This window comes from Phoenix dactylifera, chromosome 11, assembly GCF_051530095.1.
Source record: "Phoenix dactylifera cultivar Ajwa chromosome 11, Ajwa_hap1_PhDact_Kaust_v1.1, whole genome shotgun sequence".
Taxonomy (NCBI): domain Eukaryota; kingdom Viridiplantae; phylum Streptophyta; class Magnoliopsida; order Arecales; family Arecaceae; genus Phoenix; species Phoenix dactylifera.
Genome location: NC_143200.1, coordinates 17,048,874 through 17,111,338, shown reverse-complemented (window position 1 = coordinate 17,111,338; position 62,465 = coordinate 17,048,874). Strand labels below are relative to the sequence as shown.

Below are 62,465 nucleotides of genomic sequence, written 5' to 3'. Positions count from 1 at the left end.
GGTCCAATCCCAGATATGAGGTTTTGTGCTGCGGCCAAACTGAAAATTCGGTCTAAATGTCAACGGCCAAAAAGAAGAGGAGTGGGGATGGTGGATTCCCTTGTCGAAGCCCATGCCTATTGGGAAACCATTGAGCCGATTTGGAATTGAGAAGCAAGGATGAGACCCACGTGATCCGCTTAGATCCAAATCCTCGTTTCTGCAAAAGCTCCATCAGATATTTCCAAGAAATACAATCGAAGGCCCTTTCAAAGTCGACTTTACAGAGAATGCCCTATGTTTCATTTTTTTACGGTAAGATAAGATCTTGCTGGCCGATGCATAGCTCTAGAAGGTTAGCCTGCCTTTGATAAAAGCGTTCTGTGCTATAGAGACATGGATCCAATCACCTTGTGAAGCCGGGTGGCAAGAATTTTGGATATGGTTTTGATGAGAGCATTTTTGAGACTAAGGGGTTGGAAGTCTTTGACATAGATCCAATCTTTTTTGCAATGAGTGCAATGTAGGTGAAGTTGAGTCTTGCAATCTGTAGATTGGTTCCGAAGAGCAAGTACCAGTCTGACGACATTACCTTCGAGAATGCCCCAGTAACGTACGTTGGTAGGAGATTGGAAATCCATCGGGGCGGGAACAAGATGAGTGTGTATTCCATGAGTTTCCGAGGGGGATGGCGTTGGTTCCGGTGGGTGGGGTGGGGGGGAGGAAAGAGGCGAAATATTTGTGGTTCGGGGCCAGCGGGCATGCTTCAGTGAAGGGATGAGAGGGAAGGGAGCCATCATTTGCCCAAACGATACAGTTTTGTATGAACTAACCGTCTGATATTCGCATGCTAATATTTCAATGCAGGTGCTTGTTACAAACTTGCGAGGGCAAGCATGACATCGAGCAACATTTTCTTGAAGATGGATGACTGCAGATTAGTCTTGCGTAGGTAGGTTATTGCAGAATAAGATGAGTTACATAGTCCACTAACAAATGCTATCATTTTAATGAATGAACATAAGAGATACCTTTAGGAACACCAATGCATTACGAAAATTGTTCTGAGTAAGCATACAAGCATCACAGCAGCCACTCACTAAAACAAGGATCCATTTTAGGCGACTCTCACAATACAATAGATATTTTGCCACAACAAGTGAATTTATTTCAAAGGTTTCAACGTTGACGAAAATGGAATTTAAAGGTTGCTCAACAAACTTTTTGTATTTCCCATGCAGCCACATGTTTTCTATTAAAAGGCCTTGATTGAAGATACTAAAATTGGTCCAGCAATAGTTATTTATTACTTTGATGACAATTTCAAGTATATGAAAACGAAGCTATATATATAATGCCCAAGAAGCCCACAAATGCAGATATTCAGACACTTAGGGGTGCTTCAATAAGGTTTCTACCACTTTCAGCAATGCGACTGAGAAGTTGTAATGCTCATTCAATGTCATTATGCTACGAGTTTTTTAATTTCTTTTGGTTTCCGAATACCTGAAGTGTTTGATGGAAAAGCAGATGGGATCAGAGCAATGTATAAGACAATGAACTAACTACAACTCTGTTCTACATGATTAAAAGACTTAATGGGTAATTTTTCTTTTGGTTTGTAAAGTGATAGCACCATACTACATCAAAACAATAAGGATACAAAATCAAATAAAATAGCGTGAAACACAGTAAACTACGTTGCTAACAATAAAATACAAAACTATACAAGTACTCATAATTATATTAACTTGTCTCCACCTCAAAATGAATAGTAAACCATGATTTTCAAGAAGAATGTCAAAGAAGATTTCATCATTGATAATTCTGAGCACGACATTTAGTTTAAAAAAGTAAACCAGCTAGCTAGATTGGTACAGCAAATTACCAATACGGCTACTGATACATTAGTTGATCAATATTCTTCTAAATTTTACTACTGCTTGAGATTTAATGACAATGCGGAAACTCATGCTGTGGGGAGAACAAACCCCCTCCATATCCGGCTAGCCTTGATATTTCCAAGTAACCTAAATATCAACCATTGATTTTTGTAAAGCCTTCAATATTTTCAGCCATAATAATTTATCAAGAAGTACTGGACAAGCTAGATGAACAACCATATATATATATAGGGATTTTTCTACCTGATAGCAGATCCTGGACACCTTCTGCATGACACGAACAGAAGTAAAAGCCACCATATCACCAAGGGCCAACAAGAAGCTTTGTTACATTCGAATATATTCTCATCATCCATGTGCCCTGATACTAAGCCAGCACCACAAAAAAATAGTTTGTTATCCTACCAACCTTAGGCAATACAATATCTTGAAATATAAAATATGCTCTCTACTCCTGAAACCCACAAAAACGAAATACACTAATACCTGTATACTCGTACTATATGTGCTAGTTTGTGCAAGTGTAGCTATAAGCGTGTATGATTGCAGGGATGTGATAGCAACTCCAAAAAAAAAAAAAGATTTATTGAAAAATAATTACGGTAATCATTTGAAAATAATATATCTAACTATGCATATACCTTATAATGCATCACTTAATTCAATATTGAACTCTGTGTGTGTGTGTGTGTGTGTGTATGCTTCTTACACTTACGTGAAATTTCCTTGTTTTCTTCATGGGCAGACTTAATAAAGTGAATGCAAAACTATAAAGACAAATGCATATAGTGCTTCCATGTCTATACAAGAAAAGGCCTCTCAATATTCGGTATTGTCAAATTCAGGCAAAGAGAACATAATCTTAACATACAAATTTGAAAGTTGGGCTATTTTAAAATGGTGGTCCACATTCCCGCCTATGAAAAACAGATAGGCAGATGAAAGAAATATATATGCCATGATGCGGCAAATCTTTAAAAAGTAGGATATGATACAACTAGGATACGAAACAAATATATATGAATTTTACATATACATATGCATATGATGTAGATATGCAAAAAAACATCCATAAACTTTTACAAACTCATCACTTAGACATCATTCAAATTCATAGACCTAATCCGTGCTCCATTTGACTGTATCAACATTACAAACTCTAAAATTGGTTATTCGTCATTAAATGGTTAGCATTCATCCTTGAAAGAAAAAGAAAGAAAAATCCGTTAACCTCATTATTGGAGATAACAAAAAAGTATCTTGAGCATATCTGGAAGTATTTAGAAGGCTTAAGGCTTCCTTAATTTTTAAAAATAAGACATTTAACATAAGTATCAGACATGTATCATAAAAGTATCCAATGATTAATTGTATCAGATATGAATAAAACATGGAATATTAAGCATCCATGCTTCCTGGATAGCCACATATGCACATGGTTTGCTGCCGCGCGATCAGGTTTAGGCTTTGTATCTGCATAAGACAATCCCCAGGTGGTGAGCATAAGCTCATGCCCTGGTTATGAGGTCCTCTACTTCCTCACCACACTCTGATATTATTTTTCATTATTTTTTTCAGAATTTTTACTATGTTACTTGTCGTTTCTACTTTCTATCTATTATTATGAATCTATTTAATTTTTAAAAAATTTCTTTCTGAACACAAACTGTCCGGTCAATTGGCATCTGAAGGAATCTGTTTGTCAGCTCTTTTATAAATTGGGATTACACCCCGTTACCTTCTCCCCCTACTTTGTTTAGTGATCTTGATATATCATCCGTCCATTTCTTCTTTGGCCCAAACTTTTACTCAATAGAATCACACTAATCTTGTATATCAGATACCTTAAAAAAAGTTGCAGGATAAAACTTACTTCTGCTGGATTGACATGAAAACCTACATTCAATGCGTATTATCTTCCAGTTTTTATTTCTAAGTAGTGCCAAAAATACATCAAAATACTGTTAAATGTTCTAAAATATCTGCGCACAGTAATGAACTGATATATGATACTGTGACTTAGCTACGAGAGAAATATTGGACCAAGTCTATGCTCATGAAATCTGTGAAAGATTTTATCTGAAGTAAAGTTTTACGGTCTATCAGGATCCAAAGTTGGTTCTGTGAAATATAATTTCAAAAATCTATGTAAATATATCTTAGTCATGTCAGAATAATTTGAAAAATGAAAAAAAGAAAGGGAAAAGCCTTTGGCTGGACAAGTTCCTATGTAGATTCCAAATTCTAATAAGCAATATTTACAATATCAATGCACTAGTTCTACAATTCTACAAGTTGCGATCTCCAAGCACCCATCGTAATTTAAGACTACCAGTAGTTACATATGCCTTAGATGATCAAATATTCAAGTGATTATATATGATATTATTCAGATCTTCAAAGATAAACCAGATATTTGAAATTGTTTGGTTTTCTGCTGAAAATCCAAGGCCAAGAAATCTTCTCAAATCGATGCAAAAAAACAAAATGAATTGAGAAATAGAGGAAACACCTAAAATTTATTTTTACTAGGGAGAAAAAGAAAAAAAAGCATAAAATAATTCAAAAATAAATATGATGAAAAGTCTAAATTATTTTTTGTAATGGGGAAGCTCTCAACTACAGCAACAAGAATTCCTTGATAAATCCTAATACATTAACAAGTCAAATTCAAAATAAGACACCAAACCCCAGATTATGCATGCACTTATTTTCTTCAAAATAAAGAAGAAACTAAGGCAAGAATATCTAATACCATTGTTGATAGAAGAGAAAACATCAGGTAACTCAATCCCTATCTTATGATAGCTGGTCATAAAGTACTGTCTGGCCTTCTCAAGCTCTCCTTCAGAGTTGCCAAATAGCTTTAGTGAGACAATGACGATATATAGAACTTAGCCGAGGCAGTCCTCTAAGCACCCATGTGATAGCCATAAAATCAATCTGCATTTCAATTGTTTCAACAATATTAACAGATTTCCTACTGTTCTAGCAAAAATACATTTTACAATACCTTAAGACAAACATGGTGAACAGAAACAACAGAACGCATGCAACTAGAGTATAGGGTTCCAAATTCGAGATCCTTTATATTCAATTGTCTAATAGTAATTTTTTATTTTTTTTCAAGCACACCACAATTTTCCCTTATGATCCAATCTGATGTATCTTACTCTATTACTACCAGTTGTGCGCCATTTGTACAGAAAATTTACAATAAATTCTTATACAAATACTAAACATATTCAAGTATGTATAAATGAAAATAAAAACATGAATGTACATAATTGTGTTTACACCATGTACATGAATGCATCAAAGTTTCCTATTTTGCCCAAAGATAATCTGTTTCACCAGAAACAAATTGGACTTTTTTTGGCCAAGATCAGTCTATAGTGAACCTCCATTTCATGTTTCGGCCGGCTACAACTAGTCGAAATGTATTATTTGAATTCCTTGATCCTCTATAAACACCTAAGATCTCTTTAGTGTATAAATAATACCGCATCAGATAAGGTTGCTCGACATCTAAAGTTTTTGTATTTCCCATGGTGCCACATTTTCTCTAATAAAAGGCCTGGATTGCAGATATTAAAATTTATCAAACAATCAGTTTTCATTACATTGATGGCAATTTCAAATATATGAAGATGAAGCTATATATATAACACCCAAGAAGCCCACAAATGCAGATATTTAGACTCTCAGGTCAAATTCAGGGTTTCAGCATGTAGAAGTGGCTACCTTCTGAAAATTAATCTAACTATTAGGTCAGTATCATTATCAATTATGTACAATTTATATGCTTCAATAAGGTTTCTACCACTTGCAGCAATGTAACTGAGAAGTTTTAATGCCTATTCAATGTCATTATGCTATGAGAATTTGTATTTCTTTTGGTTTCCAATACCTAAAGTGTTGGAAGGAAATGCAGATGGGATCATAGCACCGTACAATATTATAAACTAACTACAACTTTGTTCTACATGATCGACAGACATAACCGGTAGTTTTGCTTTTGGTTTGTCAAGTGATAACCACATCCTACACCAGAACAGTAATGATAAAAAAGTCTGATACACAGTAAACTATGCTGCTAACCATAGAATACAAAAATATAGAAGTACTCATAATAAATATAATCACAATACAATTATATTAATCTGTCTCCGCTTCAAAATGAGTAGTAAATCATGAATTTCAAGAAGAATGTCAAACAACATTTCATCATTGATAATTCTGAGCATGTTATTTAGGTTAGAAAAATAAACCAGATGGATTGGTACAACAAATTACCAATACAACTACTGATACATAAGTTGACCAATATTCTTCTAAATTTTACTACTGCTTGAGATTTAATGACGATTTGGAAACACATGCTCTGGGGACAAGAAACCCCCTCCATATTCGGTTTTCTTGATATTTCGAAGTAACCTAAATATCAGCCTTTGATTTTGGTGAAGCCTTCAAAATCTCAGCCAAAATATTCTATCAAGAAGTACTGGACAAGCTAGATGAACAACCATATGGGGACTTTTCTACATGATAGCAGATCCTGGATAAATTCTGCATGTCATGAATAGATGTAAAAGCTATATACCATATCATTATCAAGCCCCAACAAGAAGTTTTGTTACATAAAAGTATCCTCTCATCATCCATGTGCCCTGATACTGAAGCCAGAACCAACAGAAAATAGTATGTCATCCTACTAACCGTAGGCAATTCAATGTCTTGAAATATAACATATGCTCTCCATTCCTGAAGCCAACAAATGCACTAATATCTGTGTAAGCATACAATCGTGCTAGTTTGTGTAAGTGTAGCTATAAGCGTGTATGGGTGCAGGGAAGTGAGCAACTCCAAAAAATAGATTTATTGAAAATAATTATGGTAATCAATTGAAAATAACATATTTAACTATGTATATACGTTATAAGACATCTCTTAATTCAATATTGAACTACATGTATGTCTGTATACTTCTTACACTTATGTGAAATTTCTTTGTTTATTTTCTACTTTGAATATAGACTATAACTCCATTATAACATGCTAAGGTGATGTTCAACATGCACAAATTCAATATTTATGAGAAGACTTAATAAATTCAATGTAAAATTATAAAAACAATGCATATATAGCTTCCATGTCTAAACAAGAAAAGGCCTCTCAATATTCAGTATTGTCAAATTCAAACAAAGGGAACATAATCTTAATATACCAATTTCAAGGATGTGCTCTTTTAAAATGGTGGTCCACATTCCAACCGATGAATAATAGATACACAGACACAAGAAACAGATACGGCATGATACGGCAAATCTTGAAAATATAGGATATGATACAGCTAGAATATATGTGAATTTTAAATATACATATGCAAACGAATGTATATAAACAAAAAAGCATCCATATAAGTGTAAATATACAAAACAGCATCCATAAACTTCTACAAACTCATCATTTAGTCAAAATTAAATTCATAGACCTAATCCTGACTCCATTTGAAAGTATCAAAATCACAAAGTCTAAAATTGGTCATTCAAAATTAAATGGTAATTAGCATTTCCTTTAAATAAAAAGAAAGAAAAATCCCATGTTCTCATTCTTGGAGATATCAGGGAATATCTTCAGCACATCTGGAAGTATCAGACATGTGTAAGAAAAGTATCCAATGAGCATTTGTATCGAGTACAAACAAAATATGTAACATTAAGTATCCATGCTTCCTAGGCCGCATATGTAATATCAGGTTTAGGCTTTGTATCGCATACTTTTAGTTCCCATTTTATATCTATTATTATGAATCTATTTTTTTAAAAAAGAAATCTTTCTATACACAAACTGTCCAGCCAGTTGGCATCTGAAGAAGGCAATTTGTCAGCGGAGGGTTTCTCATCCCTCGTCCCTTATAACACTCCTACGTGAAAGTGGTAACTCCGTTACCTCTTTCACTCCTCTAGAACACGAAATTTCAGAATTCCGTGTTCCGTTCGCTAGGTTAGTTAGGAGCTCGCTAGCTAACCTAGCTCACTCTCTTCCGCGTGAGGGTTAATGAAGAATGAATGAGTTCCCCCACGCACCCACGCAGAAAGCACTTCCCCCTCGCAGTGGATCGAAGCTGCCAGTGGACTTCGAGCAAGCACATCAGCACAAGACGGCGGACATCGGCTCCGAGGTAAGTGCTTAGGCAACGAAAAAGAAATTGGAAGAAGGCACAACTAGTGAACCAATGACAAAGACTTTCTTTTCTCCTCATCTCTCTCTGATATTGAGGGCTCTTGATCTGGCTCATATGTAGGGATCTTGATCGTGCAATCTAAGTCGCAATGAAGGACTATCGTCAATGCGGCTGGAGCCGCTAAATCCCACAACAAGTATTCTCAGTCGGCGAAGGTTAGATCCCATGGTTGGAGTTTGACCTCTTTGAAGAAAGAGCGGACGTCACTCGTCTTTTTTATAAATAGGGATTACACAACCGTGCAAACCAATAGATTTCTCTTCCTATCCCATTACCTTGCCCCCTGTTTTGTTTAGTGATCTCGAAATATCATCTGTCCATTTCTTCCTGGGTCTTAGATCAGAACTTGGCATTTTGCCACCAATATTAGATTACCTTGTTACTAGATCTATAGAACGACACAAACCATATATATCAGATACCATAAAAAAGAAAAGTTGCAGGGATAAAAATTACTTTTGCTGGATCGACATGAAAACCTATATACAATGGGTATTATCTTCCAATTTTTATTTTTAATTAATGCCAAGAGGATGTCGAAATACTGAATTAGTTGTTGTAAAATACCTGCGCACAGTAATGTTGAACTAATATATGATATTGTGACTTGGCTATGAGAACAATACGGTACCAAATCTATGCTAATGAAATCTGTGTAAAATTTTATCCTAAGGAATGTTTTACCGTCTATCAGTATCCAAAGTAGGTTAAAAATCTATGCTAAACATATCTTAGTCATATCAGAATAATATGAAAAATCCAAAAAAAGAAAGGGAAAAGCCTTGGCTGGACAAGTTCCAATGTAGATCCCACACTCTAATTATAAGCAAATCTTAACAATATCAATGCAATTGTTCGACAATTCGAGAAGTTGCAATCTCCAAGCACTGCATCGTAATTTAATACTGCCAGCAGTTACACATGCTTAAGATGCTCAAATGTATAAGTGTTATATATGATATTATTCAGACTTCATATATTAACCAGAGATTTGAAATTTTTTTGTTTTCTGCTTAAAATAAACAGGTGTTGTTTAATCCATGACTAAGACGATCTTCTCCAATTGATGCCAAAAACCAAATTGAATTGAGAAATAGAGGAAACATCTAAAATTTAGCTTTGTAAGTGATAAAAATCGAAAAAACATAAAATAATTGAAAAATAAAGAAGATGAAAAGTCTGAATTTATTTTTGTAATGGGGAAAACTCTCAAATACAATGACGAGAATTTCTTGATAAATCTTAATACATTGCCTAATTCATTTTTAAAAATAAGAAGGCAAGAATATCACCAAATTATGCACTTATTTTCTTAAAAATAAAGAAGAAACTAAGGCAAGAATATCTGATAACATTGTCAATAGAAGAGAAAAAATAAGGGGTAACTCAATCCCAATCTTGTGATAGCTGGCCATACATGAACAATTTTATGGCGTCTGGCCTTCTCAAGCTCTCCTTGAGAGTTGTCAAATAGCTTTGGTGAGGCAATGACCACAGCCGTTAGCCCAGGCAGTCCTCTAGAAATCCATGTGATAGCCATAAAATCATTCTTCATTTCAATTATTTCAACAATATTAAACAGTAATTATTTCGACAATATTCACAGATTTCCTACTGTTCTAGAAAATATACATTTTACAATACCTTAACGACAAACATGCTGAACAGAAACAACCGAACACATCTAACTATAGTGTTCCAAATTCAAATCCTTTATATTTACGTGTGTAATGGTAATTCTTTATTTTTTTTCAAGCATACTGCAACTTTTTCTTATGATCCAATCTGATGTATCTTACTCTGTTGATGCCATATATGCCTGGGCAATGCCATGGAGGGTGGGATGGGGTGGGGTGGACTAAAGAATGGAATTAGAGTTTATTAAGCAAACTTGTAATTTTGTCAGATTCCCCAATTAAAATGATTTATTGGGGTCGTAGCTTGAAAGGCCATGCAAGTTACAAAAGCATCATTTTAATCTTCCAATAGCTAGGGTACCTATACAAACTATTTAATGATGCACAGTTGTTAGATCCATCTATTGATCTCTAAACTTACTGAAGGAGACCAAGTTGAACTTTTTGAGCTACCAGATCATTAGATTAATACACCAAAGACCTTGTTCAATAGATCTTAAGTCAAATAATCATTTGTAGGATCCAACAGTGAAATGTCGAAATAACAATTAGAGAAATTGGAAAAATATGTGTAACTTGTAACTCTTAATATAAGCTGATGTCTAGAATTCATCTTAGCGGATCTTTGACATTTGAAACTTTCATGGTTGACCTTTGTGTGGGAATTTTGGTCATAGGAACATGGTGGTATTCGATCAAGTTATCCAAAGATGTTTGATCACTAATTTTCTAGTCCTTTATCAAGTATTCTGATATGGAAACTCCAGGATCCTCCACTATCAACCCTAATTTGTAGGGTAGCTATCCTTTGTATCATGGGTTGCAAATAAAATTGTTAACAATTTGCGATTGACTTTATAAAATTCAAAAAATCAACACACTTCGTTGAAAGTTGATATGTTTGATAACTGAACCACTTCAATAAAGTCCTAAGTTGCAGTTCATCTCTTAAATATTTAATTGAAACACTCCCACATTCATCCATGGATAGAAATCTTTCATCCCAATCTAGGTTCGCCATTATATTTGTAATCATAGGGGAAACCTAATGACAATAGATCCATTACCTTGCTATGAACAAACTTTAATTTGTTTTGATTTATGCAGAAAGTCAGAAGGGAACAAATACATGCTCCAAAAAATGTTCCATTTCCATAGTTTACGACGGCACCTAAATCCTGATCAAAGAATAGAAGAGTCAAAATATACGAAAAATTTATAGATAGAAAACAATCATGATTTCTTTTCATCAGCAGAATCTATTACACTCATTACTTCCCGTTGAGTATGTTTGGTGTTTACAAGTTTTATAGAGGCAATAAGGGAGTGAGCGAAGCGAGTAGAGCATAGCGCAACGAGTGAAGCGGGTAGGTGGAGGGTAAAAGATCCCCCCATCCGGCTACCATACTTGTTTTGTTTGGGCCACATGATTTTTGTAAGATACTAGTTCAAGTGCATATTGACTTACTCTATTTTATATATATATATATATATATATATCTTGAAACCCTAAAAAATGAGAGCAATTAAGTGTTCTAGTGTTTGAGAGAAAATGTCGCACTTTGACTCCAATTTTTTATAGTGAAACTTTTGCATCGTCTCTGCCCGTGGATCTAGACTGGACCATGTAAATATTGCTTGTTCTTGTCATTCTCTCTTTTTCTTCATGTTTCATCGTTCTCCTTTCCTATCCCAACGCTTCCTATCATTCATATCTTACGATATAATTAGACTTACTAAATAGGATTACTTATTTAGGTTGGATTATTCTAGACTTTTGTCTAAGAAAGAAATAAGATTTTGTACACAATCTAGTGATAGCAAAATTTTGCAACACAAGCACAATACAAGGTGCCATCAAAACTAATCCAAAACACAATTTCAAAGACTTGAAAACATTTTTGACCCTAGAACTAAAGTAGGAACTGATAATATAATTGCTCACATAGGAATAAAAAAATCGACTATAAAAGTAAGCTAAAATTGACCCATGAAAAAGCATAGCCTTCTTACAAAATATCTACACTGTATTAAAAACAACAATTTCGAAATTGGAGAACAAATTATTCTAATTCTCTTTGAAATTTTTTGATGGAAAATATCCTTTTAGTTTCCAAGAACCCATAACTACTTCCCATTAAAATAATTCTGACCATTTTATCCAAAAAAGTGAAAAGGAAACCTTATCTCTTTTAAAATGGAAAGAAACATAACTGGATTCCAATCCCTATTTTTCAGGGAGGCAAGTTTCTAGCGCCTCTCTCCCTCTTTGGTCCAAACCTTATCTATTCTAATCCTTCCTTTTAAAAGTGACAAGAAGTAATACATAACTAGAGAGATCTTACTATTCTCTTTTTATTTTTTATTAACATAATTTAAAATTTCATATTTATTCCTTTTCTTGAACATGCATTACACATGTCCTAGTTGCAACTACAAGAAGGCTATAAAACAATAAATTAACTGCACAAATAGTTCAATTAAAATCAAATTCAAAGCTAAGTCGCATTAAGGACAAGGGAAGAGAGAGGAGAGCAAAAGTGATTAAAATGCAACTTAGGGTAGCCTAAACCCAACCATTTGAACCGCTTATTGGGTATGGTCAAACTAAGGTTATACAAATCTGGGTTAGGTCATAAGTTAATTTATGTAAACACTAAGGAAGACATATCTTGACATAGTAATATATATTTTTTGAATATTCAAAGAGATCTCTTGGATAAGATATACCATAGTGAGGACATGGGCATCTTCAAATTGCAAGATTTTCTAATGCGGACTGGGCTTGAACATCATTTAAGTGGGAGATAGACCATGGGACACTGTACATTTATGGAAATACGATGGTGAAATGCAAAAAATGAAGTTTTCTCCCTAAACCAAGAATAGAAGAAAAGATCAAACAGTTACAAACAGTGCATGCTGCGATGGTCAAGTTCACTTGAAGAGCTGACATTTCATTTACAATGGGTTTCATGAGTCAACATTTATAAACAATAAGCAAAATTTCTTGACATAGTGAAACATAGGAATTAATAATTGAAGACATCTCCTGACAAGGTATACCATGCTAAGATATGGACATCTTCAAAATCAGGGGTTGTCTAATGCTTACAAGTAAAGATCGACCAAGGGATACTGTACATTTATTGCTAGTACTATGGTAACATGTGAGGTTAAAATCCTAGATCAAGCACAAATAAGGTTAAAAGAGTAACACATTATGCATGCTAGTGTAGTCAAATTCAATTATTTAGTGTTGAATGTGGCCAAAAGAATTGTCTACAACGCGATAACTAAGTAGCATCACGTTTGGCAAAAACCCTCTACCTCACCGGAAAAAAAGGAAGGTGAAATAACATGCCACTTCATCATGATGCAAACTTAAAGTAAAGAGGTTATAGCGTCATTTGTTACACAAAGTTAACTACTTAAATCTTTAGAGGTTTTGGTCAGCATCCGATTATCATATTGACGTTACAAGATTGGAAACTTTGACATCCGGATGCAACTTATCGACATAAGTGGCTTGCAACATAAGAATGGGGCCGTTTGTATTTGACACTAGGTGGACAAAAACAAGAGAAGAGTGTTCAACCTAGTTTATGGCTGAAGACCTTTATTTCTATTAGCATCTTTCTTGTCCCTTATTCCCATTTTTCCATCCTAACACATGCACACACAAGTATATCAATTTTTCAAAAATTTTCTTGGTAGTAGAAAGCAAAGCATGTAGGCTAAAGATGGTTCAATCGATGGTGAAACATCAATCCCAAAACCATAATTTTGAATGTCAAGTTGGTAAAATTAAAGGATCTTAGATTCTCAAAATTTCGTTATCATTTTTACATGATATGCATGGGAAACCAATTTCTCTTGCATAGAAGCAAAAAATGGGATGTTCGCAAGGAGAACAAGATCAGATAAATGGTTGATGGTTAACCTCTTAGATGGAAAGGAGCTAAATCTTTTTAATACTGCAAATAAGGTAAGATGAGACATAGGATATGTAGTGGCTATGAGAAGATGAATACCGCAATTACTCAAAAAATTTTAAACAATATTGTAATGGAAAAGATGAGAAATGGCTTTTATAACATATAATGAGCTGGAGTAGTGGTCCGAAAGAAGAAAAAAATAGAAAATCTATATTTACTAATATGTAGTGCAAATCGTTATCAAACACTCAAAACTAGTTAAGAGTAATAAAATGTCAACAACAAAAATATGACAATAAGAGAAGAGAACCAAGACTTGAAGATGAGTTGCCAATCTCTCCTCTTTTTTTTCCTTCTTTTTTTGGAGTGTGGAGGGGCTGGATTCCCTGTCAATTGTTGTCAACCCACGCTTTCACAAACGGAGAATGTTCATCCAACATGTTCTCCTAATATAAATCCTATAACTCTTTACCAAAAAAATAAAGAGATGATTTATTAATAATACATTTGTTTTCATTAGGCATTATCAAATATCTTCCCCACAATATCCCCAAATCTCATCATCTCAATCACCTATCTTGTTGTGTATGGAACTCCTTCCTATTTGACATAAGAGAGGTGGAGATCTTAGTGAAGCATAAATTGTAGATTCAAAATAGCTTATTATTGAAATCTAGGATGTGAAATATTTGGAGTCAGAATCCTTGGGCTTTCCAACCACTTCACACTTTGAAGACCACCAATTGTGCATCAACATGTCATTCAACATAGGGAGGGAACTAATATCAATGAATACCAAGAGAGAATCCATTAATGGATCCAAAAGCATAACTGGGGATCTAAATTCCCCCTATAAAGGCTAGAAAAATTGTTTGGAAGAGAACTCCTATATTGTAAGCTAATCATTCCCTAAACGTGTTTAAGGTATATCATGGAAAATGCTCTCTTATGCAAATTAAATTGGTTAATTATAGCAGCAACAGATCAGCCCCGCCTTCGACCTGTGCTTCAACTGCAATCAACCTTTTCAATGACTGAGGGATTGCAGCTTTGTTTTCTTTAGCTACAACTTCTGTTCAACCTCTGCTTACAATTATTTGTCAAGTTTGGAGCTTCAGCCATTATCAAGGTGGTGGTTCAACTAAAGTATTTTCATCTGGTTTTGATGAATTTCTAATGGCATAAAATGTTGTCTTTAAAGGGTTGTTCTTGTTTCTTCATTTGGTGGAGCTTCACAACAAAAGAAGGAAACATTCTGTTAGAAAGCCAAATTGAATTAAAAACCAGTTTGACAGACAGCTGAACTTAACTTCTAACCATCAACCAAGTCCGATCTCCTCCTCATCATATCGCTTGTTGTTTCATATCGCCTGTCATTGCATTGTACATTCCATCCCCATCTCCTTTGACTCTCATGTACATACTTCTCTCACATATTCAATAAATTTTGTGGCTCAACCTCCCCTTCCCTCAAAAAAAATAATAAAAAAATTATAGCACCAACAAACGAGCCCCCAATTTGGTACCTTTTTCCCACAATGGAATTAAAATATTCTTGGATCAAACAGTACTAACCAAGGTCCATGGCTGCATCACCCTAAGAAAAGCCCACTGAAAGTAAGCTAAACACATTTGTGAAATGTCCATCATAAATATGCAATCCAACTGACCCCAATTCCCCACAAACCTTTCCAAGAGCACCAGTGAATATTTCATCTGTTTAAAAATGGAACTTAGTTAGATTTTAATCTTCTCATTAGTAAATTGGCAGTCTATCAATGTATAAATGCTTACAACCTTCCATGTGAATCTGGATCACTGTTGACATAATAAAAACCTTGCTATCTTTCAAAGAATCATGAAGTTCAAAGCATATGCCAAATATCAACATCTTTATTCTCAGATACTTTCTAGTCAAGTATTACTTAAGTGTTGTACCAAAAAGAAAGTATTACTGAAGTGAAAAAGTTATGCATTACTTATTAACTTAAGGACATAAATTATGGATTACTTTTCTTTTTGGTATGTTTTCTTTCACTTCTGTTAAAAGACTACAAAATCAACTTTACACCGAAGCTGAACAAGCTAAATGAATCATGTCCGCCAACAAAATTCAGACATACTACTGCCCCATTTTTAACACCAAAGGGTTCGATTAAAGAAAAATATTTGTTCTAGTGGCTTCAAAAGCAGGCCTGGTCAATACACTTCAAAATTAATGTTCGAATTAAACAGACAGTCAAAGACGTTTTTCAATTTTGGGAGAGTGTTCATAAAGTATAACATCTCCGAAAGAAATAGCAAGATGAATGCCCTAAACATTCAAACAGCTAATTCACAAAAGACAGGTTGTCAATTTGACTTGACTTTGTCTTTGCTAATATCAGACGGCATTCCCCATATAAACTTACTTAGAAGGTCGAAGACCAAGGTGATACCCGAGTAGGGACAATGATACACTTCGTGAATTGAAACCCCACCAAAGTGCTCTCACCATGCATGACTAAAATCCTCAAATCCTTTGTTGCAAACTTGAAACCGCGGTCTATGCATTTCCTAGATGCGCCGACATGATAAGGAGCTAAACTGCAACACCAAAGCTATAAAGCTCCATTATATTGGCTGTAAAAATTATCTAAATACTTGTATTTGCTGCCACTTGGTGAAATCGTAGGATTTTTTTCTTTGAAGATAGTATCTCAATGTCGTTTACCTACTGGGATTTTAGGCATTCCAGCTACCAAACCCATATGAGGGAACACTTCTACTCATCAACAGGAGCAGATCTCATTTTCAATCACAGAAACACTTGATGTTTATAATATGTTGCCTATGGTTGTCCCTGTGCAAACTTCTACAAGATCCTTAACTCCTGTTGCATCGAACCACTAGCTCGCCTCCATAACTTCAACAACAACAGCATCCTAATGCGTTTCTAACCACAATGCCCACGCCACATATTTAATAAAATCTTCATATCATCATAGTTTTTTTCAACCTTATTATAAGAAGAGAGCGGATGCAGGTGACAAAACAATTTCAGTGCCATTTTTGCCAAGAGAAACAGAAGGAAATTAAGCTACCAGGATGGAAAGCAAAATAAGGAGGGTAGAAGTTCCCGTACCTCCACGGATCCCAGAGGCTACAACTGTGGACCATCCGGCATCCTTCAAAAGGGTCCCCTCCCTTCCAGGTCTTCCACTGAATTATTCCCTTCACCTGCAAATCAAAAAGAAACCAAAAGGAAAAGAGTGGACAACAAAAGAGTGGGCACTAAATGGTGCCAACTATTAGAACCTTGGTGGGGCATGAAACAAGAACAGCAGGCATAAAGAAGCCCTTCGGTAACGGTCGTTTTCTTTTGTTTCTTTCCTTATTTTTAGCACCGGAACAAAGGAGAGAGTAAATGTGGGAAGAAAGAATGGCGCATAAAATGATAAAATCCAGGTGTAACCATGTGATGTCCACGGTCAAAAGTTTTATTTCCAAGAATAGAAAGACCGCAGACAGCTCCATGGAATAAGGTACCGTAGCAATAATACCACCGCCAAATCAGTAAAAAAAAAACAAAGGTTCAGATGAGAGGGAAAAGAACCGACGAATCCCAGATCTGCTAAGAAACCGTAGGAACATCACTTCCTGTCCTTTATTAACTGTGAACCCGTCCTTCTCCTGCCCCCATCTCCTACCATCTTGGCCCCTGGAAGCCTGCAAGCCTGCAACAAAGCACGACGCGGCTCTTCCCGAATGACTGCAAAACTAGTGGCCAGAATTGGAAAAAAAAAAGTCTAAAAAGCAAAAGAGCCAAGAATAAAAAGAAAGGGAAAAATACTAACAATTCCGAGTTATAACGTTCGAGATGAGAACGGCCAAAGGTTCCTAGCTAGCTTCCTGCAATCTTTAACATGGCTTGACTCTCCCAGTGCAATGGCTCGTGTCCTGGCCAAAGAACATGGAGGTGAGATAGGAGAAGAAATCTCGTCAAAAACAAAAACAAAAAAAACAAAAAAAAGGTGAAGAAAGGGGGAAGAGAAAGAGAGAGGAGCCGGGGGGGGAGGAGGGGTGGTCAACAGTGACTTCCGTTAAAAACCACATCGCGCAAAGGTGTACCGTCGCCTCGATCCGGGCCGCTCCCAACGAGGAGAGAGAAAGGTGAAGGCTCTTTCTCCAAAGCCACGCATCCGTGCTCCATCGCCTCAATTTCCTTCCTTTCATTTTGAAAATTGTTCTATAATAAAATAAAATTTAAAAATAAAAATCTAGCTATCAAAAATAAATAAAAGAGAAGCAATAGTAGTGATGATAATTCTGAAATAAAATCCATTAAGAGGGGATATTGTACAGTCTTACATCATCTTCCTCCTCGGAAAACACTCTCCCTCCCCTCCCCCGGCCAGAAGAGACGGCCCGAGGGATGATAATTCTGAAATAAAATCCATTGAGGGGATACTGTACAGTCTTACATCATCTTCCTCCTCGGAAAACCCTCTCCCTCCCCTGGTGGGAAGAGACGTCCCGGACAAAGATAAAGGCAAAAGAAAAGCAGCGGCCATAAAAGCGATGATAGACCCGAGATAGGAAGTAGATAAGGCTCTGCCGCTGCGCGTGGCCCTTTCTCGAACAGTTTTATTTATTTTTAGAAAAAAATCGCCGATGATAACTACTATCTTTTTTTTCTTTTATCACATAAAACAGAAGAATAAAAAGAAAGAACTCTTTCAAAAAAAAAAGAATAAAGAGAAAGAAAGAGAAGGCAAGAGAGCGGACGCGGCATGGGAAGCTGACAGAAAGAGAAATGAGCACGCAACGGGAACAGCATCGCTATCATGCTGCCATCGCCGGCGTGTGCTCACTCTCTTCTGTCGGCCCAAGGAAAGCAAGCCAGCCAAAGTCAGAGAAGATCTACCACCAATCTTCTTCATTTCTTCCAAATCCTTTGTGGTTCTACCATCCATAAATCTCAAACCTTTCCCGTTTCCCTCTCCCCCACCCAAGCTCAGCCCAGAGAGAGGTCGTCAGACCGAACTCCCCACTCCCTCTCCTCTCTTCCTCTCTCTTTCCCGGATCGTGGCCATAACGTAGAGTGGGGTAGAGCAAAGGAGACAACGTCGCAGAACAAGGCGAAAGCCCAGAAGCAGCCACTCATCGCATCTCTCACTCTCTCTCGCCCTCTTATTATCAGGCAGGCTCCCTGTTTAATGATCTCTTCTCTCTCTAATTAGGATTATAGAGGAAACTAAATATAACGCAGGAGACGGTATTTGATTAAGGGGGAAGGACATTTCGGGAAACGGGGGAAGGCGTCCGGGCTTGTCTATCGGAGATTGGATCGCGCAGCGAGAAAGTCTAGCGTCGCGTTCGAGAGGGCGACGCCTGGCTTACAGGCACCGCCTGATTTGACCGAAATACTTACGTGGCGGCCGCCTGTCGGCTCTCAGTGGGACCAGTAGCGTCCTTGCGGGGTTTTCATCTGCACGGGACCGCGCCGTGTGCGTGCGAGCGAATGAAGCCAGGTCGCTGTTCGCAGTACAGATATTTCCCTCCCACTCCTCGGCCCGTACCCATTACCATCTAAAATTATCTTACCAAAAACAAAAGAAAAAACGCCATCAGGCTGGTTATTATTCATATTTTTTTATTTTTCTAAATTATATTTGCTTTTTCTAACAAAAATAAAACTAAGGGATCGAAATAAAAAACTCTTTTTTATCCCCACCGTCCTACAACCATCCTTTCCACCATCAACAACAGGCTTCACCACCACCACTATGTTACCTAGATCGCAGTACCTAATATTTTTAACTCCTTTAACTTATTTCAACCACTCAATTAGCTTGTTTAATAAAATATTAGAGTTTAATCTGAATTTTTGATATATTTAATAAATATAACAGATTTAGTTGATAGATTTTTGAACTATTATATACCCAACCTGATTCAGATCTAGTTTGACCCAATCCTAATTGCCACTCCTGCCCCCAAGGCCTTTGCATGTCTACCATCATTGTCGCCTCCATAACATCACCGCTACCCTACCACTATAATTGCTATTATTGCTAGGGGTGTGCAGACCGCAAATCTGATCCAAATCGGCCTTTTTAGTTTGGTTTGTGTCAATTTTTTTAAATTTTGATTTGGTGTCGGTTTAAGAAAGTCTTGAACTAAAAAAATTGGTTCAAATTTGATTTGAATATTCAAAAAATCGATTCAAACTGACTTGACCCAATCCATATGTATATATAAGTATACACATTCAAACCTACCCGACTCAATGCGATTCGACCTAACCCATATGGATATACAAATATATACATTCCGATCGAACCGACACCCCTCGACCTGACCTGACCCATATATATATATATATATATATATATATATATATATATATATATATATATATATATATATATATATATATATATATATATATATATATATATATGTAAATTGATTCAACCCAGCCCATACGTGCATATATACATATATATTTTGATTTTTTTGTTTTTTTATATGTTTAGACTTAGTCCAGTTCCATTAGTTCAACCTATTGAACATCAATCTTATATAAAATAAATTTTTTATATTAGACTTAGTCTAGCCCAAGTAGCCTAACTCATTAAATATTAACCCCATAAATCAAACCGATCTGAATCAAATTTTTCAGATCGATTTGAACTTTTTTTTTTAATTGGCCTATTCAGTTTCAATTTCGGCTTTAGGAGACTGATTTAAGTCAGTTCGGTTTCAAAAATAATCTTAAGCCTACCAATCTCAAACCGTGCATACCCCTAGCTATTGCCATTTTACTGCCACTATTTGTTAATGTCACACTACATAGCCGGTTCCCTCTCTATCACCATTTTACTGCCACTATCATTGCCATCACCATATTTATGTTTTTGAAAATAATTGACTATAGCAAATATATTCATATTTTAAATATTTAATAAGATGGAAATAAAATTTTTATTTTTGTTTTGAAAATAAATCAAATAAAATGATGCCAAACAATATCTGAAGTTATTATTAGTAGGTTGATTAATTTTGTCAGCTCGTTTAATTTTCTGACCTTGGCCCATTCAAGTGGAGCCAGCATGGATTGGGGATAAAGATTGAATCATTCACAAGAGGCCATGTCGAATTGGGAATCAGTTTGATAACTTGTTTGCTCCATATTGTCCTTCTTTTTCCTTTTTCAAAAGCTAAAGTTTTAGAATCTTTTGGTTTCAATTCATTTTAATGAGATTTCGAGAACCATGTTAACGTCAAGCTCGATCCAATCGAGCCATCGCTTTCATGTCGATCTGAAAAAGCTTCATATCGATATCCTTATGCGGTAAAAAATAATCATGGTTTACAAGGATACTGGACCGGGTAGAACCATTTCTCTTCTGGTTTGACTAAAATACTGCTTTGCTTTTCTATCTTGACTACAATACTGGTTTGTATTATGAGTGTGAGCACTCATGCATGTGGTCCAGGATATCAGCAACTACCATGCATTGGGTCCTAGTTCTTCATAATAATTTTTTAATTATCATATTTTTATAAATATGCTTCATTGTTTAACGTATTGGAAATAGAAATAAATGGCATTGCATGTTGTTGTTGCAAATTAAGCACATATTAAACAAGTTTAGTTGGTCTCTGCTAAAAAAAAAAAGTTTAGATGGTCATTAGATATGTGGAATAGTTCCATTGATGTCAATTGGTAGCATGTGAGTAGAGTGAGCAAGATGGTGAAATCAATGGCTACATGGAAAGTAGGAACATATGGATTAGGAGCTTTCTTCCTCTGGATTAGGAACATATGGATTATGGTCTTCCTTAAGAAATTAATGCAAAAAGCCATTCGTTCATTTCAGCACGCCTTTGTCCTTGGTACCAGCGCGAGGTGTCGGTACTGGAATGCGAGACGAAATGCTACGGGATCCCTGTGCAGTGCATTCAAACAATTTTCTTCCCATGTAGTAAGAAAGGATTTAAGTAACTCATGGAATTTATTGCCAAACATGAGGTTTTGGGTTGATTATAGAGTTGCAAAATCAACAATTATGGGCATTCGATGAACTTTGTGTGCATGCACCTCCAAGCATTATCCTGCGTGGATGCATAACTAAAATATCTGACTGAAATAACTGGAGAACATATAACTTTGAAGTGATTCTAAAGCTAAGGAATGCATCTATTAGATAAAATGATATGTGAGATCAGCTCTTCCTATTATAATGTGGATTATTCACTCATCAAGTAGAAATGATACTTCTTCAAGGTAATGTAGAAAATGATCTATGAACTAATAATCTTAAGATGGAGTGCAAATTGGATTTTTAAGGTTTAAGATCACTTAGATGTAGAGCTTCTTGTGCATCAGACTTTTAAATCTGTCCAAAACGTGTGTGGTGGTGAGACATACCAAACAAATCCTTAATGAGCATGGTGAAAAACTAATTGTAACATATCCGTTGCATTTAATACTTGGAAGATACATGAAGTTTAGGTATTGCGCTACCAAAAACAAAAATCCAAAATTTGCATTCTACTTGGATGGTCATAGTCATGGTTTTATTCCAGGTCTCGTAGTTGTCCCTTTTTGGGCTACTGAACCAGTTCTACCACCGGAATTGGATATACATATAAAGGGATTTGAAAGATTCTACCAATATGCTATGATAGGTTGTGCCAAACGATTTCAAGGCTTGACATCATGATTGAGAATAGTTGTAGTCATAAATTGATTTATGCTTAAATGGATCTACTAATAATTAGCATATATGCATAGGAAGGAGATGACTTATGATGCATACTTGCTACATTCATCATTGATTGGTATAAGTGCTTGTAGCTTCCTCACAGGTAGGAGATGAAGTTTGAGATGAAGTTTTAAAGTAGGTTGCATTTGATTTAGTTGACTGTATATGGTTGAGAATTCACAAACAGAAGGTCAATATTCCCTTTGTCAAGTCAATAGAATTAATCTTACTAGATTCTTTTGTCTCTTAATTACTCTTTAGCCCTGACGTCTATTTCTACATAAGCTTTTTTTTACAAGGTTGAGACAATCATGTCAAACATATATATAATAAATTTAAATAGCTAAAATAAGTTTACATGATCTTTCAAGTTTCCATTTTCCCTAGAATGAATTAAACTTGGCATGTGGGACAAGATTTGTCAAGAAAATAAATCGCAGGACCAAATGTTCAACCTAGACTTCTAATGAATCATTAATTCTATAAGAAGTATATATCTAAATATATTTCAAAGGTAATATATAAATAACACAAAATTCAAGTACATGAAAATAAATTAACAACTACTAGTGAGCAAAAGCTTTTAGTGGTCGAGAAACATTAAAGAATAACAAAAAGATATGTGGAAATGGCTATCTTAGATTATTTCACCTACTTGTTTTGCTACGCTTTTATAAAGCATTCGGTGAAATGCTTTCTAAAAGTTCTTCTCTAACATAATCCAAACCAACTTAAACATGCAATTTTGTTTCAAAAATTTAAAAAAAAAAGATTGTATGGAAAGTAAGTTCTTGGCAACATTGAGTAAAACATGTGTCATCAAAAATTGATGTGTGACAAGAAGGAGGCCATGTTAACCATAAAGCAGCAATAAGAGATAAATATTTTTAATTTAGATTTGATAGAAATTATTAGATATATTGATGGGGATACATAGGTTAGAGAAGTGTGAAAAAGAAGGAAGAAACTCATATAAATTCTAGAAATTCATTGATATACTTATCGTACATTCATATTATTCACAATGTAAGGTCTGACATTTATTTATAAAACATAAAGCGAATTCAAAGTTATCGATTCAACCATAGATTAATTGACTTGTCATATTATTTTGAATTTGACAAAAATTTAAGTCTAAACAATCAACATGCAATTTGAACCATCCATTTTAAGTAATGATCACCAAGGAAGAAAAAGGATAAACCAACTTGTTGGATTCTTTTAGAAAATTTCTAACACTACCCTTTACTATGTTTTAATAGATCATAAAGGTAACATCCAAATCTAATCAATGTGAATATGATACATAATTGATAAGATTTTTATTTATTGTATTGTATGAGATACAAAACATCTAAGATAGAAGTAAAATAATTTGTTTAGAAACATTTTCTATTAATATGAGTTCTCTTAATTGGACTTGGAAATCTACTATTTCATTTTCTAAGTGTTTGGACAGATAGTTCAAAAGCATACAAATTGAGGTATAACATAAGAAGTAAAATAGACAATAATAAAAGAAAGCATGATGATTTTTTTTCTTTTACCCAATTTTTGGATAGATAACACTACAAGTTGGATACGTAGATGACCAATTCAAGTGTAGTTAGAGATGACTATGCACTTAGACTAAAATTACTAGCAATCGCCCATATTAAAATGGTAAAGATTGTTATAGTAATTGTGATGTGGGTCCTCATGCATTCACATGTTTGCTCAAACTAATTTGTTAGATGGTACAAGTCTAATGTGCCCCCACATGAAGAGTGCAGGAAATTTAACAAAGAAAGAAGATTGCAAGAAAAACATTCACCATCTTCTCTTCTACGAGCAAGCCTTTGATTCCACAAGGAAAGAGAAAAAACTTATGAAATATTACAATTGGTCATTCTGCTTCATTTGTAATTAGTATATTTTAAGGGTGGACCATAGTGCAACATTAATGTTGCTCCATTCTAACCCGATGTCATAGGTTTGAAATATAAAAAGAGCCTCTCTGAATATAGTTTGTAATTAGCTAATTCTAAAGGGTGGGCCTTGGTGCTTCAGTAAGGATGCTCCACTATAACCTAGATGCCATAGGTTTGAAACATAAAAAGTCTCTCCGTACAAGAAAGTAAGGCTGCATACATCTAATCCTCCCTTAACCCTGCATTGGTGGGAGCCCCATGCGTTAGAATCTTATTTTCCATTTTTATTAATTATAATTGATGATTCATAGATGATATTGACAATCTTACTTTTATGGACTTGTAGACATCCCCAACTACAAACGGAATAACTTCTCTACTCAATTACAATGGGCTTCATATTGGAAATAAGGAATGATCTAAAAGCCATTTAGCATATTGAACATATTGTTTTGAGATATTTTATGGCTATATATTCTACATGTGGTACAAAAAAGTAAGAGCTTTGTGTTACATATAGGTCTTCAAGATAGAAAATAGTCTAGAAGTTTCCCTATTGGGTAGAATGACCAAGTAGGCTATGTATTCCATAGGAAGAATTGGATCATTCTTGACTTGACACTTGAAAGTTGTTCACTGCTGTAGTTAAAGTTGGGCATCATACTTATATAGCTGCCATTTTGTACAGTGTCAATAACTAATTAGGATGGCTATATTTCTATAGTCATCAAAGTACTTGACTTTGAATTGGTAGCTTGCATTCTAAACCTTCAATGATGTGAGACATCTCTTGGAAACCAGTGTTGGAAATGAAGATGTTGATCTCATATGTACAACATGCAGGCGGCCTCTTGACCAAAGAGCATAACTACTACCCACTATAATTTTGGTTCAATGATAGGGGTCCAATCTGTTTATCGACAATAATACTCTAGATTTTATCCTTGGTAGGGAACACACTGGTTAATTTATTGTGCTTTGTCACGAGTACGTGTATGGATTGTTCTAATAAGGAACACACCTATAACATTTTATCTATATTAGATTAGAGACACACAAAACACAAGAATCATAGTACCATGTATTATTTTAATAGAATCAATTTTATATTATAATTATTAATTATTTTGCATTAAATAAACTATTATTCAAATTAATTTTGTGCATGCATCGGTTTTCAATTTCATTTGTCACGTGATCCAAGATTTGATAGGCTATAGAATTGATTGACTATGGGTTTGATAGTACTAAAATTTTTCCAATGGTCAATCCAAAAGAAAGAAAGGTGGAGAGATTGATTGCAGGAATAATTACTTGGATTAAGGAAGATTTTACTGTGCATTCTATCTGCCAAGGATTAGTATAATTATGCATCTTTATGTATTGGGTGGTTGGTCCATCTTATTTCATTGTGACCATTCCCCTTGAGTAAGATGGAATATGGTACATTAGAAACCCAAGTTTACATCAGGGTTCGATACTTGTCTATCATCTATAATTTTTTCTCATATCTCTCTTTTGGTTCTCACCAAACTTAGGCTCAATCTCACTGGAAGGTGAAACAAACCCTTGATATCGCGATCGGTTCACACTGTCTATCTTACGAATTATTGTGCTAGTTTTATAGACCAAACCAAGGCTAAGCCTCGGTGGCCAACCATATAATGAAATACTTAGGTCGCTGGCTACATGCCTTGGATATCCTAGATGGTCGCCACATGATAAGGTTCAACCCTAGTGGGCTGCCAACACCTAGGGTTTTCTAGGTTGGAACCATAAAGGGTTAGGGTTTCCACCTGAGGGCTAGTTTTCTTTTATAAATAGGAAGAGGCCACCCAGGTTTTATAGAGATAGGTGAGTTTTCTCATATATTGTAGACGACTTAATCAAAAGCTCTCAAGTTCCACCCATAAAAAGAGGGATAATTAAGAACTGAAGAAAGGAAGAAAGAGATGAGGAGGTTAAGGATTGTTAAGTAATTCTTGAAGTGCCTATCAAGTGCGAATGCTCTATATGGTGCCTAGAAAAGTCTTCATCCATCTTCTTCCATTTTTTTGTATTCTCCAATCATCTTTGCAGGTATTAATCTATCTTGACGTGCACGCATTCTATGTTATATTGGTGATTTATCATAGAAGGGCAATCCCCCATCTACTGCATCACATTGTTAGACTGCATTAGTGTCCAATATCCTAACCCTATATCATTCAACGTTAATCTTATAACGCCCTATCCCACCCTACTTTAACCTTAACCCAACTCAACATGTTCCCTCCCTTAAGTAATTCTAGCTTAATCCTACCAACTCCAACCCAGTCCAACCATCCAATCATAGTCTTATATCACCCGATCCTAACCTTAGCCACCCAATAGAGTCTAAATTCATTTAATCTGAGCCAGACATTAGATTATCTCATCCAACCCAAACATGGCCCTATCCAACCTCAAGCTTACCAATCCAACCCCCAATCACACCTGAACATACCCAATCAAGTTAGATCACACCCGACTATGTTCGATCACTGCCAATCAGGCTCTATCATGCTTGATCACTCCTTATCATAGGCTTGATGCCCATCCTAGACCATCTAATCTATATCCTAGACAATCCAATCATGGTACTAGATTATCCATTCTTAACCTTTAATATTTGACCTAGCCTAATTACTTCAATCCTAGAGGCTAAGCATGACATGTGCATTTAATTTGCCTATACCCTATACTTATATTTCAAATCAAATCCTATATGAACCAAATGTACGGTTGGATTAGCCAAGATATATGAGCTGATTCTTAGACCTTATATTATCATCATGCTGACTCATTTTCTCCCAAGTCACCATAGATGCACCCCATATCATCATAGTCTTATATCACCTGATCCTAACCTTAGCCACCCAATAGAGTCTAAATCCATTTAATCTGAGCCAAACATTAGATTATCTCATCCAACCCAAACATGGTCCAATCCAAACCCCAATCACACTTGAACATACCCAATCAAGTTAGATCACACCCAACCATGTTCGATCACTGCCAGTCAGGCCCTATCATGCTTGATCACTCCTTATCATAGGCTCGATGCCTATCCTATACCATCTGATCTATATCCTAGACCATCCAATCATGGTACTAGATTATCCATTCTTAACCTTTAATATTTGACCTAGCCTAAATACTCCGATCCTAGAGGCTAAGCATGACACATGCATTTAATTTGCGTATACCCTATACTTATATTTCAAATCAAATCCTATATGAACCAAATGTAGGGTTGGATTAGCCAAGATATCATGAACTGATTCTTAGACCTTATATTATCATCATGCTGACTCATTTTCTCCCTAGTCACCATAGATGCACCCCAAATCATGTGAGGCAGCACCTAAATAGAGCCACTCTTCATTTAACCTTCATCCCTCTCACCCATAGGTGACTACTTGCAAAGTCCTCCACCTTATTACTTGCTGGAGGTCGCGTGCCACCCATTTTTCCAGCATGCGACGACTCAGACTCCGGGCGATGACCGCCGATGACACCCAAGCCAAATGCACTTTGCCCACCTACTCCAGTGGTAGTTCCAAGACAGTTGGGAACAGTGGTGGAGCACCTCCAATTCTTCCACCGTTATTCGGTGGGGGGACCACACCTATTGTCGAGGGCCCTAAGCCACCTCCGACCATGAGGGAATGGTTGCGTCCACTCACTAGCTCGCCAGCACGTTCGTCTCCTCCGCCGCACTAGCTGCCGGAGCCACCATCAACGTCAACCACCCAGTCACTACAGAAAAACGGAGATTTCTCAATGCTTTTTTTCCGATGCTAGGGAGAAGCGTCGAGAAATCCTCCTTCACCGCCGAACGTTGCCGACGCTTCTAAAAAGCGTCGGTACAGCTTCGAAATCAATGATGCTTTTTAGGTGTCGTTAATGGCTGGACCTGCGACAACGCTTATAAGCGTCGTCGGAGGCCAAATCCATTAAAATATAAGCCTCCCCTCGATCGATGCCCTAGCTATTATAACCCCTCTCCTCTCCTCTCGTCCTCTCTACGGCGCCGACAATCCACCACCTCCCCCCTCTCTCACCTCCATCCCGAGCCCCGATCTGGAGGCAAGCGAGGAGGAGGAAAGATGACTTCAGATGTTCAGATTAACTCCCCTCTCCTTGTTTATTTATTTTTCTTTCTATTTTGGAAAACTTGACTCCAGGTGAAGAGGAGAAGGAAAAAGAGGAGGGAAGATGGTGAGGGGGAAGACGGAGATGAAACTCTACGAGTTCTCTAGCACCAGATTCGGCATCGCCTCTCCCTTCTTTTCTAGCTCTTATAACCCTCTCCTCTCCTCTCCTCCTCCCTACAGCGCCGACAATCCACCGCGTTCAGATGACTCCAGGCAAGTGAGGAGGAGAAAAGATGACTCCAGGCATTCAGATCTCCAGGTTCGGCATCACCTCTCCCTTCTTTTCTTTCTTTTCGATTTTTCACTTCTCTACTCTTCTTCCGATTTTGAAATCCCGGCCGCAGCGACCATGATCTCGGATGATTTTAACATGTTCAGTTTCCAAAATCCCTTCCCATTCGGCCATGGATTACAGCCTCCTATGTGCTGCCAGCTAAAAGATGCTCGCCCGACTACCTCCTCCCCCTCCACCATGACCCTCTACGGCATCCTCTTCTCCAGGTCTCTCTCTCTCTCTCCAGGTGAAGACGGGTGAGTTTCTTGATTTTATTTCTTTAATTCCTCTTCTTGCTTTCGATGGTCCCAAGTAGATAAAGTCTAGAATTCCTTATTCCATTTCAGGGCATTTTTTCGCTGCTCAATCTGGTGGTCTTCCCTCTTGATAATGCCTACACTCGGTCCCCAGTGAAGAAAATATATTTTTTTTAATAATTGAAGCTTTTAGCAATGCTTTTAAGCATCGCTAAAAACCAACCTTTTGCAACGCTTTACAAAAGTGTCGAAAAAAACTTTTTTCACTCAGGTATAGCCGATGCTTTGGCGATGCTTTGCGAAGCATCAGCGGGACTTTAGCCAATGCTTATAAACGTCGCGAAAGGTCACAAAATGCGTCGGGATAGGTTGGTTTTTCTGTAGTGAGTGTTCGGTCGAAGCTCGCACTCAGCCACACAAGAATTGAAGCACACCCGCTCACACCCAAAATTGTTTGATGCGAACATCTTCATCGCGATGACCTTCCATCAGTTCCTTTATGGGAGAAGAAATTCTGCACACATGTGGGTGCAATTCTATAGAAGTGGTTTTGTGAAAATAAGAAATTTATTGGCATGTATAAAAATGTGTTATAGGGGGATGATTCAATAGCTTTAAAAGCTTTCCAGAATGCAAAGGTTTGGTTCTATGCAGAGTATAATGGCCTCCCTTCAAAGGTGGCGGCAACGGTGAGCATGTCGAAGGTGGAGGTGTTACTTACTCATATAATTAAGAGCGGGAGCCAACATTCAGCATGTTGGTGTTGAGGTTTCTGCTAGGACAGACTCTTCTGGTGCTCATGTTCCTCTGGAGATGAGGAAGTTAAGCTCCTTAAGCACCCGCTTTTGGTGCTCCTGTTCCTCCGGAGATGAGAGAATTCAGCTACTGAGCATCCGTTTCTAGTGCTTCTGTTCCTCCTGAGATGAGGGAATTACACTCCCTGAGCACCAGCTTTTGGTGCTCCAGCTCCTTCGGAGATGAGAAAGTTTAGCTTCCTAAGCACTCGCTGTAATACCCCCCCCCCCAAAAAAAAAGAGGGGTGGATGGGCCGGCCCGAAAAGACCGGGCCCATCCACCATTTACGATCGTGCCTAGGGCACGATCGTGGGAGGAGTAACACCACAAAAAAAAAAGGGGAAGGGGGAGAGCGGCGGCGGTGGCGGCAGCGTTCGGGGAGAGGCGATCGTCGGGGGAGACCGAGCGCCGGAGCCGAGAACCGGCCGACCGTGGAGGAAGCTTTAAAGCTCTTCCTTCCTTCAAGAAGATCCCCACAAATCGGGTGAAGAAGCTTGGGGATCCGAGGGTCTTCCTCCTCCGATTTTCCGCCGGAAAGGTCGCCGAAACACCCCCACCGGACCGAGGTAAGCATGGTTCCTTCCTTTGTGTTTTATTTCCTGGATTTGGGGCGGCGTGGGTGAAGTTTTTGGCCGGTGAGATCGCCGGAGAAGAGTTCGAAACAGGGAACCCCTATTTCGGCTTCTCTTTTTCGGATCTTGTAGCCGCCGCCGGCCGCCGGGTTGGCCGGATCCATGGAAGCTGGGTTGAATCTGGACTGTGGGAGGTTTTGGTGAGGAATTTCTAGGGTTAACTGAAGATGGGAAGTGTGGATCCGAGGCTTTCTCCCTCGTGATCCCATCCCCTTTTCCTCTTCCTCTCGTCGGTTGGCCGCCGACTGGTGATGACGGTGAGAGCCACTGTGGCTGCCGCCGGGTGGGGGAGCCGAGCCACCATTAGAGTGGTCTGCCGTTGATGATGGAGGAGGGGGGAAGGGAGGAAAGAGGTCATGCCGGTTCTTGGGAGAAGAAGAGGAAGGGACCACCTCTTTCTCTCTCTCTTGGCCGGCCACCATCGCCGGCGACTGCAACAGTGGCGGCCGGCGATGGTTTGACCAGTGGTGTTGTCGGGTTGGGGAAGGAGAGGGCACATCTATCAGGGCTATTGGCCTTGGATCAAAAAGATTTGAGGGAGGGAGATGTATTCCCAACCATGAAGAGAGAGGAATCATTCCTTTATGTTGGTCTCTTCATCGGGACCGGCCATCGTCGCCGGCATGGCTGCGGCCACGGCTGGCGACGACATAGGCCGATGGTACAAGGTGGGAGTCGGGCCACCCCGACTGCCCTAGATCTGGAGGGATTGAGATGTTTGGGGACCTGGTGATGGACCCCATAGTAGATGTGAATTATGGTTTAGAATATTTAAATATTAAATAATTTAGTTTGTGATTTATAATTGATGTTGTAGGGGAAGAGTCAGCGGTGCCAGGAGGTTTTGATCAGGGGACTCAGCACCCCAGCTCGTAGGTTGTGATCCAGATCTGTATTTGAGTCAGTCTACAATTTCTGTAAGGATCCTTGTACGCCAATCCTGCATGATAAAATATTTTTATACTTAGATATGTATGATATGCTATGATCCAAACAAATCAAGAATAGTTTTATATTAAATTATATTTTGATCGTGTTGGCTTGTGGTTGATATTATGATCGTATTTGCTTGTGGTTGGTATCATGATGGATGCATGCATGCGCATAACCTATACCTACATAATTGGACTAATGGATGTGGTGCTCTAAACTAACCATGTGATATTGGTTGCCCCGTCACGGGCTGGAAACGTGACCGTGGTTAGTTTAAAGCCGAAAATAAATAAAAAGGATTTGATGTGTGGAGGTAAACTGGATTGTATGAAAAGGGAATTTGGGTTTATCTTGTTATTATGGCAGGCCCCGTCACAGGCTAGAAATGTGGTACTTTGGTAGGCCCCCTCACAGGCTAGAAATATGGAACTATAATGTGCAGGCCCTGCCACAGGCTGAAAATGTGATACTTTGGTAGGCCCCCTCACAGGCTAGAAATGGGGAACTATAATGTGCAGGCCCCGCCACAGGCTGAAAATGTGATACTTTGGTAGACTCCATCACAGGCTAAAAATGTGGAACTATAATGTGCAGGCCCCGCCACAGGCTGAAAATGTGATAGCCCTACCACAGGCTGAGAAATGTGACCGAGATTTGGCCCAAAGTCGGAAAGATAATTGATCCGGATCAAGTTAACATGGAATGGGAAGAAAAAGCATTGAAAATAGTCATAGTGATTTATAAGCTATATATATACTATATCATTCTTATGTGGCCAGACTTTCATTGATGTTTGATGTATAATTATGGACTTTTATTGATGCTTGATGTTCATAATTATATTGATTATTTGAGTCTTATGGAAACTGTTTATGATTTCATGAAATGTGCATCGATTTGTCGTGATTTTCGAATTCATATTATTATCGTGTTGGTATGGATGTGTAAGGATTCTTACTGGGCTGTAAAGCTCACCCTCCTCCTCTTCTTTCTTTTTCTTACCAGAGTTGCAGGATGCATAGTTTTGGATGGGATGGGCGCAGAGTGCGAGTACTAGAGTCATTAGTTAGTTAGTTGTTTGTCCTTCTTTGATGTCGATGAATATTTGAAGAGCTCGTAATTGAACTATTTGTTTATTTTGACATGTCGGATTTGTCTATTTGAATTATTAGATTAATTGTGGATTTATTGGAATTTTGTTAATTATAGGCCTTGCATGATCTTTAGGGCACTGCTCTAGGGCTCATGCGGCCGGTCGCGCACCGGACCCAGGTGCGAGGTTCGGGGCGTGACACTCACTTTCGGTTCTCCTGCTTCTCCGGAGATGAAAGAGTTAAGCTCCTCGAGTACCCACTTTCGGTGCTGTTGTTCCTCTGGAGATGAGGGAGGTAAACTCCTAGAGCATCCATTTTTGGTGCTTCTGTTCCTCCATGGAGGCGGTGGCGACGCGCGCCACACCATACCATCAGAAGCTTGGTGAATATAAACCTGGCAGGTGCGATCTTACTCCAAACCCTAGCAGCGCGTCACACCGTACCGTCAGAAGCTTGGCGAAGATTAACTTGGTAGGCGCGATCCCACTCCAAACTCCAGCAGTGCGCCACACCGTACCATCAAAAGCTTGGAGAATGTAAACTTAGCAGGTGTGGTCTCGCTCTCGATCATGGAGGTGTACATCTGCATGGCGCCGCCCCAGTCCTCAGTCTCCGGCTTTATTTCTTGTCCCCGACTTCTTCATCATCCAGTTCGAGATTTCTTGCTTTTCTTCTATGGTGCTTTCTTCTATGAGTATCGTTAAGCTTCGTTACCTTCTCTCTGAGATCTGTCCTCACTGTGGACGTCTTCACCAAAGCCCATCCTCCGGCATTTTTCGATCTCTTGTTTCCAAACTCAAGCCGGTGTCCACTTTATCACATTGAGTTTGATGAAGGATATTAGAATTATTGTACGACCATTGATTGTGCTAAATATAGTCGGTCTCCATAAAGGTTGATTGTGTCAAACTTAGTCGGCTTTACCAAACTTTACCTTGATTGATTTGTGATTGTGTGTGCCAAACTTAGTCGGCTTTACCAAACTTCGTCAGCCTCCTAGTTCCATATAAAGGCTGCTCCTATACATTGTAATTGACAGACATAAATATAATTTTCTTCTCTTATTCTTTGTTTTCAACACTAACAATGCATTAATTTCCATTAGAAGGCACCTGACAGTCTGTTTCTCACTGTTAGAAGGAAATTTAATATCTAGAAGGTGTTAAGGCGAGGTTTATTGGTTTAATTATCTTAAGACTTGGTTAATTGAGTTTTAGTCGAAGTTTTAAGGGATGCCACAAAGTTTTCTTCATTGCAACAGCCCTAGAACTATACAAGTAGGATCCTATGTGCTCTTTTTTCATCAATTGAAGTTTTCTTTTTATTTTTTCTTGGAGGTAAAAGGGAAGCTGAAAAAAGGTGCCACCCATCTTCTATTAGGGAGGGATCAAAATATTACAAAAGAGTAGTTACAAGATGTGAGAGTAAGACAGCTTGTTACAGTACAGAATGGGAGAACCTCCAAGTTATAAGTAGGGATAGCTACAATAAGTGGAAGAAGGAAAAAAAATTCTTTAGGAAGGAACACTATATTCTTGCTGCTATTGATTTAGCAGACTGCAAAAGTGGCTAGGAGCCCGCTGTCTCGGCAGCGATGAAGGCACCAGTGGAGATCCTTTCATCAATTGAAGTTAATAAAGTTTTTCAAACAAGGCCATGTGAAGATAGGAGGTTGAATGCTGAAAATTCAACAGGAAGATGAGATGCAATGTCTCTTAGTTACCCCTTCCAGTTCTAGACACTTATTTTTAGCTTAGTTTCAGATTCTTATTTTCTTCTTCTAGTTTTATTTTTAATTATTTTTCTTCTAATTCTAGCTTTTGAATTCAATTTTCTAGCTTTCATTCATTTCCACTTCTAATTCTGTTTTCGAGATGCCACTTTGGTCTCCTAGAGGATTTTCCTTCACCTGCATCACTTTGCCAACCGATTTCATCCATGAATCCTACTTCCCTGTATCACCTATGATGTTGGCACCACCTCTTCAGATTCCCAGAATCCATGGCTAAATCGAAGTAGTAGATGGAGAAGCTCTTTTGAATTCTCGATCTCTATGACACCATCTCCTAGCTGGAGGTCAAGGCCATCTTCTCCTCTGAGTCCATAGTCCTCATCTATTTCCAGGTCTTCTCCAAGGCCATGACCACCACCAACCCTCTCCACTTTCCAACAAAAAACTTCAAAATAGAGTTGAGAAAAAGAAAAGGTAGTGTCACCAGGGCAATGATGATTGGAGAAGCTTGGAGGAGGGCAATGAACATTTGGAATACGAGGATAAAGGTGTTGTTGGACACGGCAAGGGCATCGAAATTAAATGCTCCAGAACTATGATGTGTCGTCAATCACACATGGTGACATCAAGTTATTTTGATCATCCTCCTCGAAGAGGGCTGGGTGGCGAGGTTTTAGGTTGTTGTTAATGGAGTTGGAGTGGGACGGCATGAACATGTCGATGAGAGTAGCATTGAAGGCGGAATACATGGACCTGTAGTACTATGGGCTCCACGGTGAAGAGTGTGTCATGCTCCAGATCTGAAGCAAGACATGGTCGTGCTACCAAGGATACAAGTCATGATAATACGAAGCCAAACGTTTTATTCAACTTCCAAATTTCTCTCAAACAAAATATAATAAATAAAAGTTCAATTTCATTATCCATTAAATAAAACCAATATTGGTTCAGAGTGCCTAAATCCAAGCACAGATTCCTAACCTATAATTCTCAATATTTAGAAAATCATTAACTATAAATTCATAGTTAATTTAAAATATTAAAATTTTTCTACAAATCCGTCAAGCTTGCTTACACGAACTTCAAGCCTAAATCATCTTTCATTCCTATCGACTCTATTCATCTAAAAAGAGAAAAATAAAAATAGAGATATATGAGCAACACAACTCAGTAAGTAAATCTTTCACCACCTTACCTGATCAAGTATAAATTTTTGCATGAATTGATGCATTATGTAGAGAAAATAACAGTTATTGCAAAATAGAACATATCATAGTATTATATGATAAAGTAAGTCATAAAGTAAATGATGCATACATAAATTGTTAATATGTCATAAATATGATTCTAGGTGTATCGCATAAATAAAATCATAAATTATTTATTATTTAACTATATCATTGATCGAATTATTATTCTCAAACTAAATACTCAGTTCAATATTACACCCATTGTTGACCCCCTAATGGATTTTGATGAATACAAAACACTAGAGTATAATTCCATTTATCTTAACAATTTAATTGAGAAATTCATGTGTTTTATTAAGAATATTGTTAAGAAATGTCTAGGCAAGTTCCCATAATTTTTATGAATTTATTGAAGAATTTTTTGAGATGAAAGAAAAAGTTCAGGGACAGCCGAGACGTCTCCTGATAGTCTCAGAGACGTCTCTGGCACAAACAGGAAGAACTGGCACACTTGGAGACGTCCCCGGCACCTGCCGAGTCGTCCCCACGATAGCGGAGTCGACTCTCTCAGTAGCGGAGTCGACTCTCTCAGTGGCGGCAGAAAGGCAGTTTTCAAGAGATATGCGCGAGACGTCCCCACCGCAAGCAGAGTCGTCCCCACAAGTAAAAAGGAGACTTTCCGAGTCGTCCCCAAGATAGCGGAGACGGCTCTCTCAGGGTTTTCCAGAGAATGATTTTTTCGGTGATAAGGCAGCGGAGACGTCCCCTGAAAGAGCGGAGTCGGCTCTCTCTGGGAATTCCAGAGGACATGTTTTTCGGAAATAAAGAAGCGGAGTCGACCCCGAGACAGCGGAGTCGTCCCCATTCAAAAAGTGCAAACAAGTAGAGTCGTCCCCGTAAAGTGCCGAGTCGACCCCAGACAACGTAAAAAGTAAAATCTTGTAGCCGAGACGTCTCGCGTTGAAGCGGAGACGTCCCCGGAATGCCTGGGACGCGACTGACAACTTTTACAAGTTTGGTTTGAATTTCAAATCTCTTTTACTTTATCTCTAACGGCTATATTTGCTTTTTGGGCTATAAAAGGGAGCTCTTAAGTGCTTCAAAACAACTTTTCACCAACCCAAAAGCTAGATCATTTTAAGAGAGAAGCAAGAGAGAGAAGTTCAAGGGAGTAGTGCATTCAAGTGAAGAAATCAAGTGCTTTCAAGCTTCCTAAGTGATTTCAAGCTCAACCACTCTCTTCCGCTCGTGCATTCAAAGCTCACACTCAAATCTACGCGATCCACATCGGAAGAATCACCATTTTCCACGCTTCCAACGGCAAAAGGATTCTTCCGGGTTCTATTGTTCATCATTGCCATATTTGCTTTTCTAGAGCTTTTCTTTTCTGTGTAAACTCTTTCATTGTGGTGCTTGTTCCAGTCAAGGGACTTGGAACAAGGGAAAGGCGTCCCAAGCCTAAGTGAAATTGGGGGTGTTAGGGTTTGTTGTGAGCCCGGTGTAAAACAACGAGTTAGGTAGTGAACTCGCAAAACTACCGTACTGTAATCTTGGATTATAGTGGAAATTTCCAAAGGTGATTTGGGGAGTGGATGTAGGAGCAGTGAAAGCTCCGAACCACTATAAAACCTTGTGTTTGCGATTGACCTTTCTCATTCCTCCTTCTTTACTTTAGTGCATATATTTGTGTGTTTTATTTTTAATTAGGCGAAAAGTTTTAAAACACCCAATTCACCCCCCTCTTGGGTGACCATCTCTGGGCAACAAGTGGTATCAGAGCAGGTGCTCTGTGTATTTCTTGAAAGACCTAACCGTCTTAGCCAAAGATCTAGATGGCAACACCCTTTAACAATGTTCCTGCCGAGGGGCAAGCAACCAATAGACCTCCACTCTTCAATGGGACAAATTAAACCTATTGGAAGACTAGAATGAGAATTTTCATTCAAGCACAAGACTATGCCTTGTGGAGGGTTATAGTCAAGGGACCACAAGAACCATCACACGTGGTTAATGGCATTCGAGTTTCCAAACCTGAGGAGGATTGGGATGAGAATGATGATAGGATGGCTCAACTCAATTCGAGAGCCATGAACTCATTATTTTGTTCTTTAGATGTAAATGAGTTTAATAGAGTCTCCACATGTAGTTCCGCTAAGAAAATATGGGATAGGCTTGAAGTTACCCACGAGGGTACAAATCAAGTCAAAGAGTCCAAAGTGAACATTCTAGTTCACAAATATGAATTGTTTAAGATGGAACCTAATGAAACTATTACATGCATGTTTACACGCTTTACCGATATTATTAATGGTCTAAAGAGCTTGGGTAAATCTTACACTAACCCGGAACTTGTGAGTAAAATTCTCAGGTCTTTGCCAAAAGCATGGGAAGCAAAGGTCACGGCGATCGTAGAAGCCAAAGACCTCAACACCTTGGGGCTAGAACAACTTTTGGGGTCATTGATGACGCATGAGCTCACGATGAAGCAACATGAAGAAGAGTTGCCGAAGAAAAAGACAATCGCACTCAAGGCTACCTCAAGTGTGTGTGAAGAAGAGAGTAGTGAGAGTGAAGAAGAAAGCCAAGATGAGGACTTGGGTTTGATAGTAAGGAAGTTTAAGAAATTCATGAGAAGAAAGAAACCCTTCCCAAGAAAGAAATTTGGAGGGAGAAATGATTGGAAAAAAGAAAAGGAAAAAGAAAGAGACCCAATCATATGCTATGATTGCAAGAGACCGGGACACATTCGTTCCGAATGTCCTCAACAAAAGAAGTATTTTGGAAAGAAGAAGAAGAAGGCATTGAAGGCAACATGGGATGATAGTGACACATCATCCTCCGAGGAAGAGAAGGAAGAGACCGCCAATTTGTGCTTCATGGCGTTCGAAGACGACGAGGTATGTCAAAACCAACCATAAATTTTACTTTAGAAGAATTGTATGAAGCTTTTCAAGAACTTATGGGTGATTGTAGTATGTTAGGAGCAAAAAATAAAGAATTAAAAGCCTCCAATCAAAAACTGAAGGAAGATATTGAAAACCTATTAATTGAAAAGGAGAACGTTAAAAATATTAACACTACTAACCTAGAAATCAAAAATTCAAAACTTACCATTGAAAATGAAAAGGCAAAAACAGTAATTAAGGAATTAAATCTAAAAGTAAAATGTTGAATCTCTTAAAAAGGATAAGGAAGAACTAGTCAAAGAAAATTTGAATCTTAAGAATGAGGTACATAAGTACAAACCAATTGTTGAAAAATTTACACAAAGCTCTGAAAAATTAAATCTTATTCTTTCAAATCAAAGAGCTGTTTTTAATAAAGCCGGATTAGGATATAAAACTAACAAGCAACAAAAGTATCTAAAGAATTTCTTTGTAAAAGCAAAAGATGTAAAAACTGAAAAACCTACATGCTTTCATTGTGGAAAGAATGGACATAAAGCCTACTCTTGTATTCAAAGAAAGATCCAAACTAACAAGAGTACATTTGTGAAAGCTAAAAACATAACTAAAGTATGGGTGCCTAAGGGAACCAACTACACTAACCACGAAGGACCCAAGAAAACTTGGGTACCTAAGAGCTTCACGTGATCATTTTGCAGGTATGCCTTGCAGCCGAAAATAAAAAGAGAATGTGGTATCTTGATAGTGGCTGCTCAAGGCATATGACCGGTGACAAGAGTCTCTTCGTCACCTTGGAATCAAAAGAAGGAGGAGTAGTCACATTTGGAGACAATGCTAAAGGCCGAATCATTGGTGTTGGTAAAATCTCCATATCACCCTCCTCATTCATTGATAATGTATTGTTAGTTAATGGACTAAAACATAATTTATTAAGTATAAGTCAATTTTGTGACAAGGAATTTAGAGTATCATTTGAATCATCACTATGCATAATTAGTAATCCAATTGATAATGAGATCATACTCACAGGACATAGGCATGGAAATGTTTACATGGTAGATCTTGATGATCTCACCATGAAGGATGGCCAATGTCTTGTAGCCATGAATCCCAAAGTCAATGAGACTAGTTGGTTATGGCATCGTAGGTTAGGGCATGCTAGCATGGATTTAATCTCTAAATTAATTACAAAGGATCTAGTTAAAGGACTACCAAAAATAGACTTTGAAAAGAATAAAATTTGTGCTGCATGTCAATTAGGGAAACAAACAAGAAATTCTTTCAAGTCTAAGAACATAGTCTCAACAACAAAACCCTTGGAACTAATTCACATGGACTTGTTTGGACCCACTAGAACTGCTAGTCTAGGGGGTAAGAAATTTGGTCTTGTAATTATTGATGATTTTTCACGTTTTACATGGGTTTCATTTCTTGCACATAAAGATGAGTCCTTTCCCGCTTTTATCAAGTTTCATAATAGAGTTTCGAATGAACTCAATCTTAAATTAAAAGCAATTAGGAGTGATCATGGTACCGAGTTTGAAAATCAGCACTTTGAAAAGTTTTGTGACGAAAATGGTATCAATCACAATTTCTCGGCACCTAAAACACCCCAACAAAATGGGGTGGTAGAGAGGAAGAATCGCACACTAGCAGATATGGCTCGTACCATGTTGTGCGAATCGGATCTACCAAAATATTTCTGGGCTGAAGCAATAAATACTGCATGTCACATTTTGAACCGTGCATTAGTTAGATCCATCTTGAAGAAAACACCTTATGAGTTAATAAAAGGTAAGAAACCAAATATAAGCTATTTTCATGTTTTCGGTTGTCGATGCTTTGTTTTAAATAATGGAAAGGACAATCTAAGCAAATTTAGTGCTAAATCAGATGAAGGGATCTTCTTAGGTTATTCCTCATCTAGTAGAGCATACAGGGTCTTCAACAAGAGAACTCTTGTTGTTGAAGAATCCATTCATGTTGTTTTTGATGAAGCTAATGGAGATTCTTCTAGAAAAGAAGAAGATGGTGATGCAGGTATACTTGAAGACCGAATGAAGGAATTCTCCATACAAGACAAACAACATGAGGATGAGATCAAAAAAGATACAAATCAGCAAGGTGAAGAAGATCAACCTCCATCAAGAATTCAAGATCTTCCTAAGGAATGGAGGTATGCACATGGTCATCCAAAGGATCTAATCCTTGGTGATCCTTCACAAGGTATAAGAACTAGATCCTCTCTAAGAAATACTAGTAATTATCTTGCTTTCGTTTCACAAATAGAGCCTAAATCACTAGAAGAAGCTGAAAAAGATGATAATTGGATGAATGCTATGCAAGAGGAATTAAATCAATTTGAAAGAAATAAAGTTTGGACTCTAATGAAAAGACCCCCTAATGTTTCAATTATAGGCACCAAATGGGTATATAGAAATAAACTAGATGAAGATGGGATAGTAATAAGAAACAAAGCCAGGCTAGTGGCCAAAGGATATAATCAGGAGGAAGGAATAGACTTTGATGAAACTTTTGCTCCTGTTGCTAGATTAGAAGCTATTAGATTACTTTTGGCATATGCATGCTTCATGGATTTTAAACTCTATCAAATGGATGTAAAAAGTGCATTTTTAAACGGCTATATAATGGAGGAAGTTTATGTAGGACAACCTCCAGATTTTGAAAATCACTTACATCCAGATTATGTGTATAAATTGCATAAAGCATTGTATGGCCTTAAGCAAGCCCCTAGGGCATGGTATGAAAGATTAAGTAATTTCCTAATTGAAAACAAATTTAAGAGAGAAAATGTAGACAAAACCCTCTTTATTAAAATAAAAGGAAATGACTTATTGCTTGTACAAATTTATGTGGATGATATAATTTTTGGTGCTACTAATGATAGTCTTTGTCAAGAGTTTGCCAAGCTTATGCAGGGAGAATTTGAAATGAGCATGATGGGTGAGCTCAACTTCTTCCTTGGGCTACAAATAAAACAATCAGAGGAGGGCATCTTCATCAGTCAGTCCAAATACATCAAGGAAATGTTGGAAAAATTCAAGATGAAGGATGCAAAGGAAATCAGCACACCCATGGGCTCAAGTTGCAAGCTTGACAAAGATGAAAAAGGTAAAAGTATAGACTGCAAATTGTACAGAGGTATGATAGGCTCTCTACTTTACCTTACTGCTAGTAGACCAGATATATTATTCAGTGTTTGTATGTGTGCTAGATACCAAGCATGTCCTAAGGAATCACACTTGCAAGCTGTTAAGAGAATTTTTAGATATCTAGTAGGGACATCTAATGTAGGCTTATGGTATTCTAAACAATCTGACATAAATTTAATTGCTTATTCCGATGCTGATTTTGCCGGGTGCAAACTCGACAGAAAAAGCACAAGTGGCACATGTCAATTCTTGGGTGCCAATTTGGTTTCTTGGTTTAGCAAGAAACAAAATTCAGTTGCCTTGTCCACAGCTGAGGCTGAGTACATTGCAGCTGGAAGCTGTTGTGCCCAAGTTCTTTGGATTAAGCAACAACTTGAAGATTTCGGTATCAAAATGGATAATATACCAATTAAATGTGATAATACAAGTGTAATTAATTTAACAAAAAATCCTGTCCAACACTCTAAGTCAAAGCATATAGAGATTAGGCATCACTTTATTAGGGATCATGTGCTGAAAAATGATGTGATGATTGAATATGTATGTACTGAAAATCAATTGGCTGATATCTTTACAAAGCCCCTTTGTAAAGATAGATTCAATTTCTTGAGGAATGCTTTAAGCTTGTATGATCCTAGCAAATGAATTGAATTTGTATTGCATTGCTTTGCTACTCAAACTAGTAATGAAGGAAAAATATCCCGCAAAATCCGATAAAATCGGATGCCAGGTCAGAAAATCAGTTTTAAAATTTTTTTCTATTTATTTATAACAGGTATAAATAAATAACATAACTATATTATGTTTACCATACCTCGATCCTGCAGCGGAAGATGGTCAAGGTACTCAGGAACAGAATCTGGTACAGGGCCAAGTGCTGGATCAGATACTGGATCAGATGCTAGATCTGGTACTGGATCGGAAACTGGATCTGGAACTGGATCTGGTGCCGGATCTGGTACTGATGGATCTGGTGCTATGCAAGGCCCAGATGTACGGACCCTCTACTTCACACGCACGCCAAGAAATGCAGGAAGGTAGGATGATGTCTGTATAGTGCAAAAACCCTTTTGCAAATAAGCCCCTGGAAGAAAAGAATTTCAAAAATTCTTTCTTCCTTTTTTTTTCTTTTCTTTTCTTTTCCTCTTTCTTCCCGTTTCCTTTTTCCCTTTTTAAGGCTACTCAAAAGAACATGAATCTCCCCTCTCCCCACATCAAATTTCTCACTCAGAATGAAGAGAAAGCTAGCCTATTTATAGGCAAAGACAAGGCTGAACCAGGGAAGAGAAAACGGCAAAAGGGAAGAGTGAACGCCAAACGTTTCATGATTTTATTGAATTTTTTGAACCGTTTGATTTCAATTAAATCAGTCCTATGTTAAAGAGGTTTCAAAACCGAAGAGACACGTCTCTTCGGATCTTCAAATGGTAGCCGAAAGAGGGAAGATCAAGCGCCCTCCGATGTGCTCGGAAGAAGAAGGAAAAACGCGGTCCACGGGAGATGTTTTGCAGAGAAATCGGTCCATGGACCGAGGAAGAAACCAGAACAAACCGTGTCATTCAATTTGAGGGGCAAAAACGTAAATTTCCAGACTTGACTTAAATGGGTTAATTCAAATGGGCTGAATCAAATGGGCTTGGGTCCATTATTGGTTCTAAACCAAATTGAAGACCAATTTGAAAGATTTTGGATCCGGAAAAATTCCACATGAATCTAATTCATGTGAACTCCAATTAGTTCAATTTTCGGATCAATCCAAGTCACACTTGGACTAGAATAAATATGGAATAAATTCTAATAAAATCATCATGAAGCCCAATTACATTCATTTGAATCCAATTCAAAAACAAACTCAACAAATGAGTCCAAATCAGTTTCAATTACATTAATTGAAACTTGATTAAGCCAGAATACAGACATAATTAAATACACATCCATGAAATTCAGTATGTACCTCATGTTCAGTGCTAGCTGAACATAGACAAAATCAAATCTCAAATGATCCATAATTTAATTCTCAATTAAATTGGATCAAGTCCTTCCTACTTAACTTGACTTATGTGCGTGACTCCGATAGGTTCGAACACTAAGCCGGTAGTACATGGACTACTCCATACACTAATCGAGGTGACCATCTAGCAATGATACCCGACGTCCGGATAGGTCGAATATGCAAAGCAACATTCAAGAACCTAGACGTATGGTTGTTGCATAATTCATCCCTATGACCTTCGATGCTCAAGATGACCTCAGAGTGGACTGTCGACCTCTGGGTCCGGTCATCCATAGTGTATTTCAAATAATCAAATCAAGTGACCTATCACTTGGTTTACCCTGGCCAAGGTTTTACTGAATTGAAATACAGTGAGACAACAACTCCTAAAATCTGGAGCGGTCAATCCCATCTTGACTCATACACAGACTTCGCGAGTACTTGACTGCACCCAGCATCCTTCCGATCCCTGAATTAGAAATTCAGGTCATCCAGTGCTTAAGTACAGTGAGTTGCTTGCAAGTCACCGTGACAGTCTCAGGTCTAAGGGGTACTTATGCCCATACGTTTTACGAGCTAACTCCCGACAGTGGAGTGCTACGCAGGTGAGTCACTATTCAGTGACGATGTACTCCTACATCTCACCTGTATGCCATACAGTGTCTCCACATTCCTTAGTTTAAGAGGACAACCAACTAAATGGCACACAACGACCTATACTTGACATAGCTATCGTCCAATTGACAGCTCGTCATTTGGTCGCGAACTGGTTTAAGGACTAAATGATAAAACCTCTTTTATCCACTAAATTAGTCCTAAGGACTTCATCACAATACACAGGAGTTCAATTTGAAGATGCAACACTTGTGATAAATTTTTATTCATTTTAATAAAACATATACATAATCCAATTTCTTACAATTAAAAAATTGGCTTTGGGACACAATTTCCAACAACTCCCACTTGAACTAAAGCCAATTTGTACAGTATCTAATACCCATCTTCGATTTGTGATAATCGAACTCCTTTACAGAAAGGGCTTTAGTGAATGGGTCAGCTAGGTTCTCCTTTCCATCGATCTTTTGAAGATTGACGTCACCTCGTTCCACGATCTCTCGTACAAGGTGGTAGCGACGCAGAATGTGCTTGGTTCTATGGTGGGACTTAGGCTCCTTTGCTTGTGCAATGGCTCCAGTATTGTCACAATACAAAAGAACTGGACCATTGATTGAGGGAGCAACACCAAGTTGATTTACAAACTTCTTGATCCAAACAGCTTCCTTTGCCGCATCTGATGCAGCAACATACTCTGCTTCGCATACGGAATCGGCTACTGAATGCTGCTTGGAACTTTTCCAGCAGACTGCTCCTCCATTCAGGGTAAACACAAATCCTGACATACTCTTACTGTCATCATGGTCTGACTGAAAACTAGAGTCTGTAAATCCCACAAGTTTTAAGTCAGATTCTCCATAGATTAACCATTGGTCCTTAGTATTTCTTAAATACTTAAGGATGGTTTTCACCACCTTCCAATGGTTCTCACCCGGATTAGACTGATACCTACTCGCTACTGCTAGTGAGTAAGCAACGTCCGGTCTTGTACATGTCATGGCGTACATGATAGAACCTACTGCAGAAGCATATGGGATTCTACTCATACGCTCTCTTTCTTCGGAAGTTGTCGGACAATCTTTCTTAGAGAGAGAAATTCCTTGGCCTATCGGAAGATAGCCCTTCTTGGAATGCTCCATGTTGAACCGCTTCAACATAGTGTCGATGTACGTGGATTGGGATAATCCAAGCAACCTCTTAGATCTATCTCTATAGATTTTTATCCCTAGGATGTAGGATGCTTCTCCCAGATCCTTCATGGAGAACTGTGATGACAGCCAGAGTTTCACATTTTGTAATGCAGGAATGTCATTCCCAATTAAGAGAATGTCATCCACATACAAGACAAGAAATGTGATCACTAAACCGTTAACCCACTTGTAGACACAAGGTTCTTCTTCGTTCTTAACGAAGCCATATGTTTTGATAGTTTTATCGAAACGTATGTTCCAACTTCGAGAAGCTTGCTTAAGTCCATAAATGGACTTTTGTAGCTTGCATACTTTGGACTCGTCTATGGATGTGAAACCCTCAGGTTGTATCATATATACCTCTTCTTCCAGCTCTCCATTTAGAAAAGCTGTTTTCACATCCATTTGCCAGATTTCATAATCCATATATGCTGCTATAGCTAGCATGATCCGAATAGATTTTAGCATTGCCACAGGGGAAAAAGTCTCGTCATAATCGATACCATAACGTTGACGATACCCCTTGGCAACCAGACGAGCTTTATAGGTCTCCACCTTTCCGTCTGCGCCTCTCTTTCTTTTGAAGATCCATTTGCACCCTATGGGTTTTATCCCTTCGGGTGGATCAACTAGTGTCCATACACTATTGATTTCCATGGACTCCATTTCGGATTTCATGGCATTAAGCCACAACTCAGAGTCAGACCTCTGCATAGCATCCATATAGGTGATTGGATCCTCATTGTTCTCATCGAGCTCAATAGGATCCGCGTCATGGACCAAGAAACCGTAGTATCTATCCACTTGACGCGGTACTCTACCGGATCGCCTTAATGGTGCTTCTACATTGGGCTCCGGGTTTGATCTAATCAAAACCGATTCTGTGGGTTCAGTAGATTGTGTTAAATCTTCCACCTGCTGAACTTCACTAAGTTCAACCTTAGAGGCAACAATTCCTTCACCAAGGAATTCCTTTTCCAAAAATGTTGCCTTAAGTCCTACGAACACCTTTTGTTCATTAGGAAGGTAAAAGTAATAACCCCTAGTTTCCTTGGGGTACCCTACAAAATAACACTTATCGGACCTAGGACCAAGTTTGTCAGTTTGAGAACGTTTAACATAAGCCGGACATCCCCAAACCCTAAGGTATGAAAGTGTCGGCTTACGCCCAGTCCATATCTCATATGGAGTCTTCTCAACAGACTTACTTGGAACCTTATTTAGTATTATACACGCAGACTCTAAAGCATAACCCCAAAAAGATACAGGCAGACTAGTAAACCCCATCATGGATCGAACCATGTCTAACAGAGTTCGATTCCTCCTTTCGGATACACCATTGTGCTGAGGTGTTCCTGGAGGGGTCCATTATGAGAGAATCCCATTCTCCTCTAGATAAGTCAAGAAATCACCGGAAAGGTATTCTCCTCCTCGGTCTGACCGAAGGATCTTAATACTCTTTCCAGTCTGTTTTTCTACTTCATTACGAAATCGTTTGAACATTTCAAATGATTCCGACTTATGCTTCATCAGATAGACATACCCATACCTGGATAGGTCATCTGTGAAGGTTATGAAGTAGGCATAACCACCTTTGGCACTTACGTTCATAGGTCCACATACATCAGTATGTATGAGGCCAAGAACATTGCTGGCTCGTTCACCCTTTCCAGAAAAAGGTGACTTGGTCATCTTACCCAGAAGACAGGATTCACAAGTTGGCAATGATTCACAATCATTGATTTCTAAAATGCCCTGTTGGGCTAACCTGTTTATCCTGTTTTTATTTATGTGACCTAACCGGCAATGCCACAAATAGGCTTCATTGACATTATCTAACTTAGGACGTTTATTAGAGGTGTACATTACATTCACAGGTAGTGATAGAGTATAAATGCCATATTTCAATTGTCCACGAAAAATTTTAATACCATTCAAAATGATATCACAAAAATTTTCTTTTATTGATAAACAATAACCATTTTTGGCCAAAAGGCCTACAGAGATGACATTCATTAAAAATGTTGGACAATAATGACAATCATCTAATATGACTACTCTAGATTCAAAAACAAGCTGAATGACTCCTAAAGCTAGGACTGGAACTGATCTTCCATCTCCAACGTTCAGGAATCTCTCGTCATTCTTGAATCTTCTACTAACTTGAAGTCCCTGCAACGAATTGCAAATATTAATTGGACTTCCGGTATCCAATACCCAAGTGGTAGAATCATAAATTGAAAAATTACAAGGTGTTATCATATAATTACCTTGTGTAGCAACTGTTTGCTGCTTTTTCTTCTTAGGCCTGTTTGGATCAAGGGACGCTATGTAAGCCGGACAGTTCCGCTTCCAATGACCCATCTTCTTACAGAAAAAGCACTCTGCATTGCTCTTATCGGCTTTACGCTTCTTAGTCTGGCTGGGCTTAGAGACCCCAGCACGAGCTTTCTGCACCTTCTTCTTCTTTCCTTTCTTAAAGGAAGAAAGTCCTGCAGAAGTCCCACCTACCACATTCACCGACTCCTTTTTGAGTTGGTGATCCTTCTCATAGGTCTGCAGTAATCCTAGCAAACCATGATAGGATACTTCAGGTTTAGTCATTCTATAATGACTAAGGAAGGTCAGGTAGGACTTAGGAAGTGAATTCAAAATGGCATCCTTGCCCAATTGCTCGTGCAAAGGAAAGCCAAGTTTACTTAGGCGATCGATTTGTTCGACCATGTACAATACATGATCGGTGACCGATGCTCCTTCCCTCATGCGGGCATTGAATATAGCGCAGGAGGTTTTATGTCGTTCAACATCATCAGGTGTGCCGAAAGACTCCTTCAACATTTGAAGGATTTCCACTGGCTGCGCTTCCTCGAATTTACGACTAAACTCGTCATTCATCGAGGCCCTCATGATGCAACGCACTGTAGTGCGATCGTTGAGCCACTTCTGATAAGCGTCTCTGATTGCACATGGTGCATTGGCTGCAGGTTCCTCAGGTGCAGGATCCGATATCACATACAGGATCCGCTCATGCTCTAATACTATTTTCATCTTTCGATACCAGCTATCGAAGTTAGGTCCATTAAGCTTATCATTGTCTAATAGTGTTCGGAGGGATAATGAGTTAGCCATATCTGAAAGGAAAAACCAGAGCTAATTAGTATATGATTTATTTTAATTCTAAAGACTTGGACTTCAGTCTAAAGATTTCTCCCACTATTTTAATCGAATTAATAGCCTCTACCTTTAATTCGAGGAATTACTTTAATTCCCTAGTGGGTACTAGAATCCGCATAGACTGCATACGGGCCCGAGGAAGGCTCGGCCAACCCATGTGCATCTAAGGGTAGGTACATTACCAATTATTTCTCTAAATAATTTCTAGTATTTTATTTTGCCCCAGGTGGTAATCAGTAGGCGGAGGCCTCCACTGAAAATCCTGGTCAGATCCAACCATTAATGAAGTAACTCGATGACACTACCTAATGTATGATCAGGCCCGAGGAAAGCTCGGCCAACCTAATCACAATCAGATAGCTCAAAGAGCTATCATATAATGAAGGATAATTCCAATATTCAGATGAACACCAGACGGAAGCGTCCTGCATGTCCAACTGAAATACTGGACCAATTATCATCCATTTTAATGGGAGGCTATGACCTAGTTATCTATATAACTATATCATTTTAAGGACCTAATAATTTAGAGGATTTTAGAGAGACCGATAATTCTATATCCTCCCACTGACTGCACTGAGTCATATAGAGAACATAGAATTTCATTGGTCTATGGACATCTAAATCAGTCATACTGATTTCCTTATTGACATGGGTGAGTACCAAGTCTCAAGATATCTAAATCAAAGCTTGAACGACCACATTGGCCAGGTAAGAGAGATCACGGGAGGGTTCCGCCATTAACCGTCTTTCCTAGACACCAACCGAGTTGGCCAGAAAAGAGGTAGCCCCAATTAATAACCGTAGATCCAACTTGCCTTAGACACCAAATGGTATGTCAAGTTGATTTAGATAGTCATTGAGAACTCAGGCTCGACCACTGAGCCACAATCAGATCCAATTGAAGTGTTTGGACATGATCAACTAAACTATTGAGTTTGATCAAATTAGAAAAATGAATTTAGTCTAATACAACTATTGATTCCAATTCAATTCTAACATTAGGTCTAACCTAATCAACTAATCTGATTGTGCTAACCCATGCCCCAAAACCCATGTTCAAATTTAAATTTTAATTCGAATTTCAAATTTTGAATTTTAAATCTTTATTTGAAATTCAAATTTTAAATTTTAAATTCAACATTTAATTCTTTATTAAATGTATTATGATCATGGATTCAAGATGTCAATTTATTCCAAATATAAACAATTTATATTTAAACTTTGTGGTCATAATAAATTTAAAACTGAAATTTCATAAACATCAATTATGCATAATTTCACAAAAATAAACTATTTATTTTATGATACAAATTAATCTCAATTTTGTGCTAGGACAACCTTTTCACTATAAGGGGTTAACCTTATAGCAGGACAACCTTATAATTCAGCACAAGATTGATATTTTATCAATAAATCTAGATCTAATCTAAATTTAAAAATTAAATCATGCATAATTCTAGATATTATAGGCCAATTCCATCGGCCAACCTGGCTCTGATACCAGTTGAAGGGAAAATATCCCGCAAAATCCGATAAAATCGGATGCCAGGTCAGAAAATCAGTTTTAAAATTTTTTTCTATTTATTTATAACAGGTATAAATAAATAACATAACTATATTATGTTTACCATACCTCGATCTCGCAGCGGAAGATGGTCAAGGTACTCAGGAACAGAATCTGGTACAGGGCCAAGTGCTGGATCAGATACTGGATCAGATGCTAGATCTGGTACTGGATCGGAAACTGGATCTGGAACTGGATCTGGTGCCGGATCTGGTACTGATGGATCTGGTGCTATGCAAGGCCCAGATGTACGGACCCTCTACTTCACACGCACGCCAAGAAATGCAGGAAGGTAGGATGATGTCTGTATAGTGCAAAAACCCTTTTGCAAATAAGCCCCTGGAAGAAAAGAATTTCAAAAATTCTTTCTTCCTTTTTTTTTCTTTTCTTTTCTTTTCCTCTTTCTTCCCGTTTCCTTTTTCCCTTTTTAAGGCTACTCAAAAGAACATGAATCTCCCCTCTCCCCACATCAAATTTCTCACTCAGAATGAAGAGAAAGCTAGCCTATTTATAGGCAAAGACAAGGCTGAACCAGGGAAGAGAAAACGGCAAAAGGAAAGAGTGAACGCCAAACGTTTCATGATTTTATTGAATTTTTTGAACCGTTTGATTTCAATTAAATCAGTCCTATGTTAAAGAGGTTTCAAAACCGAAGAGACACGTCTCTTCGGATCTTCAAATGGTAGCCGAAAGAGGGAAGATTAAGCGCCCTCCGATGTGCTCAGAAGAAGAAGGAAAAACGCGGTCCACGGGAGATGTTTTGCAGAGAAATCGGTCCATGGACCGAGGAAGAAACCAGAACAAACCGTGTCATTCAATTTGAGGGGCAAAAACGTAAATTTCCAGACTTGACTTAAATGGGTTAATTCAAATGGGCTGAATCAAATGGGCTTGGGTCCATTATTGGTTCTAAACCAAATTGAAGACCAATTTGAAAGATTTTGGATCCGGAAAAATTCCACATGAATCTGATTCATGTGAACTCCAATTAGTTCAATTTTCGGATCAATCCAAGTCACACTTGGACTAGAATAAATATGAAATAAATTCTAATAAAATCATCATGAAGCCCAATTACATTCATTTGAATCCAATTCAAAAACAAACTCAACAAATGAGTCCAAATCAATTTCAATTACATTAATTGAAACTTGATTAAGCCAGAATATAGACATAATTAAATACACATCCATGAAATTCAGTATGTACCTCATGTTCAGTGCTAGCTGAACATAGACAAAATCAAATCTCAAATGATCCATAATTTAATTCTCAATTAAATTGGATCAAGTCCTTCCTACTTAACTTGACTTATGTGCGTGACTCCGATAGGTTCGAACACTAAGCCGGTAGTACATGGACTACTCCATACACTAATCGAGGTGACCATCTAGCAATGATACCCGACGTCCGGATAGGTCGAATATGCAAAGCAACATTCAAGAACCTAGACGTATGGTTGTTGCATAATTCATCCCTATGACCTTCGATGCTCAAGATGACCTCAGAGTGGACTGTCGACCTCTGGGTCCGGTCATCCATAGTGTATTTCAAATAATCAAATCAAGTGACCTATCACTTGGTTTACCCTGGCCAAGGTTTTACTGAATTGAAATACAGTGAGACATCAACTCCTAAAATCTGGAGCGGTCAATCCCATCTTGACTCATACACAGACTTCGCGAGTACTTGACTGCACCCAGCATCCTTCCGATCCCTGAATTAGAAATTCAGGTCATCCAGTGCTTAAGTACAGTGAGTTGCTTGCAAGTCACCGTGACAGTCTCAGGTCTAAGGGGTACTTATGCCCATACGTTTTACGAGCTAACTCCCGACAGTGGAGTGCTACGCAGGTGAGTCACTATTCAGTGACGATGTACTCCTACATCTCACCTGTATGCCATACAGTGTCTCCACATTCCTTAGTTTAAGAGGACAACCAACTAAATGGCACACAACGACCTATACTTGACATAGCTATCGTCCAATTGACAGCTCGTCATTTGGTCGCGAACTGGTTTAAGGACTAAATGATAAAACCTCTTTTATCCACTAAATTAGTCCTAAGGACTTCATCACAATACACAGGAGTTCAATTTGAAGATGCAACACTTGTGATAAATTTTTATTCATTTTAATAAAACATATACATAATCCAATTTCTTACAATTAAAAAATTGGCTTTGGGACACAATTTCCAACAAGTAATCCATCTCAAGGTTAATATAAGTGAAAGCATGAATCCATCTAATCTAAATGACGAACTGTTTGACTTTCCGGAGGATGGTTACCCTTCCTTGGACTCTTCATAGAGATATTTTCAGAGCCTATATCATAGGTATTCGAAATTTGGTCAAACATTCCTCATTTCAATATTAATAATTCAAAAATCATAACCAAATTATTATAGGGTGTATTATTAATGGGGAGGATCACAAACAAATTCACTCTGTGTTTATCAAAAGAAATCATGTTGTTTAGGGCGATTAAATAAAAATTTGGGAAAAGATAAAATTCAGTCTGAAATTTTTCAGTGCCGGAGACATCTCTGGCAAGTCGCAGAGACGTCCCCCCAGGCGAGACGTCTCGCCTTAGTCGCGGAGACGTCTCGGGGACCAAACTAGGGTTTTTAAAATAAGTGAAACAGCTCGAGCCGACCCGAGCTATCTTCTCTCATCCCCGACCAAAAACGAAAACCCTAGCCTCCATTTGTTCTCCATCACAAACCCTAGCCTCCTTCTCCACTTTTTCTTAGGATTTCCAATCATGGCACCCAAAAGAGCTAGGACAACCCGTGGAAGGCGACCTAGGGCAGCGGCCGACGATGAGGAACGGAGGGAAGAACATTCCCCGCCGTCTCCTCCGGTTGCTCCGCCAACCACGACTATTTCCTGTGCAAATCGCACAGTCACGACCGAAAGGTACATAGATTTCTCATTTTTAGATCATGAGGGGTTCTCTATTGGAGAGAGACTCCGAGCCCAAGGGTGGGAGCACCTTTGTACCCTAAATACCTCGACCTACCCCGGCCTAGTTAGAGAACTTTTTAGCAATATGGCCTTAGGGGACCAAGGGTACACTGCATATGTCCGGGGGACATTAGTAGAAGTCAATGAAGATGTCCTATCCACTGTCTTACAAATCCCTAAGGACGGTGAGGCTCCAACCTCACATTCCCAAAGGGAATCAGCCCTAAATCTACTTTTAGGAAGAGAGGACTGCGGCCCTCTTGATGTTGTCAATTCCCAGGACCTAAATGCAGAGATGAGACTTCTTTTAAGTATTGTCAACCGGGTCCTATTTCCCAAAACCAGTCGCTTCGATTTTGTTTCGGAGCGAGATTTAGTTATAATGCACCATATCCTACTAGGGATACCCCTAAACCTCCCTAGACTTATGCTAAACTACATTGCCCTATGTCATAGGTATTCTAGGTTTAGTTTACCCTACGGCATGATCTTTACCTTAGTTTTCAAACACTTCAAAGTTTCCATTCCAACAAATGAACCTGCAAAGCCCTTGAGAAACACCGACTATTATAATGAGGGCACAATGAGAAGAATGGAATTTCATAAGATAGATGGGTCGTGGGTGAAGGTACCAAAGAGAAAAGCCCAAATTCTAGAGCCCGAGAACCCACATCATGAGTCTGACCATCACTCTCCTCCACCTAGCCACTTGGATATCCCTGATATACCCTCCAGCTCAGCTGGACCTTCCACATCCATGCCACCACCTCCTCCAGTTAGCGGGCCCTCCTTTCTTTCAAAAGATCAGATGCGCACCCTAGCATCTGCCATTTGCCAACAAATGAGGGAGGAGATGAGATCCATGATCTCTACAGAGTTGGCCCCCTTCAGAGCTTCACATGAAGTGCTTCTACAAGAGCTGAAGGACATTAGAAGTCAAATTGAAGCCACAACACATGAAATAATTGGTGTGGATGCCTCCCAAAAATTCAGATCAATAGAGCTCAAGGACAGCTTGAAGACCATTTCCAAGAGCCTCACAGAGTTGACAAGCCCAGGAGGCAATGTGGGCACTTTAGTTGCCCAACTTAGAGGGAGGATTGAAATGGCAACTGAAGAATTTGAAGCACTTGTGGCAGCCTTCCACAAGTCACAAGGAGATCAATTTAAGACCCTAATGGATTCAATCAATGCTTTTATAGATGCAGCTTGTAGGATTTATGAGCAACGTCGCCGATAAGGGACGCTTTGTAAACATCTAGGAATCTTCTTTTTGTAAACCCTAGGCTATTTTGAAACACTTTTTGTATTAGAAATCAATACTTGTAATGATTTCTTCTTTTGACTATGTACTGACTTCAAAGGTTTACAATGACATATGAATGACATACAATCTCTTTTGAAACCCTGTGTACATTTCTAACTCTGTGTATGTGATTGTGTATGTGAGTTTGTGATGTGCCATAAAAATCTTATCACATACCTTGAGTGTTCAAATTTGATACAAAGAAACAATGCATATAAAACAGAGGGGGCACATCTTGTGATAACTATACTAAACAAAAAGATGAGTCTGAAATAAATTCCAAAACAAAGGGGGAGTGATATGAATGACTGAATTCATTAATAGAAATGACTTGGACAGGGGGAGCACAACTTGAATATTCTTGAGTCGTTCATGGAAATATGCTGAATCTTACTAGGAAGTATGCTTTAAGCACCCACAGATAATTTGTCCCCTTCATTGTTGATGACAAAAAGGGGGAGTAGAACCATAGAACCAATATGGATAAGGGGAGTAGAACCAATATGGATACATTGGAATGCAAAATACAAAATTCATGCTTAAAAGTTGAATTGGAAGAGATAAAATTGAAGAATATTGGATTTAAGATAATTGCCCTTCTGGAAAAGAAAGGGGGAGTCAAAAAGAACTTAGCTTTCAATTATCTTTATACCTGTACATCTGAGCAAATACTGTGTATATGTTTAAATTTCGAATTTTGCATATACTCAGTGTTTTGTCATCATCAAAAAGGGGGAGATTGTTGACCCCCTAATGGATTTTGATGAATACAAAACACTAGAGTATAATTCCATTTATCTTAACAATTTAATTAAGAAATTCATGTGTTTTATTAAGAATATTGTTAAGAAATGTCTAGGCAAGTTCCCATAATTTTTATGAATTTATTGAAGAATTTTTTGAGATGAAAGAAAAAGTTCAGGGACAGCCGAGACGTCTCCCGATAGTCTCAGAGACGTCTCTGGCACAAACAGGAAGAACTGGCACACTTGGAGACGTCCCCGGCACCTGCCGAGTCGTCCCCACGATAGCGGAGTCGACTCTCTCAGTAGCGGAGTCGACTCTCTCAGTGGCGGCAGAAAGGCAGTTTTCAAGAGATATGCGCGAGACGTCCCCACCGCAAGCAGAGTCGTCCCCACAAGTAAAAAGGAGACTTCCCGAGTCGTCCCCAAGATAGCGGAGACGGCTCTCTTAGAGTTTTCCAGAGAATGATTTTTTCGGTGATAAGGCAGCGGAGACGTCCCCTGAAAGAGCGGAGTCGGCTCTCTCTGGAAATTCCAGAGGACATGTTTTTCGGAAATAAAGAAGCGGAGTCGACCCCGAGACAGCGGAGTTGTCCCCATTCAAAAAGTGCAAACAAGCAGAGTCGTCCCCGTAAAGTGCCGAGTCGACCCCAGACAACGTAAAAAGTAAAATCTTGCAGCCGAGACGTCTCGCGTTGAAGCGGAGACGTCCCCGGAATGCCTGGGACGCGACTGACAACTTTTACAGGTTTGGTTTGAATTTCAAATCTCTTTTACTTTATCTCTAACGGCTATATTTGCTTTTTGGGCTATAAAAGGGAGCTCTTAAGTGCTTCAAAACAACTTTTCACCAACCCAAAAGCTAGATCATTTTAAGAGAGAAGCAAGAGAGAGAAGTTCAAGGGAGTGAGTGCATTCAAGTGAAGAAATCAAGTGCTTTCAAGCTTCCCAAGTGATTTCAAGCTCAACCACTCTCTTCCGCTCGTGCATTCAAAGCTCACACTCAAATCTACGCGATCCACATCGGAAGAATCACCATTTCCCACGCTTCCAACGGCAAAAGGATTCTTCCGGGTTCTATTGTTCATCATTGCCATATTTGCTTTTCTAGAGCTTTTCTTTTCTGTGTAAACTCTTTCATTGTGGTGCTTGTTCCAGTCAAGGGACTTGGAACAAGGGAAAGGCGTCCCAAGCCTAAGTGAAATTGGGGGTGTTAGGGTTTGTTGTGAGCCCGGTATAAAACAACGAGTTAGGTAGTGAACTCGCAAAACTACCGTACTGTAATCTTGGATTATAGTGGAAATTCCCAAAGGTGATTTGGGGAGTGGATGTAGGAGCAGTGGAAGCTCCGAACCACTATAAAACCTTGTGTTTGCGATTGACCTTTCTCATTCCTCCTTCTTTACTTTAGTGCATATATTTGTGTGTTTTATTTTTAATTAGGCGAAAAGTTTTAAAACACCCAATTCACCCCCCTCTTGGGTGACCATCTCTGGGCAACACTCATGACAGGGCCGTAATCGACAAACACCAATTACTATTACCCGTTGGTAGGGATATATGCCAATTACTATTATCTACTGGCAAGGTCGTATATCAACTACTATTATTCACTGGCAAGATTGTATGCCAACTATTGTAACCCACTGGCAGGGTCATATGCCAACTAATAATACCTGCTAGCGGGTCGTTTGGAACTGGATGTCGACCTACCCCACTTTCAGAAGCCATACATAGCTATCTAAGATGCCATAGTTCTTAAAATAATTTTTCTTAAGTCATATTTCTTCAATCATGTTTCTTGAATCATATTTTTTTGAATCAAATTTTCTTGAATCATATATAAATAAAACATTAAATATCTTTATAGAGTTCATAGCCTATAAATAAGCATTTAACAAAAAAATAATCATGAAATTATTTTTTTAATGATAAAAATATAAATTTCATAAATATAGAGTTCATAGTTAATAAATAGTGCTTAACAATAAAACAATCATGGAATCATTATTTCATAATAAATCATGTGTTTCATAATATCGTATGCTTGATCCTTGATTTTAAAAAAATATGATATCATCAACATTTAGTATTATTTTCAAATTTTCATAATGCCAAAAAATAAGTTGAAATTTGAAAACTAATAAAGAGTGTTAGGATTACTTACAAGTTCGAAAATTAGTAAGGAGTGTAAGACTTACTTACCTCTTTTATCTTAGACTGTCAGACTTCATTAGACAACTCTGCTAGACTTATTGAAAATATTAACAGTAAAATTAATTACTAAATAATAATTTTAAATAAATAATTTGAGAAGACTTGACCGAGCGTACGGTAGTTTCGTGCGAGTCAGATCTAGATGTTTCGCTCAATAAATCGACTCGATCAGACCAAAATCAATCAACATGGTTCATCAATGGAGGTTTCAGGGACATCAATAGGGCCGAAGTGATTGGTCTAGTAAGTGGGTCGGGCACCAAGGCGGATCGGGCTCTTTTCAGGGGTCAACTTGGATTCGTAGATCAAGTCGATGGAACTTGGTTCATAGATCCATGGATCTTTTTAGAGAGAGAAAAAGAGAGATTAGAAAGAAAGGAGAGAGAGAAAATATGAGAGAGAAAGAGAGGGATGGTTCTCTCTCCTCTTCTTCTTTTCTTCTTTCTTTTTCTTTCTTGGCAAAACAGATGAGGAAGGGAGGCAACTGGTGGCTGTGATCATGGTGGTCCAACAAGGTTGCAGCCGGTGAGGGGGTGGCGGCAGCGGAGAGTGGACCACCATCGTCCCACAACACCCATCGCTGGTTTGCCGATGATTGAGGGAGAAAATCACAGGTAAAACAGAAGCTGGTGGTTCCCCTTTTTCAATTAAAATAAAATGGGTCACCAGCGACCATAACCAGCTATAAACCGCCGGATGGCGACCCTTAAACCTTGATGGCGCACCATCCGACTGTCGGCATCGAGTCTTGGCAGCATCAAAGTTTTTTTTTTTTTTTTTTACTTCTTGAATCCAAATGGGAGACCGGGGAAAGAGGCCATCCGACACGGCAACTTGATGGCTCGATAGAGCTTACCGTTGGCCCATTGTGGTGGCCGCTGGAGGCCGATCCTGCCGCACCGATGAGAAGAGGAGAAGGAGGGAAACGATGGGCAGACCTGTCCCTCTTCTTCTTTCTTTTTGTTCTTTTTCTTTGTCTTTTTATTGCTTCCTTAGGCCCCTTTTCTGATTTTTTTATTATTGATCTGATTTCTTCTTGATTTGGTCTATTATTTTGATTCTAACCTCCTATAAAATTTAGGCTCTGATACCAAATGTTGGAATTTTATGGACACCATGCAAAAGATTAAAATACAAAATAAACAATCCATAAATCTAATAAAAGAAGATTGAAACGTACCTTACAAAGTTTCGAGCAACCATTGATGACCGTTGTAGCAATATCTATAGAAGAAAAAAGCACAAAGATAGGATAGATTTTCCTCTGTATCTTCTCCTTTATGCTTGTCTCCTCAATTAGTTGTCCTCTAAGAATGTAGAGATCTAGATGCCCTAGTGTTTTTTAATAACTAGATATGTATAGAAGTGGAGTGAGGACATGGCCCAATTAATAATGTTAATGGGTCCACCCATTACAAACCCCATTAACCAAATTAGGCTTACACCAATAATTACTACACCACATGACTAAGATAACAGAGCCCAAAATACCAATATGATCACAAATTAATTATGGGCTTCTTAATATTCATTCAAACGACAACTTAGTCCATATTACGTAATAAATCAAATTAAAATCAATCCATAATCAATGGAAGCCCATCTTTATGAGAAATTCCCACAAAAGATTGTCAAATGATTATATACCGAAAATTGGTACCCCAAGATAAGTCCAAACTCTCCATTTTTTTTTTACCGAAGTTCTAAAGATATTTTTATTAGACTGCTTAAGCTTAATGCCTCGGGGAGTGGATGGGCTAAACATGATATGAGACTTCGAATTTGATATTCTGACCTGATGATGTGAGATTTAAGATTAGATTACCAGTACCCAGGGTATGGTGAATTCTTTCTATCTCATGCCGAACACTAGGTTTTACTTGCGGAACCATGCCAAAGACCATATAGAAGAGCAAATGGCTCTTGCTGACACGCGAACCAAAGTTGCCAAGGTCTCCCTAGAAACAATTCAAGAAAGGCAGACAGAAGCAAATGGCCCTCCCTGCTCGCATTCCTCCTCGTGGTTGAAGGGATGCCACCCCAGCAATCTAATGAACTCTTTTTCGAAGTATCTCACCACATTTATAGCTAATCAATATGCATTCCAAATGGTACAATTACTATTGGCATATTTATACGAGTCGGATGGACTAATGGTACCTACAAAATAATCCGCTTTAAATAAATTTAAATTTAATATAAATAAATTTGGATTGTAAATAATTCAACCATGTTTAAACATATTTATTAAATAGATTAGATTTATATTTAAATTTTTGACCCATTTTGATTTATTTAATAATTAGGTTTAATTATAACCCGACTTATTTAACCTATTTAAAATTTATTATTTAATCTATTTCAAAATTTGCTTAATTTATTTCCGACCGATTTAATCCGACCTGCTTAACTTGTTTAATCTGTTTAAATTTATTTAACCCGTTAAAAACCTATCTAACCCGTTTAATAAATAAGTTTATAGATCAGATCAAATTATCTATTTAATAAAAAAATATATTTAAATTTAAACTTTTAATTTGTTTAATAAATAGTTTGAATTGGGCTTGTATCCAAAACAATTAGGTGCAGTAAATTATGTTGTCATGCGGACGTTGTCCCCTCCATGCTTTCATGGTGTCCGCACAAACTACTTTCTAACTTGACATCCATACATCATAATGTTTGCACAAAAGGAAAGTTTCCAAAGAAAGTGTTGCTGAAAATTGGACCCGGGGGCTGCCGCGAAGCCAGGGGAGGAGGAGCTCCGCTGCCGGAAGGGCGGACGGCGGTGCGCCGGCCGGCTGCGTCCTCCTGTGGAGTGAGTGAGCGAAGAAGGGAGTGCGTCCTGTCCTGTCCTGTCCTGCAAAAAAGCCGGTGGCCGGGCTTTCCGGCGCCGGCCCTCCGATGCTTAAGTCAGAGGGGGCGAGTATGTGGAGAGAGCAAGCCAGAGAGCGAAGAAGAGAGATATGTGGAGAAGATAAAGAGAATATTGTGCTCAATAGTGTCTGTGCTGTTTATTTTTTGTCCCGGTCCGAGTCCGGGTCCGGTCCCCCCCTTTTTTCCCCCAGGTTCCTTTTTATAGAGGGATATTGTGTTACCTGGGAGGTGACAAGGGAATTTGTCCTCTTTTGTAATAATTGGGCACCATTTGGCCCATTAATGGCGTAGTGGAGAATAAGGCCGAATCAGACCAGAACCAGGGAGTTGTCACGGTCGATCGGACCTGTTGGAGTGGTTGAACCGTCGGCCGTGGTGGGCCTGGGGTCCGTGGATGGTAAGTGCATTTATTACCGAGTGAACCGGCGGTCAGGGAGAGCCATACGCTTTGATGGTTCAGTGATCTGGAGATCGCCTTGAGCCGTGTTCATTAAATGACTGAGTGCATCGGAGACTTGAGGGGGTCTCATGCATTAATGGCAGGTCGTGCCGAATACCTGCGGAGATCTTATGCCTTGATAACTTGGAGATAGCGGCAGGTTGTAGTGGAGTTGCCAGGTCCCTTAGAGGGTTAGGCGGGAGTTGAACACTTGGAAGGCAATCGGCTCGGCAGGGGTGCCGAGCCGAGCTGGTCGCCCAATGGGGCGCCCTGTGGCGGGGTCACTCCTAGTACTTCTGGTCGGCGTCCTTCAGTCGAGCGCCTTCCTGGTCGGCGCTCTTTGACCGAGCATCTTTCTGGTCGGCGCTCTTTCGCCGAGCGCCTCCGCGGCGGTATGACTTGGGGTTTTTCCCTCAACACTACCCCCGACTTCCGAGTTCCAGTTGGCTACCAGCTGGAGCGCGGGAAGTAGCTTTAGCTGGGTCATTATGGATTCCGAAAATTTTAATTTATTGCGCATTTTGAATTATCGGACGCCCCGAGGTGCCTCTAATAGGCGGCGTCTCTTCTTTTCCGAAAAGCCTCATTATTGGGACACCTTTTGCGAAGCGTCCTCGCGTCGTGGGCTCATAATGGGGCCGCACGATCCGATGGGGCGCTTCGGCGTTCGAAGCGCTAGCCCTAATTAAATGCGTCGTTCTGTCTTTTGGACCGACACGTGTGGTTATCTCAACAGGGTGTGGCTTTTCTTTTTGCCGATCGGGGCCGTTGGGGAGGTTTATATAAACTCTCCCCTGGCCCTCCGTCCCCTTCCTATTGCCTTCTGTTTCCAGCTTTTCTTCTTCCAGTCTTCCTCAGACCGAAGTTCCTTTTCTCCGGCATCTTCCTCAGGTCCCCCTTCTTTTTGGATTTCTTTTTCTCTTGCAATGGGTTCTCTTCCCAGTGAGGTCGAGTCCACCATGAGCGTCCTGGAGGTCGAAATGACCGAAGAGTGGTTTTTTCCTCTTCACGGGTTCCGTTTGGAGCCCGCCAGGCGAAGGGATCGGGTAACCGATCCTCCGGTAGGCCGGATCGGAGTGCATCTAGAGTCGCTCTGGGCCGGCCTTCGATTTCCTCTTCACGGCTTCGTGAATGAGTTGCTAACAGTTTGCCAGTTGGTTCCGACGCAACTCACTCCGAATGCCTGGAGGACAGTGGTCGGTTTCCTGTCATTGTGCTTACTGCACGGGATTCCGACTTCTGTCAACGTTTTCCGGCGACTTTTTATCTTTAAGTCGAATCCGGAAGACGGAGAGTGGCTTTATATCGCCCTTCGGGCGGGTCGGCCACTCTTTCATGGTGCCCCCTCGTCCATTCATGATTGGAAGAAGAAATTCTTCTTCCTTAGTTCTGAACGGTCCTGGGGGTTTGACCCCAGGTGGGGGCCGGCCTAGCTTAAGTCTATCAACAGGCCCCCCCAGCTTTCTCCACGTGAGCAGGGGATCATCGACACCATCCGCGACCTCAGGGATGGCATTTTGCTGAACGGCCTTATATGTGAGGACGCTTTAGTGAACGTGGGCCTGAGCTCGGCGCGTCCCCATGGTAAGAGTAATTACAAGGTGTCTATTTATTTCCTTACTGTTCTAATGTTCTAATCCTGTTCGCCTTTGCAGATATCGCAAAGATGGTGACTAAAACGAAGTCCTCTACGCTCGCTTCCAGAAGAGGGCAGCCGAGCTCTCGGGCGAGCCCACCGAGCCGAGGAAGAAGCAGAAGGTCTCGGCGACCCCAGTGGCCGAGGCGGGCCCTTCTCGCCTCGCGCATTCCGAGGCGGGCCCTTCCCGCCCCGCGCAACCCG

At 38.8% G+C, this 62,465-nt stretch overlaps 2 long non-coding RNA genes across 16 annotated transcripts; one reads left to right on the top strand and one right to left on the bottom strand.

Annotated features, from left to right (window-relative positions):
* Nucleotides 1–1,764: 1,764 nt before the first annotated feature.
* LOC103707791 (uncharacterized) lies at nt 1,765–18,936 on the bottom strand. Of its 14 annotated transcripts, XR_016397788.1 has the most exons (9): nt 18,056–18,936; nt 17,542–17,933; nt 16,830–17,456; nt 15,393–15,421; nt 15,281–15,302; nt 10,835–10,945; nt 4,639–4,826; nt 2,127–2,250; nt 1,765–2,009 (listed from the first exon to the last, which is right to left on the bottom strand). It is a non-coding gene; the product is annotated as an uncharacterized LOC103707791 (long non-coding RNA). The 14 variants fall into 14 exon arrangements; XR_015971210.2 differs by lacking the exons at nt 15,281–15,302; nt 15,393–15,421 and adding an exon at nt 6,487–6,559 and having other exon boundaries at nt 18,056–18,933; XR_003385855.4 differs by lacking the exons at nt 10,835–10,945; nt 15,281–15,302; nt 15,393–15,421 and adding exons at nt 6,487–6,559; nt 9,548–9,647 and having other exon boundaries at nt 18,056–18,933.
* An 11,297-nt stretch (nt 18,937–30,233) lies between these two features.
* LOC149751635 (uncharacterized) lies at nt 30,234–32,494 on the top strand. 2 transcript variants are annotated; one of them, XR_016397742.1, is made up of 3 exons: nt 30,234–30,441; nt 31,325–31,424; nt 32,446–32,494. It is a non-coding gene; the product is annotated as an uncharacterized LOC149751635 (long non-coding RNA). The 2 variants fall into 2 exon arrangements; XR_016397743.1 differs by lacking the exon at nt 32,446–32,494 and having other exon boundaries at nt 31,325–31,530.
* Nucleotides 32,495–62,465: the final 29,971 nt, after the last annotated feature.